Source organism: Populus nigra, chromosome 13 (genome assembly GCF_951802175.1).
Source record: "Populus nigra chromosome 13, ddPopNigr1.1, whole genome shotgun sequence".
In the NCBI taxonomy this organism is placed as follows: Eukaryota; Viridiplantae; Streptophyta; class Magnoliopsida; order Malpighiales; family Salicaceae; genus Populus; species Populus nigra.
In genome coordinates, this window is record NC_084864.1 from 5,547,525 (window position 1) to 5,619,613 (window position 72,089).

General features: G+C 35.7%; 2 protein-coding genes across 8 annotated transcripts; one reads left to right on the forward strand and one right to left on the reverse strand.

Moving 5' to 3' along the window:
• Positions 1–33,372: 33,372 nt before the first annotated feature.
• Positions 33,373–41,400, reverse strand: LOC133670910 (protein ESSENTIAL FOR POTEXVIRUS ACCUMULATION 1-like). 2 transcript variants are annotated; one of them, XM_062091510.1, is made up of 11 exons: positions 41,068–41,400; positions 40,383–40,477; positions 38,876–39,715; positions 38,693–38,789; positions 38,470–38,613; positions 37,651–38,391; positions 36,524–37,563; positions 35,317–36,451; positions 35,169–35,241; positions 34,095–34,240; positions 33,373–33,996 (listed from the first exon to the last, which is right to left on the reverse strand). In XM_062091510.1, the coding sequence occupies exons 1-11, from the start codon at positions 41,147–41,149 to the stop codon at positions 33,662–33,664; spliced, it is 4,728 nt and encodes a 1,575-aa protein (XP_061947494.1). In that variant the 5' UTR covers positions 41,150–41,400; the 3' UTR covers positions 33,373–33,661. The 2 variants fall into 2 exon arrangements, with proteins under 2 accessions (XP_061947494.1, XP_061947493.1); XM_062091509.1 differs by having other exon boundaries at positions 35,317–37,563.
• Positions 41,401–59,905: 18,505 nt separating this feature from the next.
• On the forward strand, positions 59,906–63,262 carry LOC133670637 (transcription termination factor MTERF5, chloroplastic). 6 transcript variants are annotated; one of them, XM_062091184.1, is made up of 5 exons: positions 60,005–60,143; positions 60,394–60,441; positions 60,556–60,605; positions 61,271–61,511; positions 61,629–63,262. In XM_062091184.1, the coding sequence occupies exons 4-5, from the start codon at positions 61,427–61,429 to the stop codon at positions 62,759–62,761; spliced, it is 1,218 nt and encodes a 405-aa protein (XP_061947168.1). In that variant the 5' UTR covers positions 60,005–60,143; positions 60,394–60,441; positions 60,556–60,605; positions 61,271–61,426; the 3' UTR covers positions 62,762–63,262. The 6 variants fall into 6 exon arrangements, with proteins under 6 accessions (XP_061947165.1, XP_061947166.1, XP_061947168.1 ...); XM_062091183.1 differs by having other exon boundaries at positions 61,316–61,511; XM_062091187.1 differs by having other exon boundaries at positions 61,329–61,511.
• The last annotated feature ends 8,827 nt before the right edge of the window (positions 63,263–72,089 follow it).

A 72,089-nucleotide genomic window follows, 5' to 3' on the forward strand; every position in this document is an offset into this window, starting at 1 on the left:
AATTGGGTCGACCTGAAAATACTAGTTCAACCATTAACTGAACCAAAAAACAAAGTTTAACCCAAAACTAAATCAGAATAGAGATTTAAACCCAAACAAAATAAAAACACAAAAAACATAAAATTTTCTAACAAAAATATATCAAAGACCAAGGAAAATGAAGAACATTCAAACTCAAACCCAGCAACGTAAACATCAAACCAAACCATATTTTCAGAAATAAAAGGTAAAGTTTTGTTTGCAATTAAGCATAAATAAAAAATCAGGTATCCATTTGCTTCGATTATTACTCAAACATCACGATTTTTGTCAAAATGAGTTTTCATTCAAAACTAAAACCGGAAGGTTAAAACCAACAAAATTAAGTTATTGATGCATGAAAACCCTATATTATTTCCTAATAATAATATATAAACTTGCAGAAACCAAAATCAAATCAAAATAAAACCTAAAACTAGCACTCAAGACAAGACAATGTTTTTTGGATGAACATGAACCCAATTTGCCTAGAAAACCTAACATACAAATCAAAATGAATCCTAAAACTAGCACTTAAGACAATGTTTTTCGGATAAACATGAATTCAGGTTGCCCAAAAAACTCAACACATATTGTCAAACCCAAAAAATACATTTTAACCCTTCAAACCAAGCTCTCATAGCCCCAACAAACCATATTATCATAAACAAATAGGTTTGAATAAAAAACACTAACAAATAACATCAAATCGTTAAGAACATGTATAAGATTTCAACTTTCAAAACTGCAACCCTATTATCAACCAACAAAAACATCAAAACTCAATCCAAAACTGACTCTTTAAGCATTTTGAGGCCCAAATTAAACTCATGAACTAATAACATGCATTAGCAACCTAGAAAAAGCCATCAAACACGCAACCTTTGACAAATTCCAAAACTACTATACTTTGTCAAACCAAACACATAAACACCTTTTAAACATCCTAACAACATTAAGAACTTCAAAACAAGATTAATCAATCAAAACAACATTTTCATTCATCAATCCACATAAATGCTAAAACACAAAATAATGCCAATTTTTTTTTGAAAAAATATCATTAAATATTGAAAGAGCCTGAATGGGCAGGCCACATGAACTCTTCCCTTGAGTTTTCAAAATGTTATACCTTTTCTAAGTTTTGATCAAAGCTCAGTCCTTGGATTAAAATGATAGAGCTCTGGATAAATGTTAACAGCTGGAACCTTCTCCTTCAATTGTTTTTGGGGATGATGGTTTTGCTTAGGTGATTTTCTTTTTCTTGGAGACAAAGACATGAATTTCTCACATTCTGATATTGGATGAAATATTTATGACCATTGATAAGAACCATTTGGGAGTTTTTAAGTGTGAACACATGAAAAGGTTAGGTTGTTTTGCACAAATTAGTATCTCAGACAAGATTGACTGAGTTGGCTATTTTCGAGGCTTTGTTAGAGAAACTCTGATGTAAACATCATTGGAGACCACCTGACCTTGGTGAAGGAGATGCACATATTTAGTTTGGATCTATCATTGTTCCATTTAGAGGTCTGTAGCTCCACATTCATTCGCTTGAAGATGTCAATTTGATTAGCTAAGAATCTGAAAATGTAGTGAAAGAATTGGGATGTAAACGTTCAATTTCATGGAAATGAAGTTGTATAGGGGATGTTCTTCTTCCATTTGCAAAAAACCTTGTTCTATTTGGAGGTCTATAACTCCATAAAGAGTTCTTTGAAGATGTAAACTCGATTATCCAAAACTGCTAAGGAAAGAGATGAATAATGGGTGAATGACACATTGTCTAGGTTAAACTCTTAGAAATTAGGGTTTTTGATTTGAAATCTAATAGATTTCATTTTAGTCTTTATTCTTCCAATTGTTTTTTATTGCATCCGTAATTGACTTTAAAACTCTTAATTTCATACAATTTCACCCCTGCCAAACTTAATCATCAGACTCAAAATTTAGCGTCATTTTCATCTTGGTCCTGGGTTTATAGTTTGTGCATTTGGACCTTTAGTTAACCATCGAAATTTCAATTTTCTTTGATTTGGCCCATAATTTGGTCAATTTCAGCTCTTAAAGTTTCGTGCCTTTTTCAATTTGGTTATTGGTTTTGAATTTCTTCAATAAATCCCCTAATTGGCTATCAAACTTTATTTTCTTCACAATCAAGCCCCTAATTTGACCAATTAAACTTTACAAAATTTAATTTGAGTCCCCAAACTTAAATTTCTTCCAATTAACACCCAATTGACTCCAAAAAACAGATTTTCCTTGCAATCAAGTCCTCAATAAAATTAATTAAACCTTTCAAAATCCTCATTGAGTACTTATCCAAATTTTTATTATTTTAACCCAAATAAAAATATTTTTATTGAATAGGTCTTTTGTGTAACATCCTCCATTCCAGGATAAAAACAACAATCTCATGTCAACTGAAAAGCAGAGTAATTAAATTTTTTTTCTATATATATATTCATGGTCTTCGTATTAAAATGTATCAAAATTTCAATGGAGTCTCCCCTATACCGGAATGTCCCAAGTTATCGACATGTAACCTGTTTACACTTTTAATAACTCGCATCTCCTAACTCAAACCCGACCCAATCATCCTAAGTTTCATACCCACAAGTATTATCACACATATCCACCATAATATTTATGATATACATTATATAACAAAATATCATCGTGGATGGATAAAAATATAAATACACATACATGAAATATGGTTATATGTGTCGCACCTCCGAAAAATCCGCGCGGTGTCGGCTGGCGATTTTTCATTGTCGTTTGATTTGATTGGTTCGTTGGAGTCGCCACCTAGTAATTTATTGAAGGCTACTAGGAAACCCAGGTACTGGTCTTATCAGAGATTCGCGGGTAAGGGACTGGTTGTGGTTAGGGAAGGTATTAGCACCCCTAACACACCCTACCTGAGGTAAGCTGCTTCGTGAACTTGATGTGTTAAAGAAGTTTTAAAAATTCTGTTCTTTCATCGAATTTTAGAAATACGACTTACATGTAAGTTCATAATTCTTTATCCGTGAGCAAATCAAAATCTTAAATTCTTCTTTATTCTTGCAATTTTATCATAAAAAAACATTCATAAAAAAAAAAAATTACAAACACACATACAAAATTGTAAATTTTGATTTTTCTTATTTTTTTTTGTATTTTTTGAAAACGAGCAATATCAACGTCGACCCAATAAAGAAAATGGGGGGAACGGCGTGGAGAGGAAAACCAAAAACATGGGGGGCCTGTGTTGTTGGCTAGAAAATGGGGGAGGGCTGGCGGCTTGGAGAAGATGAGATAGGTTTAGGGTTTCTCTTCCCCTCTTCTGATGTTGTCAAAATTGCCCCCCCTGCCCTTGAAAATTTAGTGTAGCATGGTATTTATAGGAAAAGTTTTGCTAGGTTTTCAAATTAGTCCCTCAACTTTTCCTTTCCTTCTCTTTTCCTTTTTTTTTTTGTAAATTTTGATTTTTCTTATTTTTTTTTTGTATTTTTTGAAAACGAGCAATATCAACGTCGACCCAATAAAGAAAATCAATGATTTTAAAAATAACGCGTTAAAATTTGAACGCGTTCCAAATGTCTTTGAAAATTTAAATTCTTTTGAGACGATGCTAAAAATGCTAAAAACGATGCAAATGTATTAAAAATGTATTTTTTGGATTTTCAATGTTTTTCGCTATTTTTGGATTTTTTCTGAAAATTTATCAAAACATGGGTCAAAAATTGGGTAGCAACAGATGCCCCTTCTTTACAATGCTTACGAAGCAAAACTCCTCAATGTTTCGCATAGTAAGCTTTGTAAAGAAAAACTCTAAATGTTTCTTTTTTTTTCTTCTCCTTCTTTCTCTTCTTTCTTTCTTTCGTTAACTTGAGATCCCATCTGGCGATCTCCTTTTTCAAAACCAAAGAATGTGTGTAGCTCGGTCAACCTGAAATCCCATCTGGTGATTTCCTTTAACCAAAGCTACATGAGATCCCATCTGGCGACCTCATTAAACCAAAACAAAGAATAAGTGTGTAACTCGGTCAACCTGAAATTCCATCTGGCGATTCCCTTTAACCAAAGCTACATGAGATCCCATCTGGCGACCTCATTAAATCAAGACTAAAAAATGTGTAAAAAGTGGTCTCATTGTAATGGGTGACCTACCCAGGTGGAAGGAATGTAAAAAAAACAGTCTCATTATGATGGGTGACCTACCCAAATGGAAAGAAGGGAAGAGTGGTCTTATTCTTATGGGTGACCTACCCAGAGGAAGAATGGCCTCATTATAATGGGTGACCTGCCCAAGTAAAAAAAGATGAAGAATGGTCTCATTCTAATGGGTGACCTACCCAGAAAAAAAAATGATGGTCTCATTATGATGGGTGACCTACCCAAGTGGAAAAGGAAAGAGTGGTCTCATTCTTATGGGTGACCTACCCAGGGGGAAGAATGGCCTCATTATTATGGGTGACCTACCCAAGTAAAAAAAAATGGAGAATGGTCTCATTCTAATGGGTGACCTACCCAGAAAAAATGGTCTCATTGTGATGGGTGACCTACCCAAGTGGAAAAGGGGAAGAGTGGTCTCATTCTTATGGGTGACCTACCCAGGGGGAAGAATGGCCTCATTATTATGGGTGACCGACCCAAGTAAAAAAAAATAGAGAATGGTCTCATTCTAATAGGTGACCTATCCAGAAAAAAATGATGGTCTCATTATGATGGGTGACCTACCCAAGTGGAAAGAATGTGAAAAACGGTCTCATTATGATGGGTGACCTACCCAAATGGAAAGGATGTGAAGTGCGGTCTCATTATAATGGGTGACCTACCCAGTTGGAAGATAGAAAAAATATGGAGTGGTCTCATTGTTATGGGTGACCTACCCAAATGGAAAGAATGCGATGTGCGGTCTCATTAGAATGGGTGACCTACCCAGGTGGAGGATAGAAAAAATATGAAGTGGTCTCATTGTAATGGGTGACCTACCCAGGTGGAAGATAGAAAAAAAATGTGAAGTGGTCGCGTTATAATGGGTGACCTACCCAGGTGGAAGATAGAAAAAATGTGAAGTGGTCGTGTTATAATGGGTGACCTACCCAGGTGGAAGATAGAAAAAAAAATGTGAAGTGGTCGCGTTATAATGGGTGACCTACCCAAATGGAAGATGGTGGTCTCATTGTGATGGGTGACCTACCCAGAAAAAATGATGTTTTTTTTTCAAAAAAAATGGTCTCATTGTTACGGGTGACCTACCCAAAGATAGAATGTGACTTACCTGGCAAAAAGACTTGGTTGGAGCAGTCCTGACAGGACAAGGCTGATAAACGGCGCTTCCTGATTGCAAGGTTTACTTGAAGACTCCTCTTGATGATGGGGTTAATCTCCTCGTTTCTTTGAGATTCTCCTACTGGCAGGGTTCATCTCATTCTCTTCTCGTTCTAGGATCTAAACCGATTCTTTCATCATCAACTCAATGATTCTTTCTTTGTCCACATCCTTGCTGGACTTCATTGAGGATCTTTCTGTAACAAATCACAAGTATGTGCAATGCTTTGAGGTTAGATGACATGCATGCATCCTTACCTGATGTGAAATATAGGTCCCCCCCTTTGATGATCCATCGTCATAGGGTGCTTTTGTTTGCTAACCAAGGCCTTCTTTGGTCTTCCCATGTACTAGCTCATTCGTATGCTAGCCTTCCACTCACATGTAAGTGCAGTGCCCATCTCGGGCTGTCTACGACGATTACTGCTCTTGTTGTTTATCAAGCTTGACTCTGCCCCCAAGTGTGGTGTTGCTTGATTCATCATGAAGGATTTTATCTCCTTTGGATTCTTCTGAGAATTATCCTCTGATTGGTTGTGTGCATCATGCCAACCCATCAAGTTTGTTAATCAGTTATGAACTTGCCTCCAGTTGAAACATACCCTTCAAGTATATGTTATCATCAACCTTCTTGGAAACTATCAAGTCATCTGGGCATGCATCTCATAGCTTGCAGTAAAAGGCTCATCGTTGTAAGCTCAATGTTCTTCTCCATGGATTCTTCTCAGCTTGTCAAATCAGATCATGAAAGGAAATGTGTTGGCATCATCAATGATGTTCATCACCCATATTCATGCGGTGAAGTGTACATTTGAGCTTCAAAACAGATGGTTTCACAGTCAGTCTTGGTGGGTGCATCCTTCCAACATTCATTCAAATGCAACTACGCGATAACATCGTTCAAAAGTCATAGCCATGTTGGAGATGACAAACCAAGATGAAGATGTGAAGATATCCTTTGAGTGCAACACTGCTCATTAATTGCTGCTGAGATTCACTAAATCACAGATTGTTTTTGAACAACATTGCCCCCAGTAATGATCTGAATGCTCGTTCATTTGTCTATACTCAAAAAGTTTTTTCTTTGTCATTGTCAGATGCTAAACATAACTTTGATGGACTTTGACGACTCATCATCTAATTCTTTCTTTGCCCCCAGCTGATCTGAATACCGTTTGTTTTCCTTCTCAGGATCCACTATATTGCCCCTAGGTGGTCAACTTTTCAAGAAGTGTCGAGAAATGTTGATGTCATTCTTGTCAAGGATTTTGCAAATTTGACCGATGTTTTTGTTTGATAATCTTTCTTGTTCTGGAATCAAAGCTCATATTTCAACGGTCATGTCTATTCAAGTCTAATCTTTGAAATGAAATCAGAGAGATGTCTGTTTTTGAAAATCAAGTTTCTTCGGTCAAAGATCCAACACACGTTATTCGAAATATACAGTCCTTTGATTGTCATGTATTTTGAAAACAGAAATTGACCAGTTGTAAGACTAAAATGGTTTTTTTTTCATGGTTCTTTGTATCCATTTTGGACTCTGATTTTGGGTATATCTTTTGATGGTCTATGATGAGGTGACATTCTGTGAATTTCAAAAAACAAAAGACTCAAGTCAAAACTTGAGGATTCATAAAAAAAGATTGTTTTTTTTTAACACCAATTTTATCAGCATGCATAATAACCAGTAGCTTAATCCATAAAGCTATGACTCTTATGGAAAACTCTTCAAGTTTTGAGATCGCCATTTATCGGTTCAGATTGCTTACTTGATTAAAAAGGGCTTTTTAAAGCACATAATGCAGGCTATGGTTCATGGCTATGAAAGAAAGGAATTTCAAAAGCTCAAAAGGTGTTTGAGGGTTTTAAAGCCCTAGGATCAATATCAACTATTCATCAACTTTTTTCTTATTGTCATTGTAGAGAAAATGACATATAACCTTGTTAATATCAAATTCAGAATTCTCTTAACATAGGTCATAATGCTAATCCAACTTTTTCTCTGATGAATAAAGAATCTAAAAAATTTTGAAGACACTAAAGGCTTTATCCTAGACACACCAAAAGACATGAAACTTGATTTTTTTGGTGTTGACTTTTGGCATTTGTTGTGTCTTTCTTCCATTGAAACCTCTTTTGCCCCTCTTAGAATTGATAGGCATTCTCCTTCATTTCCACTTTTTCTGCTTTTACATAGCCTTTCTCAAAGTTTTCTTGGATGCCCTTCACTCCTTGGTTTCTTTTTTCCTTTTTTTTTCATTGTTGGGCTTCCAATCTTACCCTTCTTTTTATCCATTAATTCTATCATCATCTTCAAAATTATCTCTCATTTGCCCCCAGTGCGGGGTGTGATCCTAGTCAGGGTTTCCTTTTGAAAGAAAATATTTTACCAGGCTCAAAATGGGACTGCAAGGGATAATATTTCAAGAAATGTGAAAGGATAACAAAGATGGCCTTTTCTCGTTTCAAGCAAGGTCGGTTAGAACCGATAAATTTTGACCTCATCCAGTGTAATGATTTGGACTTGTAAGAGTCATGATTCACGAGTCCATAACTACTGAATCCACTACATGTCGTTATGCATACTGCTAAAACTTAGTTATATGATGTGTGGTTCAGTTTCAGTGAGGTATGAGTTCAAAATTGTTTGGTCACCTCATGTCATTTTCAAGCATCAAGTCATTTCCGCAATCAAAACACTTTTAATCTTCAGGATTGACTAGCTTTAATTTTGTATGTTGGAGTTTGATAAAAAAAAATATTTGTCAAAATACCCTTTGAAAGAAGCATCTCTTGATTTCAAAACAACAAAAAGACAAAGAAAAGGCATGTTTCGTTCAAGGATGAGATGTGACCCCAAAACAAAATGCGGAATGACAACTCCACAATAAAATGATGGACAATTCAGCACCATTCTTGGATCAGCTTTTCTGGCCATATTTGTGTTTTGCCGAGCAACTTCGATCACTTGTTATTCTGATGATGTTCTGGTGACCAAATGATCGATGACATCATCTTTCACAAACTCAGCTCGATTCTTGAAACTCTTGCATCTGTCCAACTAAAATAGCCCAAGAACCCACCATGATATTCACATCTCATTTGAATTATACCACGGTGGTTGCATGCAATTTATCGAAGTGGGTGCAACAAGTCTGGAATCTAACAGATGTTGGTCGACAAACTTGAGTGGCAGATGAATGTCAATCTTGGCAAAGACATTTGAGCAGTTGATGTTATGGCAAAACCTGACTAGGCAAAATGACTAAGGTTTCTCCATTGAGAGTCATCTTCTTATTCAACTCTCATCACTATTATGGAATCCATGGTAGATCCTTCAATCTTTCCTCTCTTGATAGCTAGATCAATTCTTTTGGCAATCCACATAACTTCATGTCAATATTTCAATGTTGTTGTGGTTGGTTAAGGGTTGTCGGAAACCTTTCAATAGCTTGGTAATCTTGGCAGCACCCAGAAACATGTGGCATCGCCATTACCGACGTGTGGAATCACACATTTGTCCAAACTAGAAGAGAACCTGATGAATCTAAAACTCCTTTGTCTCCTCTTTGATTCCTCACTGACGGTGCAGCAAACAGACACCTGTAGAGGGATCTCTGCTCTGTTGAAGTTTCAATCTTCTTTCTATTTTTCAGCCGAGGTCTGTCTCTTTTCCCTACTTTTGCATTTTCAAGCTAACATCGATGAGAGAAAATTATAGATGATCAGAAACTACTGCATCCCTTCTTGCATTCCCCACTTGCAGATCTACAAACAGATTTCTGTAGAGAGAGCTCTGCCATGGTGAAGTTCTATATTTGCTCCTGTTTTCTAGCTCAAGTCTGGCTTTTCTGCCTACTACAGTGTTTCGATGCTGAAACTGGTGGGGTAAATTTTCACATTGTCTGAAACTACTACATCCCCTCTTGAATTCCCCACTTGCAGAGCCATAAACGGGTTTTTATAGAGAGAGCTCTGCCACGTCAAAGTTCAATGACTGCTCATGTTTTCAGACTAGGTCTCACTCTTCGGCCTACTCCAGTGTTTCAGTGCTGAAATTAATGAGACAAAGTTTTGTAGCATATGAAAATACTGCATCCCCTCTTGCATGCCCCACTGGCAGATCCCCAAACAAATCTCAACAGAGAGAGCTCTGCAACGTAGAAGTTTGATGTCTGTTCATGTTTTTTCAGACCAAGTCTGGCTCTTCAACCTACCACGGTGTCTTTGTGCTGAAACTGATGATAGGTTTTTATAGCATATGCAACTTATAAATCCCCTCTTGCATTCCGAACTTGCAGAGCCATAAACGGATTTTTGTAGAGAGAGCTTTGCCACATTGAAGTTCAGCGTCTAATCATGGTTTTTTTTTTTTTTTGCTGCTGAACTGGAATTAAGCTCACAGTAAGGGTAACCTCAAAGAAGGCTAATGCACCATGCACAGAAGGCTAGTAGTTATTTGGTGCCATTGAAAGATGTGGAGGCGATGGACAATTAACAGGGCAATTGACCGAGAACAAAAGTTGTCATTAGTTATGACTGAAGGCATTGTTGTCGTTGTTCATGATTGAAAAGGAGAGGTGCCGCTTCAATGGGACGTGGAAGAGTAGTGTTCCCACAAAAGATTGTGCAAACATTCCCTTTCCATTTGATGCTCAACACTTGTTCAGGCAGATCTGAGTCTAGCTACTTCCCCTTTGATGCTCTCAACTTTCTTTGTGATAATGAGCCTCTATCTGACATCTTTCTTCATTTCCATCATCTTTTTCAATCACGTGTAGCAAACCTTGGACAGGGGAACCTATTTTTCCTCATGGTACATGCATGATAAATGTATGAACATGTAAACTATATGATGAACTCGCCCTTCGAGGGGTGACATATGGTCGTAACTCTTGTATGATGAAACAAGAATCTTGATTCTTGCCCAAACTCTACAATGAAAATTTTCTGAGTGACGGCCATTGGGTCACCCACAAGTCTTGAGTTCAAGATGCTTCAAGAAGGGTTTGCCCTGATGCAAAACAATGTATACGGAGCACACATCCTAAAGGCAGGTTCTAATCTTTTTAAGTGAGACAAGAGGTAGGTTTACTACTTGGTCTCTAAAAAGGGTCTCTAGCTGTCCCAGTGATCGCCCTTGTAAAGGCAATATGGGGGTTCAGCAGATAGTGGGATGACACATGTACCAATCACTATCAGTCTAAACACTCAGCAAAGAGTTGGGGTTTACACAAACTTAAACCTTGACTCAAGTCATAAGGCAAGCTGCTAGTCCCCCACCTAACCTAAAGCTTGTGTGTGCTTTCAAAAATTAAAACATGTGATGCATGAGACAATTCTACACAATGCATGAATAAAAAAATAAAACAAAAAGCAAAAATCTAAACACATCAAAAACACAAAGCTTAGTCCAATAAAGTTGAAAACAATACCTTCCCCAGTGGAGTCGCCATTCTGTCGCACCTCCGAAAAATCCGCGCTGCGTCGGCTGGCGATTTTTCATTGTCGTTTGATTTGATTGGTTCGTTGGAGTCGCCACCTAGTAATTTATTGAAGGCTACTAGGAAACCCAGGTACTGGTCTTATCAGAGATTCGCGGGTAAGGGACTGGTTGTGGTTAGGGAAGGTATTAGCACCCCTAACACACCTTACCTGAGGTAAGCTGCTTCATGAACTTGATGTGTTAAAGAAGTTTTAAAAATTCTGTTCTTTCATCGAATTTTAGAAATACGACTTACATGTAAGTTCATAATTCTTTATCCGTGAGCAAATCAAAATCTTAAATTCTTCTTTATTGTTGCAATTTTATCATAAAAAAACATTCATAAAAAAAAATACAAACACACATACACCTTCACTATATTTTTTCTTTTCTTTTCTTTTTCTTTTTTTTTTTGTTACATCCACATTACAAATTAAAAAAATTCAACACTAAACAAAAATTACATTACATAATTTAAAAATTACAAAATGGTCCCTAAAACTCCAGAAGTTGCAGGGAAGGACTTCTACAAGTCGGAACAGTGTCAAGGAATTTTTCCGGGCGCGGGAACAGTGGCGGCGCGTGGGCCTCACGCGCCACCGCCGGTGAAGACCAGCAAGCTGGTAGATCGGGATCGTCTCCTTCTTCTCTTCTCGTCCGTACCGGCGACGCCTCTCCCAGTCACCTGCAAAGTAAACCAACAACACAAACAATTCCGGCTCTCCTTTTTTAAGATCTGCCACGACCTCTTTTGGGTCTGCTTCGTTGCAGATCAGCTGCTGCTGCTCATCCTCTTCTTCCTTGTTCCATGTACTGGCAGCAAGGAGTGCTGGAGGCTGGCGACCGGCGGTGAAGGAGATCGGCTACTGCTGCTGGTGGCCGGTCTGTGGGCACTGCTGAAGGTGCTTGCTGGAGGTGGGTCGGCTTCTGTGCAGAGGGCAGGTCTTGGCTGCCGCTGTTGGAGGTTGATGTGGGTGTGGCCTTGGCTGGTTTTTTTTGGCAGAGGTAGGGAGCAGTGCAGGGGGAGAAAAGGTTGAGCGACCTGGCGATGGAAATGAGAGAGTGAGGGGATCCTGTTCTGTCAAAGAGAGGAGCGAGTGAAAGGGAGATGGGGGAATGCAGAGGAGGCTGCTCTGGCTTGGGAAAAGAAGCTGGAAATGAGGGCTATCTGTTGATGACCGGGCTGTGGGAGAAGGAAGGAAAATGAGTGCTGGTCTTGGGAGATGTGGAAACGGTGGGTGTTGTCTGTGAAGGGGAGGCTGTTCTGGGTGTGTGGGGGCTGTGGTTGAGAGGAAGGAACGGTGATCAAGGGCGAGGGGGCTGGACTATGGCCGGTTGTCACTGGTTGAAGGAAGGCCTGTGGAAAAGCTGGAGAGGCAGAGAGGGAAGAAAAAACCGAAGGGAAAACTTAGGGAAAGGGGAGCAGCGGCTTGTGTGAAGGAAAATGGAGTGGGAGCAGCTGCTGGAAAAATGAATGGGGTTTTCTGTTGTTGGCTAGCCAAGGAGAAGAAAATGGGGGGAACGGCGTGGAGAGGAAAACCAAAAACATGGGGGGCCTGTGTTGTTGGCTAGAAAATGGGGGAGGGCTGGCGGCTTGGAGAAGATGAGATAGGTTTAGGGTTTCTCTTCCCCTCTTCTGATGTTGTCAAAATTGCCCCCCCTGCCCTTGAAAATTTAGTGTAGCATGGTATTTATAGGAAAAGTTTTGCTAGGTTTTCAAATTAGTCCCTCAACTTTTCCTTTCCTTCTCTTTTCCTCTTTTTTTTGTAAATTTTGATTTTTCTTATTTTTTTTGTATTTTTTGAAAATGAGCAATATCAACGTCGACCCAATAAAGAAAATCAATGATTTTAAAAATAACACGTTAAAAGTTGAACGCGTTCCAAATGTCTTTGAAAATTTAAATTCTTTTGAGACGATGCTAAAAATGCTAAAAACGATGCAAATGTATTAAAAATGTATTTTTTGGATTTTCAATGTTTTTCGCTATTTTTGGATTTTTTCTGAAAATTTATCAAAACATGGGTCAAAAATTGGGTAGCAACAATATGAATTATAGAGTTAAGTTTATTTAATCAAGTTTAAACATTAATTATACAAATTAAGTTATATAAACATTTCCATGTTTACAAAATACAAGGGTATACTCCCTAGAACTTATATTACAAGAAGGGAACATAAGCTAGGATCTGCTCCAGTCGTGCATTCATATTTTGTTCACTTCTCCCTTCTAGTTTGCTTAGAATCTTTTCCTTGTTCAACTATTAATAATCGTTCCCTCTCCCATTATCAACCTCCATTTCAAATTTTAGAAGATCAATTATGATTATTTCTGCTTAACGCATTACCGATACCAATTTCACTGGTATCATCATCATCACCCCGTAGGAGTCGATGCAAGATGATCCCCTTACCCGGGATCCTAACATACACTATATGTATGCTAGCCAATACATGATGATCCCCTTACCCGGGATCCTAACATACACTAAATGTATGCTAGTTCATGCCCTAAATGACACTTCTCATACTTTCTTTGTTAGTGATAATTTCATCACTTGGCAATTCACATAACAACCTTTCACCTTGAATACACATATATTCAATAATTCACATTTCACATCGGTAATATATTAAATCATGGAATTTAACTAGAAAGTATAGGTGTGATTTACCTACCTGCAATAGAAGCTCTACTTATGCTCCCCTGTTGCTGCTGTTGCACCAAGCCTGTGGTCCCTCCTGCAAATCATATGTTTATCTCATAAATTTTCCTCACTCAAGGATATGTTTTATAATAACCATATCAACAACCAATAAGTCTTTCTTTCAGTCATTTCTTAATATTTTATGTTTTTCTCATTACACCCATTTATATTGTCATTCTTTGTCCAACCATAGTTATCATTCCTTTATTTATATTTGAACTGTTTCTGTTTAAATCTCGAACTATTATTGTCTAGACATTGAACTGTTACTGTCCAATCTCTCCTCAGATTTGTAACTATATCTAGAGTTATAAAACTATGTTTCAAGTGAGATTGATCTCGTTGGAAATCTAAGACATGTGGCTACAAGTTCTCTGAAGGAAGAAGAACCTAGTTTTGCCTCCAAGATAAACAAAATTGCTCATCAACAAACATTTGGACTATTACTGTCCAACAATTACTGTCTTGTTTTTGAACCATTACTGCCCAACCTCTCCTCAGATTTTTAACTATATCTAGAGTTATAGACTCCGTTTCAAGCGATATTGGTCTCTTTAGAAAGCTAATACATGAGGATACAAGTTCTCTAAAGGAAGGAGAACCCAATTCTGCCTCCAAGACAGTCAAAATTGCTCATCAACAAACATTTGGATTATTACTATCCAACTGTTACTGTCTTGACATTGAACTGTTACTGTTCAATCGTTACTATCTAGATATTAAACTGTTAATGTCCAACCATTACTGTCTAGACATTGAACTTTTACTGTCCAACCTCTCCTCAGATTTGTAACTATATTTAGAGTTATAGAACTCTGTTTCAAGCGAGATTGGTTTCATTGGAAAGCTAAGACATGAGGCTACAAGTTTTTTGAAGGAAGGAGAACCCAGTTCTGCCTCTAAGACAATCAAAATTGCTCATCAACGAACAAGACCTACTACCCTACAAGGTTTGTCATGACCCAGTCTCGGTTGGTGATCCTTAGCTCGAGTTCTATAACTCCAAATTGAGCAAGACCAATTTCCTTAGTTAGTCAACATCTAAAAATAAAATTTCTATAAGGAACCCAATCCTAATTCCTTCATCCTCCTATCCAAAATCCCTCTGAAAGTCAAGAGACCAAACTGTACAGATTCATCAACTTTTCCATTTACACACAGTACATGAAGTTTATTATTTAGCAATTAATACTTTTTCCTCAATTCAAGTCTAAGAACTCTAATCTATAATTCAACTATCCATGTTTAGAACACCTTACCCGGTATGAATCAAGGTTTCGATCTTTAACTCCCTCATTTTCTTTCTAATGACAGCCAGCCCTCCCCTCTTCTTTTCTTGTTCAAATTTTCTTATTCATTCCTTGCCCATCAGTGTTTATTCTACCTATAACCCTTAATCTTGGATGGATTCTTGAAATTTTGGTGTTTCCCTCTTGATTTGTAAAAATAGATACAAAAACTCCCTCTTTTCTTTCTTTATGATAGTTGTAGATTTTTTGTTAGAAGGTGAGTATTTATGCTCTATATTTATTCTTATTTGCATTTAAGCCTCATTTTCTTTAAGTATGTTCTTTCTCCCCCTACATCTTTTTAGTTTAGTTTAGTTTAGTTTATTTTCTTTAATTTAATCCAGCCTTGATTTTTCCTGGATTTACATTCTCCCCTCTTAATAAAAATTTCATCCTCGAAATTCAAGTTACGTACCTATGTCGAAGAATAAGTGCAGAAACTTCTCCTTCATCTCAGATTCTCTTTCCCATGTTTCTTCTTCTATTTGAGAGCTTCTCCACAATACTCTCACCAAGAGAACTCACTCATTCCTCAACAACTTCTCATCTCGATCTAAGATCTTGACAGGCTTAGCTTTCATGGTTAAATCCCCTTTAATCTTCATAGGAACTTGTGGCAATACCCGTGAGGGGTCTATCTTGGCCTTTCACACCAATGACACATGGAACACATTATGAATCTTATCCAAATATACAAGCAATTCTAATCGATAAGCAACTTGCCCAATTCTTTGTTTAATCTCAAAAGGGCCAATATATCTCGGGGCTAATTTCCCTTTTACTCCAAATCGAATGATGCCTTTCCAAGGTGCCACCTTTAAAAATACCTTATCCCCCACTTGGAATTCCAAAGGCCTTCTTTGGTTATCTGTGTAACTTTTTTTTGTCTATCCTGGGCTTCCTTCATTCTCTTTTTGATCACCCTCACCTTGTCAGTTGTTAGTTGCACCATTTCAGGTCCCAAAAGCTTCCTTTCTCCTACTTCCCCTCAACAAATTGGGGTATGGCATTTCCTCCCATACAATGCTTTATATGAAGCCATACCAATAGTAGTTTGATGGCTATTATTATAAGTAAACTCCACCAATGGTAGGAGATCCTCTCAATTCCCTCCAAACTCTAGTACATAGGACCTCAAGAGATCCTCAAGAGTTTGATTGGTCCTTTCAGATTGACCATCCGTCTGAGGATGAAATGTCGTGCTTAAATTCAATTTTGTCCCTATTTCTTGTTACAAGCTAGGCCACAATCTCGATGTGAACCTTGGATCCCGATCTGATATAATTGAAACTGGCACTCCATGAAGTCTGATTACTTCATCTATATACAATTTTATCAGCTTATCCACTGAATCAGTCATCTTCACAGGAAAAAACAAAGCAGATTTTGTTAGTCGATCCATGACCACCCATATTGCATCATTCCCCTTCTTTCCCCTAGGTAATCCCATCACAAAATCCATAGAAATATCCTTCCATTTCCATTCTGGAATTGATAATGACTGTAATTCCCTTGTAGATTTCTGGTGTTCTATCTTTACCTGTTGACAAATTCCACAGTTCGACATAAATTCTGTTATCTTCATATTTGGCCACCACTAGTATTCCTTTAAATCCCTATACATCTTTGTATTCCTATGATGAGTAGCAAATCGAGATTCATGAGCTTCTCTTAATACTTCATCTTTCAAAGTCTTATTCTTAGGTAAATAAATTCACCTACCCATAGCTATTAGCCCATCGAATAACATTTGAAATGATGTCTCTATACCCTTGTTTACCCTCTCCTTGATCTTTTTTACTTTCCCATTTGCCTGTTGAGCCACCAAGACTTTGTCTCGAAGCACAGATCGGATCTTTAACTGAGCTAACAATGATCCTTCAGGCCCTACACTTAGTCGTAAGCCTATTTTCTTCAATTCCTTTATACTTTCTTGTTCCTTAATCTCCATATCATTCATCACTGTTTTTCCCTTCCTACTCAAGACATCGACTATTACATTAGCCTTACTAGGATGGTAGTTAATAACACAATCGTAATCTTTTATTAACTCTACCCATCTTCTCTGTCGCATGTTCAACTCCTTCTGTGACATCAAATACTTCAAACTTTTATGGCCTGTAAAGATTTGAACTTGTGTCCCATACAAATAATGTCTCCATACTCTTAAGGCAAACATCACCGCTGCAAGTTCTAAGTCATGAACTAGGTAATTCACCTCATGCGACTTTAGTTGTCTTGATGCATAAGCAATCACATACCTGTGTTGCATCAATACACATCCCATACCCCTTTTTGAGGCATCACTATATATCATAAACCCTTTTTTCCTCAATGGAAGGGCTAGCACAGGAGCAGAAGTGAGCCTCTCCTTTAGTTCTTGAAAGCTCGCTTCACATTCTTCCAACCAAACAAACCTGACTTCTTTGCGGGTCAGCTTAGTTAAAGGTGATGCTATAGCGGAGAACCCCTCAATAAACCTCCGGTAATATCCAATAATACCCAAGAAACTCCGGATTTCTCTAACGTTGGTAGACCTTTCCTATTTTAACACGGCCTCAACCTTTCTTAGATCCATAAATATTCCTTCTGTGGATATTACATGGCCCAAAAATACTACTTTGAGCCAAAACTCATACTTATCCACCTTTGCATATAATTGATTCTCCCTTAAAGTCTGTAGCATAACCCTTAAATGTTATTCATGCTCCAAGAGAGAGTTTGAATACGTCAAGATATCATCAATAAATACAACCATTTATTGGTCCAGGTAAGGCCGAAACACTCGATTCATCAAGTCTATAAACATGGCTGGAGCATTGGTTAACCCGAAAGGCATCACCAAAAACTCATAATGCTCATAACGCGTTTGGAATGCAGTCTTTTGTATGGCTTGTTCCTTTATTCTTAATTGGTGGTATCTATATCTCAAATCTATCTTAGAGAACACCCTAACACCCTTCAACTGATCAAACAAGTCATCTATTTGTGGGAGTGGGTACTTGTTCTTCATCATCACTTTATTTAATTGACGATAATCAATGCACAAATGAAGGGTGCCATCCTTCTTCTTTACAAACAATACCAGAACTCCCTAGGGAGAGTTACTAGGCTGGATGAAGCCTTTATCTATCAATTCCTGAAATTGGACCTTCAGTTCCGCTAATTCCATAGGTGCCATCCTATAAGGAGACTGAGCTATAGGAGAAACTCTTGGAATAGTTTTTATGGAAACTTCAATTTCTCTAACTGGAGGTAATCCAGGCAACTCTTCTGGGAATACATCTCAAAACTCCCTCACAACAGGAATACGAGCCAAATCTATGCTACCCTTTTCCAGCTCTCTTACATGGGCTAACCAAGCAGAACAACCCTTCCTCGGTAATTTTCTAGCCACCAAGACTGAGATTACACAACTTGGAATTACTTTTCTTTCCCCTCTAAACACTACTCTTTCATCACATATTCCCTGGATTGTCGCCGTCTTGAAACAATCCACTTGCGCCTTATATTTACTTAGTCAATCCATCCTATAAGGAGACTGGGCTATAGGAGAAACTCCTGGAATAGTTTCTATGGAAACTTCAATTTCTCTAACTGGAGGTAATCCAGGCAACTCTTCTGGGAATACATCTCAAAACTTCCTCACAACAAGAATACTAGCCAAATCTATGCTACCCTTTTCCAACTCTCTTACATGGGCTCACCAAGCAGAGCAACCCTTCCTCAATAATTTTCTAGCCATCAAGACTGAGATTACACAACTTAGAATTACTTTTCTTTCCCTTCTAAACACTACTCTTTTATCACATATCCTTGGATTGTCACCATTTCGGTGAAACAATCCACTTGTGCTTTATCTTTATTTAGTCAATCCATGCCCATAATAAAGTCAAAATCATATAGCTCTAATGGCATAAGATCTACCGTCAACTCTAACCCTTCAATATATAGTTTTACCCCTTTATAAATATCATTAATATGTATATTCTCTCCTAGAGTTGTACTAACTGTCACTCCTACACCCAAGTTACTAGATAACACATGCAAGTTATTCATAATTCTATAAGATACAAAGGAATGACTAGCTCCATGATCAATTAAAGCATAAACTTGCATAGTATCTAACTGTAAAGTACCTGCCACCACATCAAGTACAACTTCCACATCCTCGTAGTGTGATATACCCGACCCTGAGTCCTCCCCTCTTGATTTCTAGGCCTCCCACGAGTAGCACTCATCCCTGACTAGGTAGGCCTGATAGGACGATCGACTGCCACTAATTGTTGCTGGCTCTAAACCTCAATCCTCTGACCATGGGCTCCTTCGGTAGTTCTACGAGGACAATCCTTCTTCCTGTGACTCGTTTCCCCATAATAGTAACAACCTCTGCCAACATGCGAGCACTCTCTCCATCGATGCCCCTCTTCTCTACAAATATAACATCTCCCCAGCATCACAGAACAATATCTAAGGTGTCGCTGCTCACATCTCTGACAAAATGGATATACTGGTCCCTTCTGCTTTGTAGACCCTCTAGCAGTTTTGACTCCCTGTCTAGCCTGCCCTCCCTAAGCTCCTTTTCCATTGACCTGTCTAGATCCTCCTAAGCTCCCTCCTAGGGTGAAACTCCCACCTCTTCTCTGGAACTGTCCTGATGATTGCCCGTTCTTCCCTTTCTTTGGAAGAGGAGGTCTCCCAGTCAAAAGCTCAAAATCTCTCCTCTTAGCTCCAATTACCTCACTCTGCTCAACCATTGGCTTCGGGGTATCCCTTATTACCCTCTCTATACCCTGAAAAACCCATACCAATTCCCGTACAGACCGAAACTACATGGCTATCAATATCATCCTTAATTCCTACCTCAGTCCATCACGGAACCTCTCCATCCTATGGCACTCTATGGAAAGGTAAGTGGAGGTAAAAGCTGTTAAATCCTGAAATCTCATCTCATACTCCAAAACTGTCAAATCTTCCAGCCTCAAATCCAAAAACTCATGTTCTTTCTCCCTCCTATGCTCCAAAGAATAGTACCTCACCTCAAATTCTTCACAAAAGTCCTTCCATCTCAATACCTCCCTAATCTCCTCTCTCTAATGGTCTCCCACCAAGAGTGGGCGCTTTCAATTAATAGTTGAGTCACGCAATCCACCCGCAGCTCCTATGGCACCTGCATCTGATTTATAACTTTTTCCACTTGCCTCAGCCAATGCCCAGCAACCTCAGCATCTTTTTCGCTACGGTAAGTCATACAACCCATCTCTCTTATACCCTTCACCCATTGCATTATAGTGACTACTACCCCTGATTTAGGAGTTGTACTGGAGGCTCCCGCTATCATTTATGCTGCTACATGTCTCATTATATGTTCCATAAAAGCAGGATCCGAAAATGGGTTTGATCCAGCTACCGGTGCCACTAGTGGGGGGTATATTATCTCCCCTTGTCTGTCTGATACCTCGGGCATTGATACATCTGCCTAATGGGATAATGAATCATCTCAAAGTCTCATTGACTGACCTCTTTTTTAGTACACTGATGTTGCATGTATATGAGAGGAGGTGTTTGTAAAGGGATCCCAGTCTAGATCACTTTCATTACGAAAACTCTGATCACTTCCAGAAATGGGGATGGATAAGTCCTGGCTCTTTGCCTTGTCCTCGCCATCCTGGTCCCTGGAATAGCAACCTAGGCTCTTATACCAAAATGTAACATCCCTCATTCCAGGATAAAAACAACAATCTCATGTCAACAAAAAAAAAAGAGTAATTAATTTTTTTTCTATATATATTCATGGTCTTCGTATTAAAATATACCAAAATTTCGACGAAGTCTCCCCTATATTGGAAGGTCCCAAGTTATTGACATGAAACCTGTTTACACTTCTAATAACTCACATCTCCTAACTCAAACCCAATCCAATCATTTTGGGTTTCATACCCCCATAAATATTATCACACCTATCCACCACAATATTTATGATATATATTATATAACAAAATATCATTATGGATGGATAAAAATAAAAATACACAGATGAAATATGGTTATATCTAGAGTTATAAAACTTCGTTTCAAGCAAGATTGGTCTCTTTGGAAAGCTAATACATGAGGATACAAGTTCTTTGAAGAAAGAAGAACCTAGTTTTGCTTCCAAGACAATCAAAATTTCCCCTCAACAAATATTTGGATTGTTACTGTCCAACTATTATTGTCTTGACATTAAACTGTTATTGTGCAACTGTTACTGTCTAGATATTGAACTGTTACTACCCAACTGTTACTGTCTTGTTTTTGAGCCGTTACTATCCGACCTCTCCTTATATTTTTAACTATACCTAGAGTTATAGAACTCCGTTTCAAGCAAGATTAGTCTCGTTAGAAAGTTAAGACATAAGGCTACAAGTTCTTTTTGCCCCCACATCTTTTTAGTTTAGTTTATTTTCTTTAATTTAATCCAACCTTGATTTTTCCCGAGATTTACATTTTACCAATCAGAATTGGGTTGTCAATTTTGCAGACTTGCTGGGTGATCCATCCATCCAAAAGTTGGCTTATTTTCACGGGTGACCTACCTTTTTCAAATTCCAAAAAGAATTTCAGCAAGCATACATGTTTCTTTGATATTGGTATACTTTCACGGGCAACCTGTCTATTTTGAAATTTAAAAGTTGGTTTATTTTTACGAGTGACCTATTCTTTTCAAATTCCAAAAATAACTTCAACAAGTGTCCATGCTTCCTTGAAATTGGCCTATTTTCACGAACAACCTACTCATTTTGAAATTCAAAAACTGATCTATTTTGACAGGTGACTTGCCTTTTTCAAATTCAAAAAAGAACTTAAACATGCAGCCATGCTTCCTTAAAATTTGTCTATTTTCATGAATGACCTACCTATTTTGAAATTTAAAAAAAGATCTATTTTCACGGATGACTTACCCTTTTCAAATTCCAAAAGGAACTTCAACAAGCATCTATACTTTCTTGAAATTAGTCTATTTTTACGGGTAACTTGCTCATTTTGAAATTAAAAAATTAGTCTACTTTCACGGGTGACCTATCATTTTCAAATTTCAAAAATAACTTCAATAAGCATCCATGTTTCCCTGAAATTGGTCTATTTTCACAGGCGACCTGCCTATTTTGAAATTCAAACTAAGATCTTCATTAAAATCCTTCAAAACATTCCTAAAACAAAATACCCTCAAAGGATAAACTCTTAAAACAAATGCCTTGTCTTGTGGCCTTAGTTATCCACACCATAAGGATGAGATTTCTTTATCATTTCTCAACTTCCATTCACCCATGCAGATTTCACTGCATTTCCTCTTGATTGATGAATCCTGCACCAACATTATTAAAGTTGAGGTTAAACCATATGCAATGTATGTCTTTTGAAATATAGGCCCCCTATTTCTTCACAATCTCTTCTTTTAATTGTCAAGGATTATAATTTTCAAGTTGATCACTTTTTCCAGCTCATCTTTCTAGTTTACTCGAGTAAATCCATGCAAGTTACTTTCAAATCTTAAGCATTGAGCTGCCTTTATAGCCTTCTTTTTTTAGATTATTTAGGCCATGATGAATACTATCCTAATTGGGAATGCATTAGAACTCCTTACTTTATGACAATGTTGTTTTTAGTGTGCTTTTTCTCAAATACATGTGACACACGTTTTGGTTTTATTTTAAGGTGTTTTCCATAACAAGGATTTCCCAAAATTTACTTTGTTTTTTTGAAAGCTTGGGATTTTTAAAAGTCATGTCAAATAGCAATGTTCACATAACTCTTATGATTTGTATTCGTCTTTGAAGAAAGATATTTCATCATGGTGATTGGTTTAGGAGATGACTCATTTTGCATTGGGTTAAAAAAGGATCAAATACTTGTTTGAAGTTTTATGTTTGAATTTGCTCAACAAAGATGAAAAGTTATTCACTTTATCATAACTTTCATGAATGGTTCCTTACATTTTGAAAGCGTATTTATCAGTCTTTCTTGCTTGCTTGATTAAAATAGACTTTTTAAAGTATGTAATGAAGGTTGAGTTTCATAGCTACAAAAAAAAAAGCAATTCACAAGCTCAAATGGTTTTTTAGGGTCTTCATGGATCTAGGATTACTTTCACTCCCTTATGGCAATTCATCCTCTTTCGCTTTCCAAGATATGTTATGCTATTAGAGACCTTCGCTCATAGAAGTTGAGACAAATGATCTTTCCATGTTTTTCTTTTCACTCTAAACCTTTGATTGAACACCTAATCGACTTTTCCTGAAATCTTTTTATCTATTCATATCAAACTTTCTATAAGAATCAAGATACCAATATCTTTTTTATATTTCAAGCCCTTGATCGAAAAGCCAAACATGTTTCTTCTATTTGCGAGTTCCTCAATGATTTTCCTTTTCTTTGTTCGTCGAAGCTGCAGGAGAAGCATTTGCTTGTTTTTCAAATACCCGTATGTTTTTTTTTTCAAGATTTGTCACTTAACAAAGCCCCCCATATTTTTTTTGGCTTATTGGTCTTGTGGTTTTAATCAAGATCTTGTGGATTTCGTTCATAGGTATTCTATATTTTTTGGGTTTCCGACCATATTCTCATCATTTTCTAATACATACCCCAGTGTGAGGTGTGATCTTAGCTAGAGTTATCTTACGAAGGAGAAAATGTTTTTTTCACTTCTGCTCAAATTGAGACTACAATGGATATATTCATTTCTAATGGGTATCAAAACATAACCTTTTCTTATTTCAAGCAAGATTGGTTAGGATCGATAAATTTTGACCTCATCATCATAATGATTTGCATGGAATCGTTTTGTGAGTTCATGATTCATCAAAACTTTATCGTCTTTGTTTCATGTAGCTTTTGTATGATAAACTTTGATTGTTAGGTCATCTATTTAGGTTTCTGGGTACTTAGCCATCACCTAGGGAGTTGTTTGGTGAATCATTACTTTTAACATATCACTTATTTTTCTTGAAATTATTAACCTTTTGATCAAATCTTGAAAACCTTTGTTTAATAGAAAATGATTTTTGAAAAAGAGTTTTGTTGAGCCTTTTGAGATCATTTACGAAATTCCAAGATGTAACAAGAATGAATAGCCAAACTTTATTGATTTAAAGTAGATGAGTACATTACGCATAGTATTTCTTTACATAATTAGAGTTCACAGGCCTAGGAAAATCATCTCCATCCATTCTTGTCAATAACAGAGCTCCCACAAAGAATGCTTTATGCACGAAATATGAGCCTTCATAGTTGAGTGCCCACTTACTCTAATCTTTACTAGGTAGAGGTAAGATCTTTCTCAGCACTAAATTTCATTCCTGAAATACCCTAGTCTGACCTTCTTTTCATATGCTTTAGCCATTCTTTGTTGATACAACAGGTAATGATATATTATAGCTCACGTTTTTCACTAATCAGATTTAACTACTCATATTTCATTTTGACTCAATTAACTTTCTCAAGTTCTCATTCCATCAATACCTTTAGAGATGAGATTTATGCTTCTAGCGACCATTTTTGTCTTGTAAACCAAGGAATAAGGTGTCACTCTTGTAGATGTTCTTATTGTGGTGTAATATACATATAGAGCAAAAGCGAGCATTTCATGCTAGTTCTTGTACGTGACTATCATCTTCTGTATAATCTTCTTGATATTCTTGTTGGTAGCTTCTACAACACCATTCATCTATGGTATGTATGGAGATGAATTTGAGTGCTTGATTTTCCATTTCGCACAATGCTATATTATCATTCTTTCATTAAAGTTCTTAGTATTATCAATCATTATCCTTTTAGATGCTCCATATCAACAGATTAAATCTCGTTCAATGAATCTCTTCACTACCTTCTAGGTTACATGAGTATATGTACTGGCTTGCATCTATTTTGTGAATTAGTCAATGGCCACTAGCATAAATTGATGCCCTTGCTGGCTTTTGTATTAACAGGTCTAATTACATTGATTCCTCACATTACAAATTGTAATAAAGATGTCATATTGAATAGAGGAGCTAAAGGTGCATTTATCTTATCACTATACACCTGACATTTGTGGCATTTTTTTGACATATTCTATGCAATCCTTTTTCATGGTCTTCCAGAAATATCTTGACCTCTGTATTTGTATAACCGTCATATATCCACTAGCATGACTTGCATAAATCCCCTTGTGAGCTTTTTGGAGTGCCTTTTTTTCTTCTATCCCATCCAAACATCTCAATAATGTTCTGTTGGACAACCTCTTATATAACACTTTTGCATCGAGGTAATAGTCTATGGCTAACCTTCACAAGGTTTTCATATTTGTATTGGATTCCCTAGGGGCATTCTTCTAGTGTTAAATAAACTGTTTGATATCATATTACCACGAATTTCCATCCACTTCCCCTTCAATTGAGTAGCAATGGGCCAAAGAATCCCTAACTTCAATACTTATCGGTTACACTCTATTCTCATGATCAATTTTGGCCATGGAAGCTAAAGTGGAGAGAGCATCAACAAATTGATTTTTGTCTCTTTCTATATGAGCAAATTTTATCTCGTTAAATTTTTTCACTAGTTTGTACAAATATTCTTTATATGGCCTCAACTTCTTATTTTTTACTGCCATTCTCCTTTCACTTTGTAGATTATCAGCATTGAGTCTCTATAGACATCAAGTTTTTGTATCTTCAACTCTAATACAGCTTCTAATCCGAGAATGCAAGCTTTATACTCAGTCGTTTTATTGGTGCATTCAAACTGCAGCTTGATCAAAACAGGGTATTGCTTTCTGTTAGGGGAAATTATCACTACTTCTACCCCATTGCCATGTATATTTACTGCTTCATCAAAATATATTATCCATCAGTTTAGCTCTTTCTTTTTCTTTTTCTTTTTTACTATTAGCACATATTCATCTGGGAAGTCAAAATTCAAAAGCTCACAATCTTCAATTACATTGTCTACTAAATGATCAGCGATATCACTTCCTTTCATGGCTTTTCTTGTCATGTACACTATGTTATACTCAACCAACAACACCTGTCATCTTGCTATTCTGCTTGATAAATAAGGCTTTTCAAAGATACATTTGAGAGGATCTAGTTTTGAAATCACATATATAGTGTAATGCAACATGTAATGTAGAAGTCAATTCGTAGCCATACAAGTGCACAACAAAGCTTCTCTACCATCGTGTTTCTGGACTTGCAATCTGTGAACTTCTTAATCATATAATATATCGTTATCTCTTTTCTTTCAAGCTCATCATGTTGCCCGAGTACACATTCCATAACTTTTTTTTGTTGTTGTTGTCATATCGAACCAATGGTCTGCCAAGAATAGGAGGCATTGACAGAGCCAGATTATGCAAATACTGTTTCTTGGCATTTTATGCTCCATACACTAGGATTTTTGTTTCAAAAGAGTTAGAAGATTGACTCACAAGTTGTTATTTAAGATATAAACCGAGCAATATAATTCAAACGATCCAAGAACTATCTCACTTCTATTTTTGTTTTAGGCACCGTTGATTAGTACTTAAAAGTACATTTTTATCAAGGTTTTATATCATCATATTGCACTTAAAGTATCATTAAATTCCCTAACTTAAGTATGTTTTATAATAATAAGTCTAATAACATAAGATATCTTTAATTTATGGTAGATGCTCATTTTGAATGCAGGCATATCTTACAATTTAAAGGATTGATTGATGTGTTTAACTATTGAAAGTGAAAAGACAAATAGAGGGCTAAGCTTAAAGAAGAGATGCTGGTTCAATTAAAACTGGAACATCATTCGACTATTGGATCATAACTGAAGTTGTAGAACATGGATTTAGGTCTGGTTTATATGGATGGAAAGCTAAGACATATGCCTAAAACTTTCATGAAGAGTCCAAGATTCAAAACAGCCGTTTTCAAGTTCAAATTGTAGCAACAAAAGAGAAATCAGAATCTGTCCTATAGCCCAGACATTGTTCAGTGTTCAACCCATATCTCGAGTTCTAGAAGTCCAAATGAGCTCATTCTTGTTTTGTTGGAATACTGAGACAATTTCCTAGAATTTTCATGGGGACAATCTGTTCAAATTCTGACGTTAGCAATGACGGTTTGTTCAGACAAGAAGATGATTGTTGTCACCAAGTCAAAAAGTGGCCACCCACTCAATAATTAGTTATCAAATCAATAGTTCTGAATTTTAGCCTATAAAAGGAGGCATTTTCCATACATTTAGACATCTTGGTTTTCATATCAAGATTATATTCTTGCTTTCTTTCTTTGTATTTTTATAATGTTTAAGTTTTGCTTTCATTAATCTCTTGTTTATACTTTTCATCATAACTATGTTCCTATCTAGTTTATTTATGTTTCTCTATTTCACAATATTTAGCTAAGTTTATTATGTCAAGATGAAAAGGTTTCACTAATAATGTTAGAATAAGTATAATATAAACTCAACATGGACTTCAATGTTTATATCCAAGAAAGTTTGTTATTAACATGTCTTATCTTTTTATCTTACTAATTCTTAATACTTTGCTTGTTAAATGATTAATCTAGATTTGTGTTGTACAACCCTTGGTACAACAAATACTTGGCACTTTCATAGCATATTGTACGGTAAGGAACTTGATTTGTTGTTAACATAAGTTAACATCATGAATTCCTGACAATATTTAAAAGTATGGTGTTACTAAAATAAGATAATTAATATGATCATGTTAAAAATTTATAATGAACTATTAAGGATAAATCATCCGATTGGAACCTCCTTTGTGTGTGGTTTCTAGTTAATTAATAAAAAGAGTTTATACTATACTTATTTCTAATACTATTAGTGGATCATCTAACCTTGACAATTGTTTTTATCTTTGATTAATACTCATATCAATATCACATCTCAAAAGTTCTTTTCAACTCCTTTTCATTTGTTGTTTATAATTTTATATAGTTCACCTCCCTGTGATTCGACCCTGGTCTTGTCGGGTTATTTATTACTTTTACACTCCTCTATTTGGGATAAGACATCAATTTTTTTATCATGTCAATCGTTAAACATGCTGACACCACTAGTTTTCAAACTAGAAATCTAATCGATTTTAAAATCTCAATTGTTAGACACGCTGACGCCATTAGTTTCCAAACCTGGAAACTAATCAATTAAAATCTTGGTCATCAGACACAGTGATGCCATTAGTTTCCAAACTAGAAATCTAATCAATTTTAAAATCCTGATTGTTATACATGCTGACGCCATTAGTTTCCAAACAAGGAAACTAATCAAATAAAAATTATGGTCATTAGAAGGTCAATTGTCAAGAATTTTGGCACTCTATTTAAGTGCCATACACATTTCTTCTTCTATCTTTTCATACAAAAGATGATATCCATTTGATATCTCACTCAAATATCAATTCAATATTACTTATCTTTTCTTTCAACTTTTCATATAAAAGCCAATATCTATCTGATATCTCACTCAGATATCAATTCAATACTACATCTCTTTTCTTTCGTCTTTTCACGTAAAAGTCAATATCCATATGATATCTCATCCAGATATCAATTCAATACTATATATCTTTACTTCCAGACTTTCCCGGTTGCCAAACACACTAATGTCATTAGTTTCTATATTAGGAAACTAATCAATTAAAATCCAGGTCACTAGACATGCTAACACCATTAGTTTCCAAACCGAAAACTAATCCATTAAAATCACAGTTGTTAGACACACTGACACCATTAGTTTCTAAACTAGAAAACTAATCAATTAAAATCCTGGTTGTCAGACACGTTGATGCCATTAGTTTATGAACCAGGAAACTAATCAATTAAAATCCTGATCGTTAGACATGTTGACGCCATTAGTTTCTGAACCAGGAAACTAATTAATTAAATTCTCATTCTTAATTCATTATATACTTCCAATGTAGTGGATATACTTGTAGTTGCACAAAATTCAAGAATAAAATTAAAATCAATTTAACGAGGCACAAGATGCCTACCAATGCACGTTAGATACTCATATTCATTCCAATAATATCATGAATAATTCGATGCATAACAATGCACACAAGGTAATCATGTTCATTCAAACATTATCATAACTAATTGATCCATACCCAAATACGCAAGGTACTCGTATTCATTCTAATATTATCATAACTAATTTGATCCATACTAATGTACGTAAGGTATTTATATCTATTCAAGTATTTAGCGTACCAATACAACAATAAATTTTGAATTTATCAATATAAGTTTATATGGATTGAAAAGATAAGGTGCAAGACACATACCTGCTCCTCCATCCAAACAAGTCTTCTAACCACAAATGAACCTACTCCAAGCACCTCTCCTGTTTAGATTAAGAGGTAGTATAAGTATCACTTCATAACTTTACCATAATGTGAATTCTCATAATATAATTGAAATCTTATTCATATAAGTCCATTATTATGAATTCATTTTCCTCATTACACACTTCATCCCCATTTTATTACTCAAGAATATTATTTTGTATTTCATTTATAAGCAGAGTTCTAGACCTTGGTTATGAACATAACTTGACTTTTTTGAAAGGTAAAACACTAATCTACAACTTTACTGAAGGTAGGGAAACCTAGTTCTGTCCTTAAAGTACCCAAATTCATCTATTATTATACTTAATGAAATATGTCCCGTAAGGTTGAATTTGACCTTCCTTCAGTTCTTAAGTCATATCAGGAGTTGTATGGTTTCAAATTCATCAATAACAATTCCATTTGAAAGCTAACATTCATGCCTATAATGTATTTAAATAAACCAACTCCAAATTATACTATTTTAGGGCTCAATTTAAACCATCATATTAGCATCTACAAGTTGTCCAGTTTTATATAAGCTAGACCCTTACTCGGTTTTTGGATCATATTTGGAGTTACATAACTCCAAATTAAGCAACGCTAATTTCATTTGAAAGGTAACATTTATACCTACAACTGTTATGGAGAAACCTCATTTAAATTTTATCTTCATCAATCCCTAATCTTATCGTAAGGTTAATCAATGAAATTGTCCAGTTTTCTAATCTACTCGTTTAACAACCATCATCTTAAGCTTCATACAATTTTTGTTTCTAAATAAGATCTTGTTAACATTATTATCATTATTATCTCATTTCTAATTAAGGTTCATATCTCATATGTGTGCGCCAATTAATCTCTCCTTTTTTGACAAGTAATACTCTTGGTACAAGTTTGGCTTTACGTACTCCTTCATCCTGTGAACCATCACAATGTTTCTAAATCTTTCCCTCTACTTCATCAACACTAAGTCACACCTTGATCTTTCACTCAAAATAACCAATGCTAGGAGGTAGTGATGTCATTAGTCAAGGATAAACTTCTTTCTTGTTCTTGCATCACTTAACCTAGCCTTTTCATTATACCATTTTCATTACACGTGGGATAATAAATCAACAATTCAAATCTTCCTTGAATCCTCATTTAGCCGAAACTTACTAGGCTTATATCATCAAATTATTTCATCTCAATTATCATTTTTCATCCTAATCTCATAATTATATTTTACAAGTTATATTTTAGTCTTTAAACATATTGTCTGGAATGAACCATGTTCTTTCTTATCTCTTTGCAAAAGTGGAATTCCTTAATTTAATAATTTCAGCCTTGATAATTTTCTTTCTTCCATTCTCCTATATGCATTTTCTAGTTTGGAGCCTTTCTTCTTCATTTTTTCTTCTCTCTCTCCTCCCCATAAATTACAGATTAGTCATTTTAGCTAGTGGTATTTCAACTTCAATCCTTATTTTTTTATTTTTAATTTTTTTATTAACTCTTTTATAAAAAATTTATTTATTTTTAATTTTATCCTTCAATTTTAATTTATCAAATATTATATTTCAATCAAAGTCAAGTACGCAAATTGATTAAATGAAATAGTAGGGTTTAAGGGAACAATTCTCTCGAATGACTTCACATGGATATTGTTGCCTATGACTAGGTGGTGTGGGTCTTCTAAAAAGTAAAGGGCTTTATATATGATATATAAGACTTTGAGAGAGGGGCATAAAGAATGAAACAGAATTAAAGATTGAAGCTGGCAGAATCTGTGATGGTATACTAAGATGCCATACAATTTAAAGGAAAAATTAGGTAATTGGTCAATAAAGTTGTATTATTTCAGGTAAAGATTAATGTAAAAACTAAATTCTTGTAGGATGCTTAATTGTTAAGACATGGCTAAGACGGGAAAGATTCCAAGTGTAAAGTGAAATCTTAAGGTTGACTTTAGTGTTGTAATAAAGCTTTTAGTAGGAATAATTTGTGATTGTTATGAGGTACGAGGAAAATAAATTGTTACATTGGAGAAATGTTAATTGAGTTAATGGTATGTAAAAAAAATTACCTTGTTTTTCTTGATTTCAAAGCTCATGAAAATTGTAAGACGTTAAGAATTTAAGAATTTATGGGGGCATTATATAAAATGCATAATGAAACAAAAAAAATAACCTTAAAATAATAATAAAAAATTATTAAGCCTAAGAATATGGGGTGTTTTGAATTCTCACAATGATTTTTTGTAATTATCATGTCAGTTTAAAGACAATTTTATATTTGACTAAATAAAATAAAACAAAAATAAAAAGATGGTCACATATGTGGCACATCCAAGGGTACATGAAAGGCGTCTACACCCTTTAGTCGTTGCGTGCAACGCCTCCTGACATTCAAAAATACCCTTTAGCCATGTCATTTGAAGCGTTGTCATGTCTATTCCAGTTAGTGCAGCGTGGTGGTTTAGTTTGGCATCAATAGCCCTTTCTTCTTCTTTTTCCTTCTCTCTCTCCTCCCCAAAAAATCACATTTTAGTCCTCTTGATTGTTAGAATTTCAACTTCAATCCTTATTCTTTTGATTTATAATTATTTTTCTTGACTCTTTTATAAAAATTTTATTTGTTTTTAATTTCATCCTTTAATCTCAATTTATCAAATATTATATTTATCAATGTGGTTCTCGTTCTTTGGATTTCTAATTTTTTTTTTCTTTGCCCTTTTGTAAAAGTTTTAGTGATTTTCAATTTTATCATTCAATTCAAATTGATGTTATTATGTTTTTTTAATTTGGTTCTTATTGTTTTGATTTTTTTTCTTGACATCTTTGTAAAAGTTATAATTCTTTTCAATTTCACCCATTAATTACAACATTGTTTTATTTTTTATGTCAATTTTGATCCTCATTCTTTTTCTAAAAAAAAAAATCTTTTACTAAATTGATTTTTTAAAAATTTCACCCTTCAATTAAATATAAAATATATTTTGTATTTTAATTTGATGCTTATTATTTTATTGCTATTTTTTAGAATTCTTTTGTATAATTAAAATTTTTTTTTTCAATTTCATTCTTAAACATTTAATTAATTGAGTTCGAGTTTAATAACTCAGGTTACGGATTTAAAAATTTATTACATTTTTTTTATAAAAAAACTTTATAATTCTCTTTTTTTTTTCTCAGGTTATTCAAATTACATTATATGGGCTATAGGTTTGATGAGATATCCCGGGATGACTCAACCCTAATTAGTTTGTTTACAGGTTTGTCATAACTGGTTTTTTATATTATTTTTTACCCTATTTGAGGTACCACATTTAAGTACATGAACAATATTTTAGCATGGCAGGAAGGCTAGTAAATTAGGTAATCATGTAAACAAAAATAATTTTTTAAAAACTAAATATTTGGGCCTCACTTTACCTGGCGGACTTTCTCATTAGCCATGCTAGCTTGAATCAACGGTTGAGTTGGGCATGGTCCATGAAATTATGGCGTATGTATCTTGTTTAGTGCTCCTATAGGAATCGGTTGTGTTAATTGAAATCTAGCCATACACTGGAAACATCCACGAAGGGGACGAAGTCGCTTTGACTACAGAACCGCATGTCTGGTGGAGCAAATAGGATGATCGGTAACTCGTGATACTGAACTGCAAAAATCAATCATTTGGTATCGGAGTTACCGATCATCCAAATGATTGATAAATATAACTAAATTACAATTCAAAAATCATCGGAGACATGAGAAAAATCAATCATTTGGTATAGGAGTTACCGATCATGCATGCAAAATTCACTCTCTTTATTCTTTACATGGTTCTTAAATACTTTTTTTATTTAGATTTTAATGATATTTTATACAATTATTATGTATATGATATAAAAATAATATTACTAATAATAGATTTTGAACATGATAACATTTATGATATTTTTAATTTTTAGTCACATAAAATAACAATTATATAAAAAAAGTTAACCAAATCAAATGATAGTTTACAAACAAGAACTTTCAGGTTTAATAATAAACTAGATATTTTTTTTGCATTTTTTATCCCCCACGAGCAACTATTGAGACCCTAAAATATAAAATAAAATTTGTCTATAGTAAAACTTTTAAGCTTAAAACTTCCATAACCTCACAATAAAATTAACTTGAACTCATGAAATATAAAAATATATATTATATATCATGAACCATCAAATGATTAGAAACCTAATATAGGATTTATATTTTATTATTATTCTCTGACATGTTTCATGTCTACAAAATATTTTCTATTACATAAAATTTGAACTTATATTAACTAACAATATGGCAGGGCAGACAAGAAGAGAAATTCAGGCAGTTTCTCCGCACCTTGAACAAGACAGGAAAAGGGAAAAAAAAAAAAAAAACAAAGAATCTCAAGTCCTATTTGCTTCTTCAGTAATCGGTACACAATCTACTCATCTCCAAAACAAGAGGAGAAAAACGAACAAGAACAGCATGTATCAGTTGTCATCAAGATGTTGTATCTCACCCATCATAATGCGATTGCTAGAAACCTTGAAGCCAAGGAGAGCAGGATCAATCTGCCTTCCTTTCTTCCCCTTCTTTTTCCCACTTCGTCCAGTCAGTGAACCATCAGATGATTCCAAGGCAGCCGCATTTGCTGCTTCAGCCTCAGAAAAAACAGGCTTTTTTAGCACATCTATGAATGATGTCTCTGTTATACCAGCATCATTGTAAGACGCAGTCCTCCTAAAACGCACTTCTTTCATGCCAGATGCTTGAGTATCACCTCCCCATGCTGCTGCTAAATTCTCTACAGACTCATTCCTCCTTTCTGAAATTTACCAAAGTTTTTTTTTTTTTTTTGTAAATCACCACAATTATCCAAAACCCAATAAACAAAAGACAACAAATCTGACACTAATGATATACCATCAGAAGTTGCAATGCTTGTTGGATTTTTATGCTTGTTATGCGAAGCAGATGCCATGTCTGACAAAACATCCAGGGAAGATAAGGCTCGGGACACTGGTGGGTGTTTATGCAAGGAATTGTCAAGCCCTTTACTTAATATAACCCTGTCCACAAGCATTTTTCATGAAAATCAATATTAGTTTCAGGTTAAAATAGTACAACTCGCAACTCCTATGTTTATGAAGCAAGTCCTTACTGATAGCTCCCGATGTCATAACACAGATTTACAAGGGAAAACCCATAAAAGATTTACACATGAACAAACACTGAAGTTGCTAATAGTCAAGTCATGCATAAATAGTTTGGACCACAGAGCTCATATGCAAAATAAGTAGATTGTGAAATTCAGGAGTTAATGTCCTTGCCGCCACAAATAAGGCGTTCTCTGTTCACAACACCGGTGATATTGAATCAGCCCTTTGGCTTTGCAGAGGATGTAGTTTTTACTGCACCACTTGAGGTGTAAAGTTTTTACTTTATCATAATAAAAAGAAAGAAATTAAAAAAGTGGTTTGGGTGACAAAAATATCTCCAACTCACTTTTCATTCTGAAGCAACTATTTGAAAAGAAAAGCAGGGGCAATGTTAAAAAGTACCCTATGCTTTGGCCCATTTGCAGTTCAGCAATGGTTTCAAAATTTGGCACTTCAAGATTTATGGTTTCCTCTGTTATCTTTTACCTTTTTTCACGTCAGTTAAGTTGCTAGAAAAAAGTCCAGGATACCAGCAGCTAATAAGACATCCATGACACCATGTTAATGTATGCACATGCACAAGGAGACCCACAATCCAAACCAGTCAAGGTGCAAGTGTTCACCCAAACAAATTGCATCTTGTTTTAAGCTTCTTAATAAAAAGAAATCATAAGTTGCACCTAACCTACCAAAGAGTAAAAACGTATGTGCTACGATACCAATTGTGTAGAACACGATATTCAAGATGGAGAATTAACATCATTGTTAACAAGAGAAGATGATGCGTTCCACCTCATTAAAAACAATACCATGCCACAACTCAGCTGAGAAACATTACCTGTCATTAGAAACCTCTTCACTGGTCGAATTATCTAATCCCATCTCATAGCCATGTAAGCCTCCATATCCACCTGCAGATTTTCACAAAACCTCTAATATCCATCTAAGCATATGAATGATATCTGACAAGATGGCAGAGAAATTACCAGCACTGCTTAGTGAACTATGCCTGCTATGGGCATTAACAAGATCCATAGCAGTTTCAGCTTGTTCAACAAAGTTTTCTTCCATGTGTAAAACAGACCTGGACATGGCCCTCACACATTTGGACCCAGATCTGTTATCCAATTCTGCCAAGTCTTTATCCTTGGTATATTTTGAACCAAACCTGTTATCCACATGATTAGCTTGAGAAGTATCTATCATGCCAGACAAAAAAGTTGGTTCTTCCGGTAGCGCTCCAGAATTTGACCCATGCAATCTTTCACCATTTCCTAGGTGTAATTGACCACTCAAGGCCATGGCAGGATTATCATGCAACAGAGAATTTGAGTTCAAATGTTGAGGCCTATCCATAAATGAGTTATTCATGGCAACTTCTTGATCTGGATTATGATTTGGAGAAGATGAATCAGTGATCAGCCAAAAGGATTCCCGAGACTTTGAAGAGGATATAAGGTGCCCATAATCATCTTCTGATGAGTGAATAGACTGAAGACCTATGTTTTGGTGAAGATCCATTAAAACTTGCTTCGAGCTCTCCTCATCTCGTTGACCTGATAACCAAATACTAGAGTTTCCAGAAGCTTCTGAAACATTTCTTTTTCTTTCATTTTCATGATGCAGCAGCTGTTGCATCCCTCCTTCAACCCAACTATTCTCTTGCTGCCTTCGTTTTCCAGGGAAGTAGTTCTCTGTCATTTCAGGATGAGAAGCATAAATATCATCAAGAACTTGTTGGTCGCAAGAGGGAGCATTTGAAGAAACAGAACCCAGTTGCTCAGCAGGATGCATATATAGATGTTCTGCTGAATCTGGACCTTGGGAATGACCATTTACATTATCCAACTTAATCCCTAGTGTGCTAGCAGGAAGAGAAGTTAGATGGTCAAATGCCATAGAGCTAGGCTCATAAAACCCACCTTGATGTAACTCCTGTAAAGCATGATTCCATTTGATGTGGCTTAAATGTTCATCATGTGAGGATTGCCTCTGCTGTTGCAGGTGACAATCTGAAGTGTTAAATCCTGTAGACCTTGCCAAAGACAACTCTTGCGCCTGCATCTGTTCTAGCTGATGATGGAATTGCAGGTCTGAAGGCAATATATTACCATGCTTCACCTGTGATAAGAGGTCTAAGATATCAGTCTGAGGTTCTTGAAGATTATTCTGGCCAATCTTTGCTCGAATTACCTGCTCCAGTGACAGATCCAAGTGCCTTGGAATATGCAGATTTCGCTGCAGTTCTGGAAGTGGTGTCCTAAATTGACTCTGATCAACCAAGTTGTCTCTCATTGGATCTCCCTTTCCCTGCCCATAGCCAAGATCAGACATCTGATGCTGCAGCAACTGTTCCAGAACCTGCTGCTGCTGCAATTTCATTTGGTACTGATGAAGCTGTTGTTGCTGCTGCTGTTGATGCAGTAAATGATGCTGTTGCTGAAGTTCAAACTGTTGCAGCTGTTGCTGAAGCTCAAACTGCTGCCGCCGCTGATGCTCCAACTGCTGCCGACGTTGAAGCTCGAATTGCTGCCGACGTTGAAGCTCCAACTGCCGCTGACGTTGAAGCTCCAACTGCCGCTGACGTTGAAGCTCCAACTGCTGCTGCCGTTGAAGCTCCAACTGCCACTGTTGTTGGAGCTCCAACTTTCTCTGCTGTTGAAATTGCAGTTCAATCAGATGAGAAGGGATTTGCTCAAAACCCAGTTCTTGTAAGAAGGGATGAGATGCATGATTCTGTTGTTGACGTTCGTTTTGCATCTTCTGTGGCATGAGATGCTGCTGGTCAAAATCATTGAACTCAGGTTGCCTCTGAAATAAGTGTCGAGCGTCTGTGGAACCTAGATCAATGTGGGGGTTCATGAGTGGCTTTTTACTATAATCTTCTGGCCATGTATCTGTATAACGGGATTGATCAGATACTGCATCAAAGGACCTGTGGCTAGCAAGAGCAGCATCACGCTCTGTATAAGGATCCACAGCATGACCCTCACTCATGCTTGAAGCCATATAGGATGCTTGAGCATGCTTCGGATGAGACTTGCTTCTGAGCTCAGACATCAGCAAGCCAAATGGATGAACTATTTCATCCTGATGAGTAAGCATGCCAGTCTCTGAAAATTCATTTAAGATGACAGGGTGGCTAGGAGGATTAGAAACAAAACTCTGAATGCCTGCGGCATCTGTTATCAAAGGGTTGCCACTGCTTCCAGGCCTTCCAGGAAAGACAATTTCTGTATCAAACAAAGATCAAAACAATTAAATTAGCACAAAAAATGGATTCAGAGACATAAACAGCAGAATCACTCTTAGTAACTTACCTTCATCCAAAGTAACAATATTTTGGAATCTTTGATCATCAGAATCCACTGTCCTGGGGCGAAAACCATGATCAGGTATTCTTGACCGACCACTAACACTAGGGATGGCCTCAAATCCAGATGAGGCATACTGCAGTTCTTCCCTGACAGAAGAACCCTTGAATTCAAGAGAAGAAGCAGGAGGCAGTGCGCTCCCTTCCAAGCTTTCTCCAACAGGTTCCGATAGTTGTAACTTAGCAGATGGACTAGTGCTTGAAGCGCACCCAGGTTTAAGTTTAAGGTGAGGCATAATATCTCCAAGCTCAAAGAAGGGTAATCCACTGGGAGCATCTGACAAACGAACTGGTAGATCAGTTCCAAAATATCCTTGCTCAAACCATGCAATGATATCAATACCAAGGTATGGTCCCTGGATTGCCCCTTGAGGATCAAGATAGCACAATGATAGCTCCTCGAGTGGAATAATAAAATCAAATAGAGAACTTGAATCGCCAGGAAGCTGGCTACCAATCTCAAAAGTAGTTGGTTCATTATCCCCCAACTTAAGGTGCTTCTTTGAAGCCACATCTTCCACTGATGACATTTCAAAAGCTTTCAACTCCACAACATTGTTGCTTGGGCCACACTCCCCGACACTGCTGGAATCGTCTTTCTTGGAAACTGCAGGCACAAAGTCATCCGTCAACTCTCTGCCAATTGTTGTTGTAAGCTTCTGTGTGCCATCTTTTTGTGAATCCTTTTCTGAAATACACAACAGATGGAATTGTATTAACAAAGTGAGATAGAAAAAGTTCAAAACTCAATGTTATGATCACTTACCCTCAGCCATTGATGTATCTAACATCTCAGAACCAATACCTTGACCAGAAGCATTAACAGTAATTTTTCCAAAAGAGTCAGCAATTTCTTCAGTCTTAACAGAGGAATTTGGGTTCCCCTCACCTAAAGGCACCTCACCAAAGCCTGAATAAACAAAAATGTGAGTTAGAAAGAACAGATGGCATGATATGCAAAAGTCAACTGAAAATGGGGCATTGATCACCTGTAGTATTATTATTTGATGTGTCATTGTCTCTAAATGAGCTTTTCAATCCTCCACTGCTTGTGATTTTCCCCTGCCATATATCTCCAAGGACAGCCTGCAAGAATCATAAGATCCAATTTAAAGCAGTGACAATCACTACAAGGCATACCTTTTACATGACATTAAATAATATTCATATACCTCTTCCTCTGCATCAGGGGAAACAAAAGCCAATGGCTTGATAGCAGTTTCCTGGGTTATTGGAGATGCATGTTCCACCCCATCTGGCATAGGATCAAAACTTGGAAGAGTCTTATGCTTTCGGTAAATGTCAAGAAGTTTTCCCCTTGGATAACAGAATGTATGATTTTTATTCACAGGAATGGACCCAATAGGAGAAGAATTAAGATGCCTGCCATTTTGAAAGTTCCCACTATTGTTAGACCTCCCTCGTCCAGCAGCAAACCGCACATTTGAGCTCTCCACTCGTCCTCTATCAGACCCAAATCCAGGTGCGCTCCGGTACGCAGCAGGTCCACCAGCATGAACTTCCATACGATGGCGAGGCCTCCACTTATCACGAGAATCATTCTCAAGGTCAGAAGTTGGGCGGCTAGCTGTGCCAAAATTTTGTTTGTCGCTGTGGGTGTCTTCTTTCTCAACATCTGCCCTCTTATCAGTTAAAGAACCCTTCTCTTTATCTTCCGGACCCCACCTAGATGACCACTTGCTGTCTCTTCGGGATTCATGCCCAGAAATGCGGTTATTGCTGTCATGCCAACGATCTGAAGAAGACAAAGTCCTATTCTCAGATATATCTCTGGTTGAAACAGAATCAGCGCGATGGTCCTCTTTTCTGCGATCTCTTCTACCAAGCAAGCCTGTATCCCTCTCCTCCTCACGCCAGCGACGGCTACTTTCTATGTCAGAAGCAATCCTCCTCCGATCTTTCTTGTCTTGGGTTCCATCTAAACGCCAATTGTCTTTCAAATTGTTATCAATGGAGTTTCCAAGGGACAAAGAATTTGATGCACGTGTTTCCTGTTATTTTCAGGAACAAGGATCACTGGAAAACACCCAAAAAATAGAGGAAACCTTTTGATAGTTCTAGAAACTCAGGTGACATATAAGTTCATCCCACACAAAACTAAGTGAACAAGTAGTAACTTATAAACAACAAGACGGCATTCTAGCTGACAGATAAAAAGGGGGCGCAGGGGTATTTCCCTATAAAGAGATCAAGATGCTGCCACTGAATCTCCTGAGGTTGAATTATTTGAAAGTTACAGAGTAGAGTTGGACCCAAAACTAAAAGTATTTCAACACCTTGCTAAGTATAACTTCTTGTTAAAAAAACAATTGACTTTTAAATCCAATAAATTTCATCTCTGAATCCGGCACGCAACTAATGTAATTTAGAATTAGTTAAGGCCCTAGATAAGATACATGGTTCTAAACACCACAACATACAATCACACTAAATGACATAAATTATCCGGAATAACAAGAAAAACTGCAAAACATATCAGAACATCACATCAGCTAACAAAATTAGTTGTAACAAAAGAAATATCCAAGGAAGCATGTATTAATAAATATCAATAAATTAAAAATAACAACAAAAGAAGATCATGTCACCCTGATATAGATAACTAAAGATCAACTAGTCAATGCGCATGTCCAACTTTAGACAAATTAAATTTCATACCCCTGATGCTCCAGCAGTTAATGACTTAGCATCCACCGGCTTAGCATAAAGCCATTGAGGAGAAAGTGGTATTGTGTTGTCCACAGTCAATTGATCTGTAAGTAGCAAGTAGTGAGAACAATCAATATAATAATACAATTAAAAACCATCAAATTCATGTCGGAAATCTGCGAATAAGTATTTGTCAAATAGGTATAAATGTATAATAATTCTTTCCCGCTTAGAATCCTTGAAATACAAAACAAACTACCTTTAGACTCATCTGCCAAACTCAATGGCGCCTTGTTCCCTCCAATTCCTCCTAGATCTACCATTTCCAAAAAGAAAGACATTCCTAACTACTATGACTTCCATTCATTAAAAATCAACAAAACCACAATATACATATATATATATATATAAAGAACATTTATTAAGCTCAGTAATCTACCACCATTGAGCATGAAAAATACACAGAAATATAAATTAACATCGAAACCATTCAACTTCAACAGTCATGCAACTTGCATTCAACTAAATCAGATAAAATTGTTGCAAAAAAAAAAAAAACAGAGTAGCAAGTGCAAAAATATAAATAATAGTCAAAACCCTAAAGGTGAGACCAAAACGGAAGTATACATGCCCAAAAAAACCGGAACAAATCGATTGGATAAAACAATAGAAAATCGAAATTTGAAATTTGAACCTTTGAAGGAGGAGAGGGGTTCATCGGCTGATTTGGAGGAGAGGAGGAGATCGTCAGGTAGATTGAGCTTTCCGTCAGTCATCGTCGTTATATAATACCAACAAAAATTGCACAAATTCGGTGGGCACAGAGGAAAATACAGAGAAGCTAAGAAGAAGACAGGTATGAAGGGAGAGAGAGAATGAGATAGCGATTGCGCGAGGAGAGATTGCAGAAACAGAAAGGGAGATTGCTAGGGTTTGGGAATTTGCGGACTGAGAGAAAGGGAGATTACTGCTAAGGGTCTGTGTGTTGAGATCGTTTAGATCGAAACAACCAAAGAGCGTGTTATTAATTTTTGTTTTTTATTTATATATTTCTTTAAATATAGTCTTTCTTTCTTTTCAAGAAGAAATAGTGTTTCTTTCTTTCCAAGAAGAAAATCACAATTACAATTATAATTACATTACAATTACACTAGTTTTTTTTTTAAGTGACATTATAAAAAATAGTTTCCTGAAAGTAGTTTATTTCCCAATATTTCAGTAGTATAACGGAAAGTAAATTAAAATATATATTATAATGTTTGATCATATTAGCATACCTGGATATCGCGACAACCGATTAAGAATTAATCACATGGAAAAAGAACAAATATCTGACATCTTGTTCTTTTAGGGAAAAATATCTTGTTTAAAGAGTCGTCACATAGTATTACGGTTACTATGATCCTTAACTGGTCAACAGAGATTCTATGGCATGGGACTAGTTACGCAAAAGGAAAGATGGTATCACCCCTTAAGCGTCCTACCTGAGGCGAGCTGCATCGCTGGTTTTGTCTAAAATTGCTAAAAATTTGTTATCCTTTTTTCTTTTTTATTCTTCTTTTCATATTTCTAACTTTAGCGTTAGTGAACAATTCATACGAATATTTCCAACTCCAGCGTTGGTAAATATCGCGCAAATCCAAAAAATACAATCTTCCTGACTCTGGGGTCAGTGAATAATTTCACAAAAATGAATTTGGAGAAGAAATTTCTATGATGTTTTTTAATCCCTTTTTTGGACTAGAACTAGCCCAGCCGTACTAGCTGGACTGGATCCAGCCAGCCCGCTAGTGACCCGCTGGTTATTGTTGCGTGCATGCGTGAACAATTCACACATGCATGCAATAGTGATAGGGTAATTAAATTTGCATGCACAGTGAGAAAAGTGACTTATAATTGCAAAGACAAGAAAGAGAAGACTTACCTGTTACTGACCATGGAGATGCTAGTGAAGGAAGACTAGTTGGTTGTTTTGTCCTCCTCTTTTGTTTCTTTCTTGTTCTCCACTGGTATTCCCTCCTCTCCATATGTCCTGTGCTTCCTCATTTTTTTTATGAATCAATTTCTGTAACAATACAGAACGAATCTGATGCAGCTGCTTCAATTTCTGTAACTGACGGGCGAAGACGATGGTGACGATCGGGTAACTGTTCATAGTTGAAAATCCCACTTGTTGTTCTTTGTGGTATGGTCGTCCTAGAGTTGCATGTTGTTGCTGCTAGAGGGAAGCTTGCGGTGCTGAGACGCTGCGCTGGTGAGAACAAAGACGACAAGGTAAAGGGTTGCCGCGATTGAGGATGGTGGCTTCTAGTGTTGCTGAGATCAGTGCAGCTGCTTCAAATTAAGGACTGTTGGATGTTCACGGTGTGGAAGAGCTATTGGGGCTGGTGCAACTGTGGAGTGAAGGCAAAGACGATGACGATGGTGATGGAGGGTTGGCCGATTACTGCTGCTTCCTCCTCTACTTCTTTTTTTCTACGTCTTCCATAGTCTTTCTTTCCTGTGTTATTGCTTGTGCTATTATTGGAAAACAAAGATGATGGTGATGGAGGGTTGCCCAACTGCTGCTGCTTCCCCCTCTGTTTCTGCTTTTTTGCGTCTTCCTTAATCAAGTCGATGGTGATGGAGGTCTGAACAGAGGACATGAGGGTTCTTCTCCTGTCTAGGTTCTTGGAGGCTAGGGAAAAAAAGGGGGGGCTAATCGGGGAAGCCCTTCTCTGTGAAGATCTAGGGGTCAGGAAAGAGGAAAAAAAAGAAAAAGAAAAAGGGAAAGGGCTGAGAGGGAGGCTGAGATGATTGGAGAATCGTTTCTCGTTTTTTCTTTTCTTTCCCCTTCTTTTCCTCCCCCTCTAGGGTTTCTTGTAATGGTCACCTCTTTAGGTTTCTTGTGTTTTTTCTGTAATGTCTCCCCCTTTAAGGGCCTCTTATCCTCCCCTTTTCGCATGCACTATGATCTGTATTTATAGTGCAAGAGACCCATCGCATGTGAGAAATAAAATTTTAATCAAACTCATTCTCTTCTTTGAAGTTTGAATTTGATTAAGAATCAAATTCAAAACCAGATAACTATCATTATCTTGAAGATAAGGATAGAATGACAAAAGCACATTGTAGTTTTTAATTTTCACGCAAGCTGGCAAATCACGCTTTTCATCGAAATAATCTCTGATATTTTAATTTTACATTTTAAACCCTATAAAATTAAATTAAAAGCTAATTGGTCAAAATTGGGTTACAACAGTTGCCCCCTCTTTACAATACTTACGGTGCAAAGGCATTGGAAAATTCATTTTCTTTTGATTGATTTTTTTTCTTTGCATATATATATATATATATATATATATATATATATATATATATAATGGCCTAATTGTTCCAGGCGACTTGCCCGATGATAAAAGAACATGAAGAATTTCGCAAGTGGTCTAATTGTCCTAGACGACCTGCCCGATGCAGAATGAAATGCGAAAAAGGTTTCGCAAGTGGTCTAATTGTTCCAGGTGACCTGCCCAATAGAAAGGAGAAATGCGAAGGATTTCATGAGTGGTCAAATTGTCCCAGGCGACCTGCTTGATGAAGAATAAAACGCGAAAGGGTTTCGTGAGTGGTTTAATTGTTCCAGACGACCTGCCTGATGAAGAATAAAACGTGAAAAAAGTTTCACGAGTGGTCTAATTGTTTCAGGTGACCTGCTCGATGGTGAAAAATACAAAGAGAGATTTTATTTTTTAAAAAAAGTGGTCTCATTATGACAAGTAACCTATCCAGGTAGGAAAATACAACGAAAGGGTCTCATTGTAATGGATGACCTACCCAAGTGGAAGAAAACAAGGAGAGGGTTGACATGATAGGGCTCAAAGGCGCACTATCCCTAAGATGAGAGCTCAAAGGAGCACTCGAAAGGAAGATGAGGACTCGAAGGCACACTCGATAGAAAGTGAGGGCTTGAAGGCACACTCGAAATAAAATAGGGTTAGGAAACGCACTACCTTTGATGGTCGAGGGCTCGAAGGCGCGCTCGAAAGGAGGTGGGGTTAGGAAACGTGCTACCTTAGATGGTTGAGGGCTTGAAGACGCGCTCAAAAGGAGGTAGGGTTAGGAAACGCGCTACCTTAAATGGTCAAGGACTCAAAGGCGTGCTCAAAAGGAAATGAGGGCTTGAAGGCGCACTCGAAAGGAGATAAGGGCTCGAAGGCGCACTAAAAAAAGAAATAAAGGCTTGAAGGTGCAGTCAAAAGGAGGTAGGGTTAGGAAACATATTACCTTAAATGGTCGAGGGCTCGAAGGCATGCTCAAAAGGAGGTAGGGTTAGGAAACGCACTACTTAAATGGTCAAGGGCTCGAAGGCATGCTCAAAAGGAGGTAGGCTTAGAAAACGCACTCGAAGGAGCACTCGAAAGAAGATTAGGGCTCGAAGGTGCCCTCAAAAGGAGGTGGGTTTAGGAAACACACTATCTTAAATGGTTGAGGGCTCGAAGCCGCACTCGAAAGAAGATGAGGGCTTGAAGGCGCACTAAAAAAAGAGATGAAGCCTTGAAGGCACACTCAAAAAAAAGTAGGGTTAGGAAACGCATTACCTTAAATGGTCGAGGGCTCGAAGGCGCACTCGAAAGAAGATGAGGGCTCGAAGGTGCACTAAAAAAAGAGATGAAGGCTCGAAGGCGCACTCAAAAGGAGGTAGGGTTAGGCAATGCACTACCTTAAATGGTCGAGGGCTCAAAGGCGCACTCAAAAGGAGGTAGGGTTACGCAACGTACTACCTTAAATGGTCGAGGGCTTGAAGGCGCGCTCAAAAGAAGGTAGGGTTAGGAAACACACTACCTTGGATGGTCAAGGGCTCGAAGGCGCACTCTGAAGGAGGTAGGGTTAGAAAACGCACTACCTTAAATGGTCGAGGGCTTAAAGGCGCACTTGAAAGAAAATAAGGGCTCGAAGGCGCACTCAAAAGGATGTGAAAAAAATACAAAGATTTTTCAGGCAACCAAATTCTTGTTTGGCTTGCTACCTCTGATTGGGTCATCTTTGTCGTTTGGCTTTTAGCCCACTCGAGTTGGCCCATGTAAGTCTCTTCCCAGATTTATTTACACAACTCAGCCTTTATGGTGACCATTATGACCCATTTGTTTGCTAAAGATTTTCTATCTCGTTAAATAATTTGAGAGAATCATTCATTAAACACTTGGTGTCACTTGTTGAAAGGATCAAGCTGCCATTGGTAAATCAAAATGCCCCTTTGTCTTGTTGCAGGAGATGTTCTTCTTCTTTTTCTAAAAGGGATTGATTTTTCTTCTAAACACAATGTTGCCCCCTTATACTGGCCATTACCCCTAAGTATGCTATGTTAGCAACTCAGACAAATGATGATTTTAAGTGACCATTCTCTCATTTCTCTTATTTTCAGTTTGGTGGAGGAATATTTATCTAAAATGAATCTTGAAATATTGATCTTGCATTTTGAAAACAAAAATTGCTTTGATGTAAGCTTAAAACAATTTGCTTTTGAAATCTTGAAACTCTCTAGTTTTTTCTTGGAAAAGAGATGATTTGCTCTTGTGTTGGCTATATTTGTCATTTGGTGAAGGTACATCAAGATGTAACCTCTTTTGTTTATGGGTTTCAAAGTGAGGGGCTCGAGAAAAAGCTCGAGGTTTTTTTGAGAAAAATTATCTCTTTTTGAACACTCATTTTATCAGCATGAATAATAATGAGTAGTTTGTTCTCGATATCATGACTTCTATGAAAAAGTACTCTTTGCATTTTGAGAGCATTGTTTATTGTTCTAGGTTGCTTGCTTTCTTGATTAGAAAGCACTTCTACATGCACATAATGTAGGCTATGGTTTTTTGCTATAAAAGAAAAGAATTCATAAGGCTCAAAAAGTATTTCAAGGTTTCAAAGACTGAGGATCACTATCAGCAGTTCGACTCTTTGTGTCATTCATCTTTTCTTTTGCCGCTCTTCTTTGATTTGTTTTTCATTGCTTTGCTAGGGCATACTCATTTTATCTTGATTATCACTCTTTCTTGTGATTTGAGCATGCCCCCTAGCATTTGAGTTTCTTAGGCTCATTTGCCTTTTCGGCTTTCTCACGGCTTTTTCATCTTTTCTCATTGAAATTTTCACTTACCCCAGTGTGGGGTGTGATCTTAATCGGGATTTTTTTTATGAAAGAAACATTATTCAAGCTCAAAAAATGACCACAAAGGATATACTCTTTTAGAATGTGAAAAGAATAACAAAGATGACATTTCCTCATTTCAAGCGCAAGCATTTAAGATCAATAAACTTTGACCTCGTCCAGCGCGATGATTTGGAATTTTGCAAAGAAATACATTTCATAGGTTTATGAACAACAAGTTCACTTTACAAGAGTCATAGTGTGAGAGTGAAAGTTCATTTTTTATTCGTGTTCCTTGGTTCAGAGTTTAGTCACCTCAATGAAGGAATTGCTTGATTCATGTGTCATTTTACAAGTAGAATGTCAAAAATATCATTTTAAATAGACATCAAATTATTTTTGAAATCAAAATGCAAGTTTAATTTTTCAAAACTCCAATAGGAAAACTGATTTTGGTAAAGAGATGAATTGCATCTATGAGATCACGTGAGGCTTCAAAAGTGTATTTGTGAGTTCTTAGAGGGAACCCCTTTCAGAATATTCCGGTTGTAAATAAAAGGAAGAGATAATTGAAGGACAAACTCATTATTTTATTGAAATCTTAAAAAAAACCACAAAGACCTTATACTAGCAAGGTGACACATAAAAGAGCTAAACACTTAGCAATCATTGATTGGAATTTCTGGAAACTTCAATCGTCCCTCTCCTTTGAATTACTCGATAGGTGCACCTTTCTAATTGTCAGTTAAGGCTATGCATAGACCAGTCTTCACCTGGTGACATTGTAGTTTCGTCTTCAGTACGAGTGATCTCTAAATGTCTTTCTTTTGGTAGCTTTTTCTCTCGTTTTTGTAACCACCTTTGACATTGTGAACCTCAATTTCTTTCTTTTCTTTAGTGAAATGTTTCTCCTCAGTCGAGTCAGCAATCCTTCCTAAACGGATAGCTTGTTCAATTCTCTTAGCTATAGCAACCATGTTAGAAAAATATTGTGCAGAGCTTCCAACCAGGTATTCAAAGTACAGGGCCTTGAAAGTGTTGACAAAAAAATTGATAATCTCCTTTTTCAACAAAGGAGGATTGACCTGTGTAATAGTCTCACGCCACCTTTAAGTGTATTCTCTTATGGACTCTTTGTTGTCCTTTTTCATAGCTTGCAAGCTCGACCTATCAGACCCCACATCCATATTGAACTTATATTGCCTAATGAAGGCATCAACTAAGTCCTTCCACTTTTTTTACCTTAGTATTGTCCAACCGCATATACTAAGTAAAGGCAACGTCACTTAAACTATCTAATCAATAGTTTTTCGTCATAAACTACCTCAGCCATTTTGTTGCAGTATGCCTTGAGATGAGTTGCAGGGCATTGAGTTCCTGTATATTTGACAAATTCTGGCACCCTAAACTTCTTAGGAATGACTACGTTATACCAAACACATCTTAGTGGCTTTCACAGAGTCATACAAATGGTTTCCCTCAACTGCCAGCACCCTATCTTCTAGGGCAGTCCATTTTTCTAAACCTTCATATCCTACCATTTTGTCATTGTGAGACTCCTCCAAGGTCGGCTCAACAGCATGAGGGATCCTTATTGGGTATACAGGCTGAGCTAGGAAATGTGCAGCGTATTGGGGCTCTGGCAAGGTTCTACTTACCCCTAAGTTTGGTGGATTGAAGAGAGTTGCAGGCGTCAGCAGAATCTGAGCTGTAAATGCTGGTTGAGAGGATGTCCCTTCTCCCGACTTGGATCTCAAAGCCTGCTTGAGTAGGCTAGTAAGTCTAGCGACATCTTCTTTCAAACTGTCCAACTCTTTTTTATGTTAGGTGTCCATTCGAGTTCTTTCTTCGTTTCCCCTTTTTTTCTCCACAAACTTGTGTTATGAGTGTGTTTTAATGGGGGACCTATATTTCACCTTTTTGTGCAGTCTTATGACAATTCATAAGTGTATGTTCAATATGCATAGTATGAATACAACGTATTGGGTATGGATTCACTCTTCAGAGGGTGACATAACGATTGTTATTCTTTGGATGTGTGGTCAAATTTGAATCTGATATTCATTGTAATGCCGAGAAGAGGTCTGTTTAACCTTTTGTCATCTGAGCTTTCAGCCACATTCTTGGCGTCTTTTATTATGCATCTAATGTCTTTGAGTAGCGGTATCTCACCGACATCCAGTCTAGGGCAGTCTCCTTCGGTCATTTGCAAAAATTCAGACTCGAGTCCATACTCAACAATTGTTACCTCACAAATAGCGGCCATTATTTTACCTGAAAGCCCTATAATAAGGATGCTTACGTGTTAAGCTTATCTTAGTGAAATTATGTAGGGAATCCACCTAAATGATAGGTTCTAATCATTAAATACATCAGGGTAATTTTGCTATCTAGTCTCAAAGGTCTTTTGCATGCTCAGTGATTGTTCTTGAAAGGTTGATTTGAGGTTTACAAGTAGTGTGAAGATAGAGGCCTTAAGTAATATCAGTTCGGCATATCAACCACTGTCGAACAAACAATCATGCTAGAGTTGGATAGTTTCGCGAGCCTTACCCAGGCTAAAGCAATTAGGGTGCTGATTAATACTTAAAAGTGCATTTTTATCAAGTTTTTATATCATCATTTTGTACTTGAAATATCAATAACTCCCTAACTAGAGCATGTTTTATAATAACATGTCTCATAATATAAGATACCTTTAATTTATGGTAAATGTTCATCTTAAATGCAAGCCTATCACATAAATTAAATGATTGATTGATGAGTTTAAATACTAAAATTGAGAAGACAGAGAGGGCTAAACTTAGCAAAGAGATGATGGTTCAGTCCAAACTGGAACACCATTCGGTTATTGGATCATAACTGGAGCTGTAGAACTTGGATTTAGGTCTGGTTTATATGTATGGAAAGCTAAGACATAGGCCTAAAATGTTCATAAAGAGTCCAAGATTTAAAAGTGCCATTTTCGAGTTCACATGGTAGCAACAACGGAGAAGTTAGAATTTATCCTTCAGCCCAAAGACTGTTTAGTATTCAGCCCATATCTCGAGTTCTAGAAGTCCAAATGTGTCAATTCTTGTTTTGTTGGAAAGCTGAGACAATTTCCCAGAACTTTCATGAGGACAATCTATTCAAATTCTGATGTTAGCAATGGTGTTTTGTTCAGACAAGAAGATAAGGATTGTCAAGATGTGGCCACCCACTCAGTAATTAGTCATCAAATCAATAGTTCCGAATTTTGGCCTATAAAAGGAGGCATTTTCCATGCATTTAGGCATCTTGGTTTCAGATCAAGATCACTCTCTCTCTTTGTATTTTAATGTTTAAGTTTTATTTCATGTTATATTTTTCTTGATCTCTTGTTTATACTTTTCATTTCATTTACTATGTTGTTTATTTATGTCTCTCTTCTTTATTATGTTTAACTAAGTTTATTTTGTCAAGGTGAAAAGGTTACACTAATGGTGTAAGAATAAGTATAGTGTAAACTCAACATGGACTTTAATGTTTGATACTAACATGTTTTGTATTTGTTATCTTACTCACTTTTAATACCTTGCTTGTTAAATGGTTAATCTAAATTTGTGTTGTACAACCTTTGGTACAACAAATACTTGGCACTTTCATAGCCAACTATATGGTATAACCAACACCTGAGTTATGAAAGGAACTTGATTTGTTTTTAACATAAGTTATCACCATGAATACCTGATAATATTTACAAGTATTGGCATTACTCGAATAAGATAATTAATGTAATCATGTTAACAATTTATAATCCGATTGGAACCTCCTTTGTGTGTGGTTTCCAGTCAAGTAATAAAAAGAGTTTATACTATACTTATTTGAAATACCATTAGTGGATCCTCTAATATTGATAATTATTTTATCATTGTTTAATCCTCACATTAATCTCACATTTCAAAGTCCTTTTAAATTCTTTGTTTTATTATATATATTATTTGTAATTTATATAGTTGACCTCCCTATGGTTCGACCCCGGTCTTGCCGGGTTATTTATTACTTCGACAATTCTGCACTTGGGATAAGACATCAATCTTTTGATCGTGTCAGGTGTTGTTACCCCTCCACTTATCTTAAAGTTGATACCATCTGTATTTTAAAAATGAGATGAGTAATGTGTGAAGGCCTTAGATCCATATCCAATATATAAGCATGATAAACATGAATAATTATGCATGTTAAAACAGTAAAAAGAGCAAAAAATAAAACTTGATAAACATAAACAACACAGCAACAAAAACACCAGTACGACAAACATTTTTAGCAATAAAAAAAACAAAAAGCAAAGCTTAGTCCTAAGAAATCCGTAGTGGAGTTGTTATTCTGTCACACCTGGACATCGCGACGACCGATTAAGAATTAATCACATGGAAAAAGAACAAATATCTGACATCTTGTTCTTTTAGGGGAAAATGTCTTGTTTAAGAAGGCGTCACCTAGTATTATGGTCACTAGAAACCCTAACTGGTCAACAAAGATTCTATAGTATGAGACTGGATACGTATAAGGGAAAATGCTATAACCCTTAAGCGTCCTACCTTAGGCAAGCTACATTGATGGTTTTGTCTAAAATTTCTAAGAATTTGTTCTTTTTTTCCTTTTTTATTCTTCCTTTCATGTTCCTGACTTTGACGTCAGTGTACAATTCCTACGAATATTTCCAACTCTAGCATTGGTAAATATTGCGCAAATCCAAAAAATACGATATTCTTGACTCTAGTATTAGTGAATAATTTCGCAAAAATGCATTTGGAGAAGAATTTTTCTATGCTGTTTTTTTTATCCCTGTTTTGGACTGGATCTAGCCTTGTCGTACGGGCTGGGCTGGATCTGGCCAGCTCGCTAGTGACCCGGCTGGTCACTGTTGCGTGCATGCATGAACAATTCATGCATATATGCAACAGTGACAAGGTAATTAAATTTGCATGCACAGTGAGAAAAGTGACTTATATTTGCAAAGACAAGGAAGAGAAGACTTAACTGTTGCTGGCCATGGAGACGCTAGTGGAGGAAGATTGGCCGGCTACTTTGTCCTCCTCTTTTGTTTCTTCTTGTTCACCACTGGTATTCCCTCCTCTCCATTTGTCATGTGCTTCCTCATTTTTTTATGAATCTGTTTATGTAACAATATAGAACAAATCTGGTGCAGCTGCAGAGTGCGGGCGAAGACGATGGTGACGATCGGGTAACTGCTCACGGTTGAAAATCCCACTTGTTGTTCTCTGTGGTGTGGTTGTCCTAGAGTTGCATGTTGCTGCTGTCAGAGGGAAGCTTGTGGTGCTGCTGCGCTGGTGAGAACAAAGACGACAGGTTAAAGGGTTGTCGCGGTTAAGGATGGTGGCTTCTGGTGTTGCTGAGATCAATGCAACTGCTTCAATGGAGGACTGCTGGATGTTCACGGTGTGGAAGAGTTGTTTCATGGAAAGAGTAGGGAATAAAGTTAATATAAAAATCAAATTTTAAATTAGGAGATTGAAAAAAAAATCCAAAACATAAAATATAGCAAACAAAAAATTAAGAACCAAATTTAATATAATCAACAAATAATAAGATATTTTTTTTTTCTCAACTTCTAAAAAGTATTTTTCTTTCTAAAATAAAAGAAAAACACTTTTCTAGAAACCAAACTAGATTTTTCTTCAACTGAAAAGTATTTTTCATTGATCAATTTTTCTAATGGTAAATGAACACAAGAAAGTTTGAAAGTGATTTCCAAAAAATCACTTTCCATGAAAAAAACGAGGCCTTATAAGAAAAACTAAAAATAATGATGAATTTATTGAAGAAACACTTTGCACGCACAAACACTCTTGGATTGGAGTAATAACTAGTATATTGGTTCGCGCTTAACTGCAGGTCGAACTAATTGTTTTTTTAAATTTAAAAAAATATTAAAACCACAAAGAATTGTTAACTGTGTTATTAAAACCAACCAAGTGGGTTAATTTTGAAACCTCCCAACTTAGCTCTTTACCCAACTCAAGTTTTCAATTAAACCGTTTGGGAGTTTCAAATTGGCCTATTAAAAATCTAATTATGTCTTTGGACTTAATTTTTATGCAGATTTGTCCAATAATAACTTAATTTGACCTTAAATCTGCATTGTCTCTTTAATTTTGGGTACAATAGGGGTATAATTATGTTCATGATTCCATCCAAAATTCTAGTTTGATCTTCCTCTATATTTGAAATCCTCTTAGCTTGTTTTTTTTAAATGTCAGTCTTCTTGTTATTATTATTTATTTTTTGATTTTAGAAAGAAAGAAGATGAATTTGGGGAATAACCCATAAATGGGTTATGACAGTTGCTCCTCTCTTTACAATGCTTATGACAAAAAGTCTCATAAGAGACTTTAGATAGTAAGCTTTGTAAAAAAGAAAAAGGAATAAGAGATAACGGATTCACCATATCAAGAAATGGTTAATCCTTCTGAAAATATTTGAAGTGAGGGCTCAAAAGCACACTAAGAGGAAAAGGAGATACAATTAGAAAGTGTACTATCCAAAAAGCGAGGGTTAGAAAGCACACTCGAAAAAAAAGAGTTAGGGTTTGTAAAGAAAAAGATGATCTTTGTGAAAGACTTTTTAAAGTGGCATGGTTGTACTAGGCAACCTACCTATTGGTAGAATCAAAGATTTTGAAATGATCAAATTGTCATAGGTTACCTGCCCAGATGAAAAATACAAAGGCTTTTTCAAAGTAGTCTTATTGTAATAGGTGACCTATCCAGGTGGAAAAATGCAAAGATTTTTTTCGAATGATCTCATTGTAATGGGCGACCTTTCTAAGTGAAAAATGCAAAATTTTCAAAATAGTCTTATTGTAATAGGCGACCTACCTAGATGAAAAATACAAAGATTTTACAAAGTAGTCTTATTGTAATGGGCAACCTGCCTAAGTGAAAATTACAAAATACCTAATAAAGGGATTTGGCTAGAAATGCCTTGAAGGGATAACAAAATAAGGCTTAAAGGTGCATTATCTAGGAGATGAGAGCTTAAAAGAGCACTCACAAGGAAGATAGAGCTCAAAGACATACTATTTAAGAGATAAGGGCTCAAAGGTGCACTGAAAAGAAGAAGATAGGACCTGAAGGCACACTATCTAAAAGATGAGGGCTCAAATACACACTCATGAAGAGACGAGATATAGAGATAGAGATATGGCTAGAAAGTGCACTATCTAAGGAAAAAGAGCTAGAAAGCACACTCGGAAGGGAAAGATGAGATAGGGCTAGAAAGCGTATCATCTAGAAACAAGGGTTCAAAAGTGTACTCGAAAAGAGGTATGGTTAAAAAACATACTACCTCGAAGATGAGAGCTCAAAGGTGCATTCGAAAGGAGGTAGGGTTAGAAAATGCACTACCTGAGAGATGAGGGCTCGAAGGTGCCCTCGAAAGGGAGAAAATAGGGCTAGAAAGCGTGCTATCCAAGTGACGAGAGCTCAAATGCACGCTCAAAAAAGAAGTAGGGCCTAAAGACGCACTATTTGAGAGATGAGGGCTCAAAGGCACACTCAAAAGAGATTTGTTGGTGAGATACTAGTCTATCAAAGATCAAAGTATAATGTATTATGATTAATATGCATGTATACTTACCTGAGAAATATAAGTTCCTTTCTTCATGGACTTTTCTCCTTTTAAAAAGTTTGAATTTCTATAGTAAGCTTTAATGGCTTTTCTCTTTTATTTACTCGAGTCACAACTTGTGATCTTGACCTCTGGGAAGGGCCTAATATTATCATCCTGTATTTTCTGTTTTCCTAGAAATGGAATCATAGAGACAGCCCCTATTATGTGTTTTTTTGTTCAATTCAAGTTTTTTTTAGGGAAGAGGTTATGCGAAAGAAGATTTGGTTATTTACAAAGGTGCTTTTATTGAGAATTTCTGGAATTTCAAAGCTATTCCAAACACAAAAGCTATTTTAACGTCAATTTCAAGCAAACTTGTTCTAAAGAAATTTATGTGATTCTATAGACAGGTTTGAAAGTCATTGTTTTGTCGGTTTGGTAAAAGCGTGAAGTGATAATTTGTTCGTCAGAGAACCAGTTTTTGTCTTTGTTATTTTTGTGGTATGCTTAAACATTTTGATCCCTTTGGATTCTTTCATGCCCCCCAACTTTGTTTAAGCACTTTTAATCATTGATGAATTTTTTTTTCATATTTCATGCACTTTCCCCCCATTATAGGGTATAATCTTAGCCAAGGTTAATTTTCTCAAGAAAAATGTATTAGGCTAAAAAAATGACTGCTAAAGGTATATTCTGGCCCTGTGAAAGGAGAATCAAAGATGGCTTTCCTCATTTCAAATGTTTGCACTTAAGATCAGTAAGCTTTGCTTTCTTTTATGTGAATATGAAAAATAGTTTCTCATGGTTCATTCAACTCAAACTCAGCTTTGAAGTCATCTCATGGTGTTTGGGTTACTCTTTAAGTTTTGTAAGTTTCTTCTCTAGGAGATCACTTGAATTCCCAAAACTTATTTGTTATAACAAATGCCAATTTGTTTTTTATTTTTGTACTAAAACCTTGATTTTCCAAAAATTCTTGTGAAAACATAAGATCATGCATAGTTTTTGGAGAAAAGGGGAACATACCAAAGAATTCATGGTGCAGTGGTTTCGTGAGTAAATGGTGTGCTCATGTGGGTGTGTCATTTGCATGGAACAACAACAAAAATAAAAGCTCATTTGATAGAGAAAGTCTTGTGGCATTATAAGCCAAATTGCCATAAGACTAAAATAGGTTGAAACATGTGATGCAACCATATTATTCGATAGTTTCACCAACATTTAACTAGTTTTTTTACCTATTTTTTATATATAAAATGCTTTGATATTCTTTGTTTTATGTTTTGAAGGTACTTTTGGATGAAAGATGCAAAAAGGAGTAAATTGGAGATAATTCGTAGATTTGACCTTCAGTCGATGTTTTGTGCAGAGCGTGAGCTCTGGAGGTTGAAATGAAGTGATTCTAGTGGCATTAAAAAGCTAACATCCATACATTTCTGGAAATCCAAGGCAAGAAAATAAAATAAGGAAGAGCATGGAAATCGTAGCCTTTAAAGTCAAATCTCGTAATCTGCCAATGTTGACCTTCGGCCATTCCGACTTGAATATTTGGAGCTACAGAAGTCCAATTGATGCAAACTCAATTGTTTTGGATTTCTGACAAAAATGCATATAAACTATCCAACTTTCAGCCAAAAAAGATTTCATATGAGGGAGATATGAGTTTTCAAAGATGACAACTAAATTCTGCCAGCAAACAGGTTTTGTGAAGAAACGAGTCCAAATTATGTTCTGAAGCATCTAAACCGATATCCAAGTTTTTATTTCAGCAATTTAGCTGCTCTAAGTCAAATCTTGAAGATTTCATGCAAGGTTATTCTCCTTTTTTAAGAGAATAGTTATTGAAGTACTTAAATGTAAACAGTCTACTTAAGGGAGGACTATTTTGTAAAATAGAGACTAGGGTTTCCTAGGATATAAAAAGAATGAGAGAAGAGAAGGGGGGCAGCCATCCAAGAGGAGAAAAACGCCCCCCTCCTCTAAGAAACCTGAAATCATGCATTCCTTTTTTTTTTATTAGTTGTTCAACAAACATGCAAGGCTAAACTCGTTTTCTTGGTTGGAAGGACATAGAAACCTTTGGATTTCAAGAACTGTGAGATTTATTTTACCTTTTCTTTTCAGTTTATATGATGAACATGTTTGTTCTCCTATGCTTATTTTTCCTATGATTGTTTATTTTAATTGCTAGAGCGGACTCTAAGTTATTATTGTAGACAATCTATTGCTAAGTTTGATATCAAAACCGGAGTTGTGGTATATGAACTTGTGAAGAAACTGAGTTTAATAATTGTGGCAGATCTACATCATTAATCTTAGGGATAACATTCAATCAAATCAAACATAGACTACAGATAGTTATGTTTTCTTGATTAATCAACTTATCTAGTTCTTAAGGCTGCCATTGAATTAAATTACTAGTGCGGACATTGTGGTTATTTGATGGTTAGGGTTAGTTATACGACAGGTCTATTAACTAACCAATGTTAAGAAGAGATAAATATTCAGAATATAAATTGATGTTTTTGTTTCCATGATCAGTTCTGATTTCTGTAGGTGGATGTGTGCTTGCAACCAAGGTTTGTTCTCTTGATAATTTTTTGATTTTATTAAATTTTGTTTGGTAGTTTTCTGTTTTCTTTTGCTTTAGCCTAGATAACGTCAACCCCCCCCCCCAAATTGCATATCATCTAACATAAAAATTTGACTTGAATCTTTCTCGTGGGATCGACCCCTTGCTTGCTCTATACTATCTTATGTGTTGTGTTTGAAGCTAGGGTAATTAATTTGTGCAACCGTGACATCGCAACAACATGATAAAATCAAAATAATTCTGCAGGCATGATTAGACAAAGGCAATTATTTTTTAAACACAATAGGAGCAAGCTCCATTTTCCAACTTCAATACACTTCCCTTTCCGCCAGCCTCCTAATAAAAGCTCTTGTAGGGATCTTATCGATGGTGTGGATGAAAAAACTATGGTACAACTTCATCCTCTATGGATACCCTTTTAAATTTGAGTCCCTCAAGAATTCATGCTACCTTTTTCACACCATACTCTTACCATTGGTGCTTTTAAATTTCCCGAACATTTCACCTCTAGTGCATTTACCAATCCACTACTTGAAGTCTGATTAGGTTAAGGGTTTGTACTTATGTTCAAATTTTATTCGAACGTTATCCATTTAGCTTTAATCAATTGCATGAGTTTCTTCTTGAAGGCACTACAAGTATGAATCTATATTACCTTTTTAGTTTTGGGTATAATGGGGGTACAATTATGCTCTCAATTCCATCTAAAAATTGCAGCTTGATCTTTCTCTATATTTGAAATCCTCTCAACTTGTTTTTGTTAAAATACCAATCTTCTTGGTATTATTATTTATTTTTTTATTTTGGAAAGAAAGAAAAATAGTTATGATAATGGTAATAGAAAAGCACAAGTGGTAAAAGATTTGCATGAAAAGGTACGGAATCACATAGTGAAGAAGAATGAGAAATATGCATACAAAGCCAATAAAGAAACTATGAGATTGAGTTTGGGTGCATATGTAAAAAGAGAGGTTTCCTAAGCAAAAGAGATCTAAGTTAATGCCAAGAGGAGATGGTCCTTTTCATATCATTGAGAAGATTAGTGATAATGCTCATAAATTGGATCTTCCATGTTAGTATGAAGTTAATGCTACTTTTAATGTATCTGATCTCTTTTTGTTTGATGTATATGATGATTCGAGGTCTAATTTTTTTAAGGAGAGAGGAGATGATGTGATCCTGGCTATGATATCAAAGGATCCATTAGGAGTGTCCATTGGGTCTATTCTAAGGTCTAAAATGAAGTGGATCCAATAAGAGTTTAATGGGCTAAGTCAAGAGGCTTGGGCTAAAAATGTTCAAATCTTTCAGTCTAGAACTTTGTTTACTTTTATGGTCATATCTAAAGCTACAAGAAGAGTTTAGATGCCATTTACATTGGGTTGAAAACTATACATTTATACCTTTCCAATAATATATAGTAGGCCCACTAATTCATCCGGACAAGAGAGAATGACTTATTTAAAGTTGGGCCTAGAATCTGCCAGAAAAGTATGAAAACGGAAAAGACATTGTTTCCTTAAGAGTTATGAATTTTATTCACTACAAGGAGTCCTTAATGCTATTACAAACTTAAGTGGCAGTTTTTGGCTTATTTAGTTTACAAGAATTTCATATGAAACAAGAAGTATAAATTAATTCATATTTTACAAGGCATCAGAGTTTTATTGAGCAAGGAATCAAACAATTATTTCTCTTGTATTATTTTTAGTTATTAGTTGCAGCACCATAGGATAAAATTTTAGAATATTTATTTTATTATTTTGATGTTATTTAGTTAGTTTTTGGGTTGTTTTGAGCCTAGTTTCAAAATGGGTCAACTAAGCTCATTAAGTTGTCGTCGGAGTTTATTTCCAAGAGTATAAATACTCTTTTGTAAGAATTAATTTTTAGATTTGAATACACATAAAATTGTTGTATATTATAGCATAAAAATAAGGATTTTCTTGCTTGGTTCTTGATTGAATTACACTCTTTAAAGAATTGATCAAACTTTATTGTGATTTTATATCTTTTGTGCTCATCTCTAGGTTAGGACGTTGTGTAGAGATTGCTATTATAGTCTTGATATCTTGGGATATGTCTTCCATTATGTTAAGCTTAATTATCAATTTTAAAGCTTGAATTAAAATGACCTAAGATTGCTAATTCAATAAAATTTTGCTAGGATTCGGATCATATTAGATATTCTAGTCTCATATGAATAGTCTACTCTTGATCAAATTGAAAAGATGAATTTAATAGCAAGCTATAGAATATCAACTATCAAAATATGTGAAAACCATTATGGTATAGTATGGTCCAATCCTTTTAAAATTTCCAGTGGTAAAGCTTGATACTGGGGTTTAGGCTGGCTGTTAAGAAACATTTCCCTATTAAATTTGTGTTCTTTATTATCTTCCATAGAGCAGATGTTAAATACCCACAAAAACTTGCTATTAAATCAAAACAGTGTTGTAGTCAAGGCATCTTCAGGGTATTTTTAAAATATTATTTTTAATGTCAATTCTAATGGGAATTGTTATATGAAATTAAAGGGTCTCTCATCTGATTAGGTTTTTGTTATTTTTTTAGTAATTAAATTTTATTTAAAATTTAAATCAATATCCTTAAAAGAGTTTTAAACTAAGGAATTGATTTAACCATTGGAATTGAATTCAATTCCAAAGGTTCCAAAGAACCGAGACAGAGAACTACATTACAAGGATAATGTGAAGTGAAACAAAAAGATTTCTACATTGACTAAGAGATTAGAAGAACAAAGATAGAGTTTGGATTCAATTTAAGTTTAAGTTTTTGTTTTTAAGGTCATCATTTTATATTTAGTAAAGTGATCACTTGATGATAAACGTATAATGTCAAATATATTCTTTCTTTGCGCTTAAAAATAAAAAGGTTTCAAGATAAACCAAGAAATTACTTGGCAAAAATCTCAAGATTTCGGTTTAAAAATGTAAGTTTTTTTTTTTTTTTTTTACTAAAAGAGAATATTCTTGCTGAGAAGAGAGAAGAAGAAGAAGGAGAAGATCCATATGTTGTTGGATTATTTTATATTTAATATATATAAAGATAATTTGATAATTTTGTTAAATTATTTTTTGTATTGACTTGGGATAAAAATAATAATTTTTCAAACAATAAACGAACCAAACAATTTTTTCTTTTGTTATCCGGAAACGTGGAAATTGTGTCGTCTTCCTTCCTTAAGACTAGTTGGCCGCTGAGATTTACAACCAATTACAATATGTAACACCAGATATTTTCCTTACCTCAAAGAAAGCAGATATTTTCCTTATTATCACCAACAGACAGCAGAAGCAGCGTTCTTCTTCCACAGCTCTTCCTCTTCCTCTTCCTCTTCCTCTTCCAGGTTAAATCTTTTGTAGAAAATGAGAGCTTCCAGTACTTCATTTCACTTCTTAGAATCCACTTCTCTCTGTAGAGCACCTGTCGACATTTCCCGGTACTTCTTCTTCTTCTTCTTCTACTATTAAAGAAAAGTATACATGTCTCTCCTAATCAAATTTTCCAGTATTTCACTAATGTGTAGTTACTCTTCGTTTTAAGCAAGACATGATGGCAACATTTTTCTTTTGTAATATGTTTAGCACTTTTCACTTGTCATCAAGGTAACATTGAGTTATAATAATATCTTTTCTAGAGCTTGTTTCATCCTCTGAATTTTGGTTTCTAAATTTTTTTTGAGGTTTCAGTTTCTTCTCAGATACCGTCTTTTCGTCGGAGGGTTAATTAGGGGATCGGTGGGTAAATGCATTTAATTATTTTTTTTTTAAAAAAATAAAAAAAATGCATTTACCCTTGTATACTTGTGGGTTAGTATTATATTGAATTTACTCGGGTTTACATTGCCACAGGTCTCAACTTTCTATTCCTAGGAAGCTCTTTTTTTGCCGAGCAAATTTTGGTAAGGAATTCCATCTTAGAATTTCCTTTTCTTTTCTTTTTATCAAGCATTGCTTTGTGTTCGTGTTTCCATTTTAAATCGAGTTGAAGCCAATACTGCGCACAATTTGCTAGTTTCCTATTGTCTTTGGTTGCACTGACCAGTTTTTTTTTTTTTTATCTGTAGAGAAATTGAGCATTTTGTTTAGGATCCATGTGGACAAAACTTGACATATTATTTTTGGCATGAATGCGAATTTTGGTGTATTTGTTTGCTCTGATAATTAAAAAAAATGCCTGCAGCAAAAAGAATTAAAGTTTATTAATAAATTTTAAATAGTGTAAGGGGATGACTAAAAGGGTAGAAATTTCTCGAAGTTGGTGAAAAATACAGTCTGGGAATGCATGAAACTTAATTAGCAGTAATATAATCAATGATGAACAATCACGAGAAGCCTTATTAACAGTTTGTGGAGAGCAAATGAGCTTATAATAGATGACTTGTAAGTAAACCTTGAAGGCTGCACATTTTTTTTGCTTTCGATTTCTTCTGGAAAGGTTTCATTCTGGACTATATAACGATCTACAGGGAAGTTCCTGGCGGTTCTTCAATTTTTGACTTTATGTTGTGTTATTGTTATTGCCATTTACTTCTTTTAGTAGTGTTTTGTACTGGTTCTATTCCAGGAGTGAGTTATAAAGCTATTATAATAAATGCTGATTCTGGGATAGATGGATCCTTCAGCTCGAGAGTGAGAGTGGTGCCAGCAACTCTGGTGGCAGCAGAAAAAGAAGAAGCGAAGGCTGTCCTAAACTTGTTCTTGAAGAAACAAGGTTTGAGCAATGCAGTTGCAGCAAGAACTATCAACAAGTCGGACATTTTCATTGACCACCTTGTCTCAAGGCTTCATTCAGTTCATAAATCTCGGTATCTAGTAGGTTCGGTTGCGTCTGTTTGACCACAAATGTCTTCCATGATTTTTCTTGTTTTCCCAAACAGATTCTTAATTGGTCTTTACTAATGAAATTTGACTGAACATTGCAGGGCGAGAGCTAACAACTCTTGAGATCAGGGATGCTCTTGTTCCATACCTTGAATCTCTCCGTGAAGAGCATGGAAGCATCTTGGTAGATTTATTGGAAAACTTTCCAAACCCACCTGGTAAAGAAAAACCAATCGGGCATGTTTCTCCATCCCATTTGACCCCCGAGTCCAAGAAGCAAAGGGCCGTGTCTAGAGTGAGTGAGACAGGCCCTGCTGGGCAGCTTCCTCCTCACATTCTATATCTCATAGATCTTGGCATGGATCTTGAGCAGATCAAAGGAATTACACGCAAATTTCCTGCTTTTGCCTACTACAGCTTGGAAAGGAAAATCAAACCGGTGGTTGAATTCCTTCTTGATCTTGGAATACCTAAATCAGACCTTCCTACTGTTCTAACCAAAAGGCCTCAATTGTGTGGAATCAGTCTCTCTGAAAATCTTATACCTACTATGACATTCTTAGAAAATTTGGGTGTAGACAAGAGACAATGGGCAAAAGTCATTTATCGATTTCCAGCACTTCTTACATACAGCAGGCAGAAGGTTGAGGTGACTGTAGATTTTCTCTCTGAGATGGGTCTCTCAGCGGAGAGCATTGGTAAGATTCTAACACGATATCCAAATATTGTGAGTTACAATGTGGATGACAAGCTGCGACCCACTGCTGAGTACTTCCGTTCCTTAGGAGTTGATATCGCTATACTTCTTCATCGATGCCCGCAGACATTTGGTCTTAGTATCGAGGCCAATTTGAAACCTGTGACAGAATTCTTTCTGGAAAGGGGATACAGTATAGAGGATATTGGAACTATGATATCACGATATGGAGCTCTATATACTTTCAGCCTGGCAGAGAATGTGAGACCTAAGTGGGAGTTCTTTTTGACAATGGATTATCCAAAACAAGAGCTTGTTAAATTCCCACAGTATTTTGGCTACAGTTTGGAAGCAAGGATAAAACCAAGGTATGCACTAGTGAAGGAAGCTGGAGTGAAACTTCTGCTGAATCAAGTGTTATCCCTGTCATATCACAACTTCGATAAGGCTTTGAAAACAAAAATGAAGAAAATGCATTCGTACAGGGCCTCAAGTGACACAAATAGCTGTCAGGATCTTCAACCAGGAATTGAATGATGAGAGATCTGTGTGGACAGGATGCCATTTTCAAAGAATATCATTGTAGTGCCCTGAATAGGCCCTACACATGGCAGCCTTTTTGATGGACATGCTAAAGCTTCGTTCATGTGCATAGATCTGGCTAATTAAAGTACATTGACAAATTTTGATCACCTTGCTTTGCAGAACTTGGAGAGGACTTTCTGGGGTTAAACTATGGTCAACACTAGATATATCATGTTGATTGACATGTGGAAAGGAAGAAACATCTACCATTCCTGCCAGTCCCTTTTCATCCAAAGGTTTGATCGATTATAAGCCCTGCATTGGATTCTGATTCTCCATAAGATGAGATTATTTGATGCTCTTTCATTTCATGCAGTTCACAGTTCCACTTTGTTGTTGAATTAGAAAAATTGACTTTATGTTTTAACAGCAGCCTAGTAGAATAATATATTTGTTTTGGGGTACCAACAGTGGAAATGACAATGTTATCAAATGTATTTTGTATTTCTTGAACCTGTCTTGTTGGTTCCTTAATTTACGAGTTAACTGTAGGGGAGAAAAAAGAAGGAAAATCTCGTTTGCTAATTCTGCGAAACTCTTCGGAGAATGTTGTCCCTTGGATAATTTAGCAAATCCTGTGATGATATGTGATAGATGTGACCCCATAGATTGTGGATATTGATTATATTCCGCCAGATGTTGATTTGCTGCGGTCTTAAATAGTTGCTTCTATTTCTTTCTCCGCTCGTTTAAAATTCACGGATAAAATTAAAGTGTGAAAAATATATTTAATTTATAAACATGTAATATAATAAAAATATAGTAACTTGTAATTATAAAAAAAATACTAAAATATTTACTAAACAAATATATAAATTTGCATTGCATAAATGATTGAATCATAATTATAATATGCATGCTAATATACAAAATAAAACAAAAAAAATACTTGTTAAAACATTTTAAAATTCATCAAGCTTTATTGTTGTCCATGATTAATTATGTCTTTAAGGGTTTTTTTTTTCATTTGGTGCAAAAGAGTGTTTTTTCATTAAGTCTTCTGAAATTCCAATAACATTATCTTATTTAGATACATTTCTAAATAAAATTCTACGAATCAAAAAATAATACACACTTATTCATCTAGAATGATATAAGAAGGAAGTTTAGAGAGGAAACAAATTTCAAACAAAAAGCGTAATGCTGGAAAATTAGGTGAAGAAAATTGACAAATTATATATAAAAAAAAATACAGAATTATCCAACCTGAAACACTCTTCTTCAACCATTTTTATAGAAAACTTTAGGAATCACAAGTTGATGGACTTTTTCCACTAACAACTTTGATTACCTACCATGAAACTAGAATTAAACCTAAATATTGTTTTATTTAAATCAGGTGATTTTTTAGCTGAAAAATTTGTTGAGGTATTATTGAAAGAGTCCTAGAAAAAAACGATCAGATTCTAACATTCATCATCTAGAAGAAATACTTCTTCATGGACTAACCAAACTTAAACCTAAATTTTAGTTGGTAAAAAATAATCTTTTGTAACCCAAAATATTATTTTACAAAAAAAACTAAACCCTCCTTTTGGCCTAGTTTTAACTTCTTAACTTCTCATTATATAAACACTAAGAAAATTTTTTTTTTCTATGTGGGATAAAGTTCTTTTAAAGTGTTTTGAGTTTCACCAAAATATACAAACTAAGAGTTCTTTAAGATTAATTACTCATTCACTTATAATTTATTTAAAATATATTAATGTTCCATGTTAAAGAGCTTATGTTGAAAAATAGATTCTAACAAAGTTTTATTTCTAAAAGTGAGTGGATCTCATTTTTAAACTTGACCTCAAATATGTCCATTAGTCATGTTCTCAAATAAAACTTTTAATAATCCCTCATTTAAATAGAAATTGTCTAACCAATTTAAAAATGACTCTGAGATTGATACAAAAATATTGATTTGATAGATCACTACATTAAGAGTATCTTTTGGCTTTAAACTTTCCTTAATAAAATATTATCAAATTTATTTGGCTAATTAGCGAACATGATGTCTCGAAGTATTTAACTTTTTATGTAAATCAAGCCAATAATATTCATATAGTTCTTTACCTAAAGATTTTCTTTAGTTCTCACTATTGTGTCCATTATGTCCCTTAACAACTTCTAGAATCATGGGTGCTTTAAATAATTCAACTCTTTTTTGAAATTCTCAAAAAGATCACATTTTTCACTTATATATGTAATCTTTCATTAAAATTATTATGTTAGATACCATTTGGTATCCCAAAATTATCAAGAGCATTTCTCACATTTTATCTCACTACAACTAACACATTTTTCAACATGACACAATAAGTAGGAAATAATAATTTTTAAGTGCTATCAAGATTTTATATGACTTAGTTTTCCAACTTGAACCTAGATTTGAGGTCTCCGGTTAACTATGTATGATTATCATCATTACAATATTTTATCTTTAAAGGCTTTAAGCCTATTACCCTTAATGAATTATATACAAACTCTCTCAATAAACCTTTGGTTAGCGGGTTCATAATATTTTACATAGTCAATATAAATAATATTATTTGAGAGCAAGTTTTTAACGGTATTATGTCTACGACATATATGTCTAGACTTACTATTATACATATTACTTTGTCTTTCCAATTGCTGATTGACTGTGTCAATGGACATAAATAATCAACACTAGTTTTTGCCGACATGAAATATCCTCTAGGAAATTCCAAAGTCATTTGACTTCTTCTCCATCTTTATCAAGGGCAATAAACTTTATTCCATTGTGGATATTGCAATATATGTTTGTTTAGATGATTTCTATGACACAACTACTCCATCAAGTATGAATACATATCCAATAGTAGATTTTATATTATTAGTGTTAGATATTCAATTTGCATCATTATACCTTTCTAGTACCATTGAGGGTAACTAGTATAGTGTAGCCCATGGTCTAGGATATACCTTAAATATTTGAGTACCTTTTTTTTATTGTTATACAATAATCTATACTTAGATTACTAATAAATCTCCCTAATTTGCTAACTGAGTAAGCAATATCAAGCCTTTTGCAGTTCATAATGTATATTAGGCTTTTAATTATTCAAGAATATTGAAATTGGCTTTTTTCCCTTACCTCTATTCTTGGAGAAATGTACATTTATATCAATTGGTGTTTTGACAGTACTATTGTCACATTTAGAAAATTTATCAAGAATCTTCTCAGTATAATGAGATTGGGACAATATCAATCCATCAAATCTCCTGGAAATTTTTATTCCTAGTATGATATCTACAACACCCAAGTCTTTCATGTCAAACTAGTTAGTTAATATTTTCTTAGTAGACTTGATCATGTGATCATTGCTGCCTAAAATTAGCATGTCTTCAACATAAGGATATACGATAATATAACCTTTTTTTGTGTTTTCACATAAAAAACATTTAGCAAAATTTATTGACTTCTAAGCTCATTCGACAACACAACTTTGTCAAAATTTTTATGCCATTGTTTAGGAGCTTGTTTTAAAAAATATAATGATTTGACAAACTTATATACTTTTCTTTTTCTTGTCCATTACTAATAAACCCCTTGGGTTATTCCTTATAGACCTCTTCATCAAGGTCACTATTTAAGAAAATTATTTTTACATTAATTTGATGTATTTTAAGGTTGTTAATAGTTGTGATAGCTATTAACATTTGTATAGAAGTTATTCTTGATACAGATGAATATGTATCAAAATAATACACACCTTCTTGTTGTCTAAATCCTTTAATAACAAATCTAGCTGTGTATTTGTCAATAGTATCATCAACTATCATCTTTCTTTTGAAGATCTATTTATGGCCTAATAGTTTACTTCTGAAAGAAAGATTTACTAGTTTATATGTATGATTATTTATAATGGATTCTATTTTATTAGTGACTACTTTCTTCTAATAGAAAGCTTACAAACATGACATTAATATGTTTGAGGTTTATTTTCTAACAAGTATGTTAGAAAACCTGGACCAAATGTTTTGGTCATTTTTTCTTGTTTAGTCTTTTTCAGCTTAACTTCATCATCTTTCAATTGATGATAACTACTTTAACTAGCCTCAATCATTCTTTTAAGTGAATGTTTTTCTTGTGCTTCCTTTCATGAAAACACATCTTCAAAGAATAAAACATTTCTTGATTCTATAATAGTATTAGGATGAATATCCTTAATACTTGACTTGTGTACAAGAAATCGATATGGATTACCATTGTAAGCATACACAATCCATAATTTTAGGTTATATCTTGATCTTTTTAGGATCAAGTACAATACTCACACTGTCGCACGTCCCCTGCGCGGCATCGATGACAATTTTTGTTCGTTCGTTTTTTCTTGATTTGGGAGTCGCCTGACATGATCAAATAGTTAATGTCTTCTCTCAAGTGTAAGAGTGTCAAAGTAATAAATAACTCGGCAAGACCAGGATCGAACCATAGGGAGGTTAATTGTATAAACTATAAATAAAGAAATAGATAATAACAAAAAAAAGAGTTGAAGAGAGCTTTGAGATGTGATATTGTTGTAAGGATTTAAACAAATATAAAACAATTATCAAGGTTAGAGGATGCACTAATGATATTTCAAATAAATATAATATAAATTCTTTTTATTATTCAACTGGAAACCACACATAAAGGAGGTTCCAATCGGATTATAATTTATTAACATGATTATATTAATTATCTTATTTGAGTAATGCCAATACTTGTAAATGTTGTCAAGTATTCATGGTGATAACTTATGTTAACAACAAATCAAGTTACTTTCATAACACAGGTGTCAGTTATACCATATAGTTGGGCTATGAAAATGCCAAGTATTTGTTGTATCAAGGGTTGTTCAACACAAATCTAGATTAACCATTCAACAAGTAAGGTATTCAGAATGAGTAAGATAATAAATACAAAACATGTTAGTATCAAACATTAAAGTCCATGTTGAGTTTATACTATACCTATTCTTACACCATTAGTGTAACCTTTTTACCTTGACATAATAAACTTAGCTGAACATTATAAATAAGAGAAACATAGATAAATAAGATAAGAACATAATTATATAAGTATAGTAAAGGAAATGAAAAGCATAAACAAGAGATTAAGGAAAATATAACATGGAACAAAACTTGAACATTACAATATACAAAGAAAGAGAGTGATCTTGATCTAAACACCAAGATGCCTAAATGCATGGCAAATGCCTCCTTTTATAGGCCAAAATTCAGAACTATTGATTTGATGACTAATTGTTGAGTGGGAAATTATCTTAACTTTCCAACAAAACAAGAATGAGGTCGTTTAGACTTCTAGAACTTGAGATATAGGCTTCACACTGAATAGTGTCTGGGCTGCAAGACAGATTCCGACTTCTTTGTTGTTGCTATAATTTGAACTTGAAAATGGTCTTTTTGAATCTTAGACTCTTCATGCAAGTTTTAGACCTATTTCTTAGCTTTTTGTCCATATAAACCAGAACTAAATCCAAGTTCTACAGCTTCAGTTATGATCCAATAACCGAATGGTGTTCCAATTTGAATTTAACCAACATCTCTTTTCTAAGCTTAGCCATCTTTGTCTTATCAATTTCAGTAGTTCAACTCATCAATCAATCATTTGATTTATGTGATAGGCTTGCATTTAAAATGAACATTTACCATAAATTAAAGGTATCTTATATTATCAGACTTGTTATTATAAAACATGCTCTAGTTAAGGAGTTATTGATACTTTAAGTGCAAAATGATGATATAAAATCTTGATAAAAATGCATTTTTAAGTACTAATCATCGCCACCTAGTATTTGATTAAAGGTTACTAGAAAACCCAAGTGTACTAGTCATTGTCAGAGATTCGAGGGCAAGGAACTGATTGTGGCTAGGAAAGATATTAGCACCCCTAACACACCCTACCTAAGGTAAACTACTTCGTAATTTAAAAAATTAAAATATTAGCCAAATTTTTAAGGTTTTAATATGTAGAAACATGTTCTTACATTTTCACGGTAAATACAACACGATTTTATTTATCCTTTAGATACTTGACCATATACAAATTAAAACATTAATTTTTTTTGTCTTTTTTATTTTATAATTCAATAACATAAATAAAAAAGGTACAAACACACACATACATATCTCTTTTTATTATGTTTTTCTCATACACCCGCATTTACATGTTACAAATCACAAAAATTCAAAATAAATCAAACTAACACATTACACAAATAAAAAATTACAAAATAACCCCTAAAATCCGGGAAATTGCTGGGAAGTCTTCTGAACCACCGGAATAGTGGCGGCGTGTCTTCTCCATGCGCTGCCACAGGTATTGCCCGAAAACAGGTGGATCTGGCCTACTTTCTTCTTTTCTTCCCTTACCTGCCAGCTGTGAGGACCATCATTACCTGCAACAAAAGAAAATGCATAAGCAGTCGATTTTAGTTTTTTTTTCCTTTCTTTATTTTGCAGATCTGCTTTTCTCTTTGCAACTCCTTTTCTTTTCGTTTCCCCTTCTTCTCTGTTTCAGGCGCCTGATAGTGTGACCAAAGGGCTGCTAGCGACTGGGTCTCTATCACGTTTATACAACTGTTGGTGGTTGGTGAGATCTGGAGAGAGGGAATGCTGGAGGTGGATGTTCACGGTGGCTGAGACGAGAGCAGCTTTGTTGCACGCACCGCCGATAGACCAGACGTGTGGATGGTTGAATCAACAACTTCCCTCCTACTTCATTTCTACACCGGTGGTGTCATCCACCGCTGCCATGGTTGGGAGATCGACGCCCTTTAAAGTCTCGGTTTTCTGTTTTTTCTTTACTGTCCTTCGGCCTTCCTTCTTATTTCTTCATCTTCTCTGCGATGCGTTGCTGTTAGTGGCGGAGAGGAAAGGAGAGTGAGGGGACTGGCTTTGGGAGAAGTGGGGGACGAATGAAAATGGAAGAGAGAGGGGTCGTTGATGTGGTCGGCGGGTTCGGGTCTTGCCGAGCTGGTGTGGGTTTGGCCGGGACTGAAATGGGAGGCGGTTGGTTTGGTTCTCTGGTTTTTCAAAAGGGAGGGGGTCGGTCGACCTGTATAAGGAAAGAGGGGAAGATTGCAGGAGCCAAAACAAGGGTGGTGGCTGAGAGATCTCTCTCTAGTTTCTTTTTTTCAAAAGGAGAGGCCGCCGACCTCTATCAAAGAAATAGGTTTTAGGTTTAGGTATTTCCTTTTTTTTTATTATGTTCTCTTCCTCTTTTTGTTTGTTGTATACTTATATTTCTAGGTAAAATGTTTGCTCCAAACTAGTCCCTTAGGTTTTCCTTTCTTCTTTTTTTTTTGCAAATTTTGATTTTTCTTATTTTTTTGTATTTTGATTTTTTTAAAAAAAGCAATATCAATGTCGCCTCCATGAGGAAAATTAATAATTTTAAAAACAACAAGTTAAAAGTTGAACGCGTTCAAAATACCTTTGAAATTTAAATTTTTTAGAGATGACGTTGAAAATGTTAAGAACGATGCAAATATATCAAGAATGCATTTTTTTGGGGGTTTCATTGTTTTTTTTTGCTATTTTTGGTTTTTTTCAAAAATCTATCCACACATTGGGTCAAAAATTGAGTAGCAACAGATGCCCCCCTTTTACAATGGTTATGAAACAAAACCTCCTCAATGTTTTGCATAGTAAGCTTGTAAAGAAAACAAAAGGTCTTCCTAGCTTGCTGAGTGATCCACTCATCCAAGAACTTTGCTTTTTAAAAGCAAATGGTTTAATTTCATGGGTGACCTGCCCACACATACTCGTTTTGGTCTATTTTCAAGGGCGACCAGCCCACACACACTCACAATAGTCTATTTTCAGGGGTGACCTGCCTACTTATACTCACATTAGTCTATTTTCACGGACGACCAGCCCTCACACACTTACACTGGTCTATTTTCACGGGCAACCTACCCACACATACTCACTTTGGTTTATTTTCACAGGCGACTTGCCCTCACACACTCACACTAGTCTATTTTCAGGGGTGATCAGCCCACACACATTTACCCTAGTCTATTTTCATGGGCGACCAGCCCAAACATACTCACACTAGTCTATTTTCACGGGCAACCTGCCCACACACACTTACCCTGGTCTATTTTCATGGGCGACCTACCCACACTGGTTTATTTTCACGGGTGACCTGCCCTTTTGATTGAGTTAACCTAAGATCCCATCTGGCGATCTCCTTTAACCAGAACCAAAATCGGTGTATAGCTTGGTCAACCTGAAATCCTATCTAGCGATTCCCTTTAACCAAAGCTAAATTCTGTGTATGTCTGAAATCCCATCTAACGATTCCTTTTAACCAAAGCTAAACTCTGTGTGTGGTTGGGTTAACCTGAGATCTCATCTGGCGATCTCCTTTAACTAGAACTAATACAAAAATATGTGTGTGGTCTCATTGTAATGAGTGACCTACCCAAGTGAAAACAAATGTGAAGTGATCTTATTGTAATGGGTGACCTATCCAAGTGGAAGATATGAAGTGGTCTCATTATAATGGATAACCTACTCAAGTGGAAGATGGTCTCATTGTAATGGGTGACCTACCCACATAGAAGATGGTCTCATTGTAATGAGTGACCTAACCAAAATGAAAGATGATCTCATTGTAATGGGTGACCTACCTAGATGAAAATAGTCTCAATGTAATGGGTGACCTACCTAAAATGAAAAATAAAAAGCGGTCTCATTATAATAGGTGACCTACCTAAATGATAGAATGTGACTTACTTGCAAAAAGACTTGGCTAGAGAGTCCTGAAGGGATGACAAGGTCGGGCTAAAAAACTTAGTGTTTTCTAATTGCAGGGTTGACCTGAAGACTCTTCTTGATGGCAGGGTTGATCTCATCTTCTTCCTGTTCCAGGGTCAAAACAACGATTTCTTTGTTATCATCAACTCAATGATTCTTTCTTTGTCCACAATCTTGCTCGATTTCATTGAGGATTTTCCTGTAACAAATCAAAAATATATGTGCAATGCTTTGAGGTTAGATGACATGCATGCATCCTTGATTTGAAATATAGGTCCCCCCCTCTTTGATGTCCCATCGTCATTAGGTGCCTTTGTTTACATTCCAAAGCCTTCTTTGTTCTTTTGATTCACCGGCTCATTCATGTGCTAACCTTCCACTCATGATACGAGTGCAGTGCCCATCTTGGGTTGTCCACTTCTCTCGTTGTTATCAAGCTTGACCATGCCCCAAGTGTGGTGCTGTTTGATTCATCATGAAAGAGCTGAACCAATCA

Excerpts from the sequence above, each read along its gene's own strand:
- LOC133670637 (XM_062091181.1), top strand. The coding sequence starts at position 60,070 with ATGAGAGCTTCCAGTACTTCATTTCACTTCTTAGAATCCACTTCTCTC. Across the intron at positions 60,144-60,555 it reads GCACCTGTCGACATTTCCCG|GTCTCAACTTTCTATTCCTA; the intron begins GTACTTCTTCTT and ends ACATTGCCACAG. Across the intron at positions 61,523-61,628 it reads TAAATCTCGGTATCTAGTAG|GGCGAGAGCTAACAACTCTT; the intron begins GTTCGGTTGCGT and ends TGAACATTGCAG.
- LOC133670910 (XM_062091509.1), bottom strand. The coding sequence starts at position 41,149 with ATGACTGACGGAAAGCTCAATCTACCTGACGATCTCCTCCTCTCCTCC. Across the intron at positions 39,716-40,382 it reads TAACTGCTGGAGCATCAGGG|GAAACACGTGCATCAAATTC; the intron begins GTATGAAATTTA and ends TGAAAATAACAG. Across the intron at positions 34,241-35,168 it reads GAAGAGGTTTCTAATGACAG|GGTTATATTAAGTAAAGGGC; the intron begins GTAATGTTTCTC and ends GCTTGTGGACAG.